Source organism: Dermacentor silvarum, chromosome 4 (assembly GCF_013339745.2).
Source record: "Dermacentor silvarum isolate Dsil-2018 chromosome 4, BIME_Dsil_1.4, whole genome shotgun sequence".
Taxonomy (NCBI): domain Eukaryota; kingdom Metazoa; phylum Arthropoda; class Arachnida; order Ixodida; family Ixodidae; genus Dermacentor; species Dermacentor silvarum.
This window is the reverse complement of record NC_051157.2, coordinates 117,734,417-117,798,655: the sequence shown is the minus strand read 5'-3', so window position 1 is coordinate 117,798,655 and position 64,239 is coordinate 117,734,417. Positions and strand designations below refer to the sequence as shown.

Here is a 64,239-nt window from a genome sequence, read left to right as displayed (position 1 = left end):
GGATAACGCCACGGCGTAGCATATCGTCGACTTGATCGTTGATGACGCGACGCTCGTCGGCGGAGACGCGGTACGGTCGTTGACGCAACGCCTGGTGCAAGCCGGTGTCAATGTAATGCTGCACTGCCGACGTTCCGCCCAATTGCGGCTGAGACACATCGAAGGAATCTCTGAAGTGGCGTAGAAGCTGAAGAAGCTCAAAGCGTACGGCAGGGGTTAGTGTAGTGGCGATGGAACCGGAAAACATGTCACTCGACGACTCGACATGCGTTGAAAGGGCGAGGAGTTCGTTCGAGTCAAGATGGAAAGATTCGTCTGGCACGATAACAAAGAACGAAGAGTCAAGCTGTTCCACGGGGCCGAGACATTGGCCGACAAGCAACGTAACCAACGCAGAAAGTGGATTGTACACAAAAATATTCCTGATGACGGCGGCGATGTCAAGCGTTGCAAAAGGCAGTGGAACGGCTTTGCGACTCATAAAGATGTCAGATGGCGTAAAGAAGAGTGTCGCATCGGTGACGGCATCGCAGACGACTGGGACAAGGGCAAAAGAGCCAGGTTCTTTTAGGGACTTTAGAGCGTCGTGGGATGGTGCGTCACACAGCGGCGAAATTTTAACTTCAGCTCATGCGCAGTCGATGACGGCATTATGACGGGACAAGAAGTCCCACCCCAGGATGACGTCACGTGAGCAGGCAGGAAGAACAATAAATTCGACAATGTACAAAACACCTTGTAAAAGCACACGGTCAGACAGGCTGCGAGAGGTGCCACGTGCTGCGCGCTTGCCGTGTGAAGCGACAGTCCAGACAGCGGCGTGGTCACCTTGCGCAGCGAACGGCAGAGTTTGGCGGCTATAACAGAAACGGCGGCGCCGGTGTCCACAAGCGCAAAAGTAGAAATACCTTCGACAGATATTGCGACAATGTTAGCAGGATAAGAGCGAGGACTTCGGCAGTTCGAAGATGGCGCAGTTCTTGCCTCGTGAACTGCTACGGTGCTTAGTTTTCCTGGTCGGAGGGTGCGGGTCGGTGACGCATTGGGGAGTCCGATCGTCGACGAGGAGATGCTGAGCGGCGCGATGGAAATTCAGGCAGGTCAGAAGAAACATACCGCTAGGAGTGACCCGGTGCTGATTGGCGCATGGGCTGACTGCCATACTGTAACGGCCGGGCAGCGTCGCCGGAAGTTTGAAGGCGACGGCGGCAACAGTGAACGACGTGTCCTAGTGTGTAGCAAGCGTAACATATGGGACGATTGTCAGGCGTCCACCATGGATTGCTGACTCTCGGTCCGGCCCAAGAAGCAGTTGGAGCAGCGGGTGGTGCAGACTGATGTAGGGTCCAGAAAGGCGGCTAGGGAGGTCTACGCACTACCTGCGCATTGGTAGGAGAAGCGGCAACATGCTGCACTGCCTGTGCATACGTAAGGAGTTCGGCAACAGGCTACGCTGCCTGCGCATGCGTCAGAGCTAGCCGCGATGGGAATACACGCGAAGTGCCTCGAGCGGCCAGTCGCCCAGCAATTCCGCGTGTGTTCGCGGGCTTGATTCACGCTCGGAAAAACACATTTATGTAGCACGTTTTCAGCAACAGAGCTGTGTCGAGAGTTTTTCATGTTGCTCTACAATCTTCTCATTGACACTTTGATAATTAGGACAGTACTTCTCAAGTTAACGATCAATTACAATTACCTAATTAAATCTCAGTAACGAAAAAATTACTGGCGGCTACTCCACTGTACTGGAAACAATACGCACCAGGTTTGCTTCAGATAACGCCGTTCCTCTTTTTTTTTAAATCGTGCTGCGTGATAGCTGACATCCTGTATATTGTTACCAAGCAATGCTCGAGACAACGTTGAGGACAACACAGAAGACGACGACGCTCTCTGATGTCGCGAGGACTTGTTGTGCATCTTACATGCCTTTTATGCCAGTTGTAAATATTATGTAAATGTAATTTAAACCTCTCTTTCCCCGTAACATTTTGGTGGAGGTGGGAGGTATCCCAGACGCACAACGGATTTACGCAGCGGGCGCTACTTGGCTGCATCGGCCATGCCAGCTCAAGGCGAGAATGCTTCGGGCTCGTCACCACCCGCGCCCACCGTCATCCTGGAAAAACCGCGTGACCCTGGCATCTTTTCCGGAACGGATAACACCGACGTCGAAGATTGGCTTCAGCTGTACGAACGGGTGAGCGCGAGCAATCACTGGGATCACACCGTCATGCTCGCTAACCTGCTCTTTTACCTCGCGGGAACAGCACGCGTCTGGTTTTAGACCCACGAAGAGGAGCTCACCAGCTGGGTCTTGTGCAAACAAAAGCTCACTGATTTGTTTGGCACGGCTGTTGGCCACCGGCGTTCCCGCGCAGAAAGACCTTGCTTGCCGAGTTCAGACTTCCACGGAATCCTATGTGACTTATATTCAGGACGTGCTTCAGCTTTGTCGCAAGGATGACGAGAAGATGCCGGAAGCTGAAAAGTTTGGACACATCCTCAAAGGCATCGCGAACAATGCGTTCAGTCTCCTGGTTTTCAAGAATTTTTCGACACCGGGACATCATTGCTGAATCCCGCCGCTTTGAAGAAGCCAAAAGCCGTCGTATTGCTCAACTCTTTTCTCACCTTCCTAATACGCCTGCAACATCTACCTGCTAGGACCTCCGTCTCGCGCCCACGCCGGTTGCATCCGACAGTATTGTGCGCATCATCCGCCGGGAGATGGAAGCTGCATCTCCAGTTCCTTCCCAGATTCGTGCCCTAGACGATTACCAAGCAACAATATCTCTTATTCAGACCGTTGTACGGCAAGAGTTGGCCAATGTCGGACTCCACTCACTTAGCCCAGTCCACAGACCCGACTACAGATCACCCGGCGTACCCGCTCTACCACGAAGTTGGTACGCTCGTCCTCCTTATCTAAATCCCGAGGAATGGCGCACCTCTGATGACAGGCCTATCTGCTTCTGCTATGAAAGCGTCGGACATATTTCTCGCCACTGTCGCAGTTCTTGGAACTCGCAGCCTTGGCCGAGCTATCGAAATACCCGGCGCCCGCCTGGCAGTCCCCGCCCGCCGACACACATTGAAGAAGACAACGCGCCAACATCTCTTCCCGCACCACCAAACCATTCCCCTTCGCCACGCCCACGTCTTTCGCCCTCGCCTCTGCCTCGTTGCTCTCCGTCGCCTTCTTCCACCCGCCGTTGCTCGGAAAACTAACGGGCGCAGCTCCGAGAGGTGAGCCTGCCATGATGACCCGACCCGAAATTCCTCTGCTTACACTGCCTGGCCATCAGAACCTCATCAACGTGGATGTGGACGGTATACCTGTAGCAGCACTTATTGACACAGGAGCACATATGTCGGTTATGAACTCGAGCCTCCGTACGCGCCTAAAGACAGTTCTAATTCCTGCCACGCTCGCCCTTGTCCACGTAGCCGACGGTGGAACTCCAGCTGCCACTGGGACGTGCGCAGTAACAATATATTGTTACGTATAAATATGCGCGGGAATGACTATATACAGGTATATTTACAAGCGCATATGCATGGAGCTCTGCCCAGAAGGAACAGCCCGTACCAGGTTACAACATCGTCTTCTTCGCCTTTCAGCCATCACCGGCTTGCTGTTGGTCACTGAAATAACTTCCGTAGCATTACCCGCGGTGGCAGGAGCACCGTCCCGGAGCTCTCAATGGAGTCGTCGGAAGCGCAATGGTAGATCTTGAGCCGTTATACGTGAACGACGTCACTGGACGGAAAAAGAGACGACGTGTGGGAACTGACAGGGGCATCTCGTAGGTAACAGGTGTCACCAGCCGCAGCACGTGGTATGAACCCGTGCACCAGGAAAGAAGCTTTTCGGGGAGACCCACATGGCGGGAAGGGGACCAGGGAAGCACAGGTGCATCAGGAGAAAAAGGCGCTTCACGGTGCGAAGCATCATAGCGACGCCTCTGCTTAATTTGTAACGCCGTAAGCCGAGCGCAGGCAAGCTGGCGGGCGTGGTCAGCCCGCACGATGGCATCACGTGCGTATATGCTCGCTAGTGAAGGCGGCAGATGGTGGGGGCATAGTGTCGAGAGGCAAAATCGGCTCTCGTCCGTACAATAGGCAGAAAGGTGAAAATCCAGCTTTGTCATGACTAGAGGAATTATGCGCAAAAGTTACGTAGGGAAGAGCAATTGTGCCAATCGCGGTGGTCCGGTGAAACACACATAGCGAGAATGTTTGTGAGAGTGCGGTTCAAGCATTCTGTGAGGCCGTTGGTCTGGAGCTGGTAAAAAGTGGTCTGTTTGTATTGAATCAAACAGGAGTGGAGTATGTTGGAAACGACTTGAGACAGAAAGTAACAGCCATGGTCAGTGAGCAATTGTCTGGGGGCGCCGTGAAGTAATATGACAGCACGTAACAAGTGCGCGACATCAGTTGCACAACTGGTCGGCAGAGCTCAGGTAATTGCGTAGCGTGTAGCATATTCAGTAGCCACTGCTATAAATTTGCTTCCCAAGGTGGATGTAGGAAAAGGGCCAAAAAGATCTAGTCGAACGCGAAAGAATGCTTCCGTGGGTATGTCAATCGGCTGAAGGTGACCAGCAAGTAGTAGCGGGGTGTTTTGCGACGTTGGCACGATTTACTAGTGGCCACGTAATGGCGGACGGAGCGCTCAAGGCCTGGCCAATAGAAACGGCGCCGGGCGCGCTCGTAGGTGTGAGATACGCAAAGGTACCCGGCCGTGGGCGCATCATGGTGTTCTGCGAGGACACTCCATCGTAAGTGTCTAAGCACGACAATAAGGAGGTCAGCTCCATTAGGTTGAAAATGGCGCCGGTATAAGACACCTTCCTGAATCACAAATTTCCGGACGAATGCGTCATTAGCTGATGATTCTAGGCGATTGATGATTTCTCGCAATGAAGGGTCATGGTCTTGTTCTTCACCGATGTTAATCAGGTCTGACACGGAAACATTACAGTTGTTGGAGCCCTCACCAGCGTTCTCGGGGTTGTTGGCTGGATACCTGGACAAGCAATCTGCATCCAGGTGCAGACGGCCGGATTTGTACACAACCGAATATGAAATTCTTTGTTGGCGCAGGACCCAGCGAGCAAGTCGTCCAGAAAGATCTTTGAGAGAGGACAGCCAGCACAGCGCGTGGTGGTCGGTAACTACAGAGAAGGGCCGGCCGTATATGTAGGGTCTGAATTTCTCAACCGCCCAAACGAGGGCCAAACACTCTCGCTCTGTAATCGAATAATTGCGCTCAGCCACTCATAGGAGGCGGCTAGTGTAGTTGGCATTGGGCTAACACTGCACCGACTCCATGGCCACTTGCATCGGTACGAACCTCGGTAGGCGCAGCCGGGTCGAAGTGGGCAAGTATCGGAGGAGTCGTGAGCAGGCTTATGAGGCGCGAGAACGCAGAAGCCTCTTCCGGTCCCTATGAAAAAGACACGTCTTGCCTAAAAAGCTCAGTAAGTGACCTCGATATGTCAGCAAAATTCTTCACGAAGCAGCGGAAGTATGAGCATAGCCCTAGAAACCAGCGGACATCCTTTGCAGATCGGGAACATTGACGTTCTTCACTGCGCAGATTTTTCCAGAGTCTGGTTGTACACCATTAGCGTCTTCGAGACGGCCAAGCACTGTGATTTGGCGGTGGCCAAAGTGACATTTGGACGAGTTCAGCTGCAGTCCGGCCCGACGAAAAACGTTGAGAACGGCTGAGAGGCGCTGTATATTAGTCTCGAAAGTTGGGGGAAAAAATGATGACGTCGTTCAAGTAGCATAAAAAACGTCACAGGCCTGCGCAGCACCCGCAGCACAGTCACAGCGTAAGCTGGAGAAGCGGCTCCATAAGAGTTTTATTTTCTGCACCAAGCACAACAGGGTCTTCGCAGCGAAGCCTGTTCGCGTCATCTTCACGAGAACAATTTCAACTGTCCGCCCGGCGTCGAAGGCGAGATGTGGCTTGCGCCGCAACACGTCGGGCTCTGCACAGCAGTCTGCTGAGCCCGACGTTGCCTGGTTTCAGCCGTGCACGTAGCTCTACGATTCACCTCTTCGCGAGGAGGCGCCATAACGAGTACCGAAGAGTAAACACAGGCATCCAGATTACATGGCGCACACGTCACATCGCCTCACCCGTGGCACGATGTGATGCTGTTGATGATGATGGTTTATTGTCACCCGCTTCGAAACGGGATGGGGGAAAATAGTCACCTAGCCTACTTGAGTTAACCAGGTGAAAGTCTTTAGAAAGTGAAAGTCTTCATTTCTTATGTATCTTTACAGAAACGGTGATAGCAGCAAAAGACATCGAGGACTGACAGAGGCTCCTGCTCCGTTGAAAGTGTTTGGCAACAGCGAAAGCTTACATGTAGCACAAAAGTAAATACAACAACGTCGTTTTAACATATTGTAACAGAGAAGCCAGCATTGTCAACTAACAGATTACGTGATAAAAAAAACACTAGAGTTGAAATTAATCGCTGCTTCGTGGCATGTGAGATATTGTTACTATTTAACATACACTCAATATAAACAAAAATATACATCACAAATTGTCAACATGAGAACCAGGGCGAAATCGATACTAAGTAACATTACACGGATGTTAGATCTTTAAACAGTATGAAGAACTTATATAGAATCACAGGTGCCGGTCACAGGTCTAGCTACATGCAACATGCAACTTCTACATGTCGGGACACCTCGTGAAATATAGCGCAACTGCAATGTAATATTCGCACGTATCGACGCTACTTGGCGCGAATGTCGCATCGCATAAGAAATGGCACAATACAATGCTATATGATGATGATGATGGTGATTAATGGCATTCCGCTTGAAACGGATCAGTGCCAGTCACCTAGCTTGCATTGTTTCATCATATATTTCATTCTTGCATTTTACTATACATCTCCTTAATCTTCTTTTTATTCCTCAAACCTTCCCTATCTACCTTGTACAACTACCTATGCCACTGCTACATGGCCTGTCACCTAGTGTGTTATATGCCACTGGGATATAATTTGTCCACGTAACGAAGCTATGCGGCGAGTTTCTCACAGCGCATGAAAAGAGACACGCTACAATGCTAATGATGATGATAATGATGATTTAATTATTGGCATCTGCTTTGAAACAAAAGCGGTGAGAAAGAGTCACCTAGCCAGGTCATGATGATTATGATTATTATTTATCGGCATCCTCTTTGAAACACGGCGGGGACAATGCTACCTAGCCAGATTGATTTCTTCAGGTACATATATATTTGATAGCATTTTTGTATACATATTATTAAAGTTATTTTACTTCCTCCAACCTTCTACCTTGTACCGCTACCATATTGCAAAAACCAGCGTCTTCCACTGCCTTCCAGTGTGAAACCAGCGCGTTTTTAGACATTTGGTGGCACTGGGGACGCTAGCGCACGCTGGGAGTCACTGCGAGTCACTGCGACACTCGTGAGATCGCTGGATAAGAGCTGGGTCACGCTGGACGAGACTCTGGTTTCACTGCTATAACGCTGGGGCACACTGGTGTGCGCTGTACACGCGCTGGTTGTCGCTGGAGTTCGCCGGCTCGTACTGGAGACTGCGCTACTTGCGTTTGTGCCGCACTGCCGGGGTATAGGGGCTGTTGAATATTAAAGGCTTGATACAGTTTTATGGGCATCTCTTGTCCAAAAAACAGACTCCTGTCCTAAATAGCGCTATAATTTGGTATCATAAATTTCACACAGTTTTCTAGTAGTTTGCACGCAGTCGATGACTGCGAGATGTCGCAGTGTTGTACAGTCGACGCGAAATCCAGCAGCCGTTCAGACGCGTTCGAACGAACCTCAGGAAGCCTCCCGCTGATTGATATTATCGCACCGACTACAAAGCTGCGGCGATTCGTGCGCTTCCACTTTCCCTGGTGTACTAAAAATAGTAGTTAAAGAAGTTCTAAAGCTCAAATACAAACATTTTCGCATTCACCAGGTACCCACACCGAGATCGTTCGCTTCCACCGAAGGTTAAGCCTACCGTAACCGCCGAGTCCGTCTACACTATATCGGCCCGTCTGGGCTGAGGAATCAACAAGTCTAACGAGGATAAATTACTCTGTAGTTCAGCTTTCCCATCGGGGTTTTTAAACAGACCATTCTGTCGTGTCTACGTGGTCAGCACAACAAGCGATGAACGCCGATATGAAGCGTTATAAACATACATATAAGTGCTGTCGCCGAAGGCTGCCAGCCGCATTAACCAACCGCTTCTCTGACGGAGATATGTGACTAAATATACGTGTCGATTGAAAAGCATTGTCGAGCTATGGAAATGTTGCATTACTTTTGCGCGAACAATAAGAAACGGCTGTGAATATCGGCAGTAACAGCGCGTACAACATCCAGGGTTGGCGGTTAATTTCAGGCTTTTTTCGCGGTTAATATACCAATCGCAAAAGCAAATCACTGTTGCAGCACTTCCAGGCATACTATGCAAAACGGACAACAACTTTTTCGTTGTGGTAGAGACGTAAGGTTCAGTTGCGGGGGCGATAGCGCATCTACCATGTCTGTGCGAGACGTCTGTGCAAAGCTCTAACTGTCTGCGCGTTGTCATGGAAAAATATGAATCGGTAATAACGAATCGGCGTGGCGTAGTGGTAACATACTGGGTTTAGGATCTGTAGGTCGGAGTTTGGAATCCTAGTTGTTTGGTTTTTTTTCCTTTTTTTGCATTACAACGCTCTCTGTTTCTTGCTGTATTCGAAAAAATATATAAGGTAGCCAGGCACCACGTATTTCTCGCTCTAGAGCTGCATTTCGCACCAGTACCCCAAGCCCAGCGCCTCCCAGTATGCCGCGCTTTGCCAGGGTCCCAGCATCCAGCGCGCGACACTGGGCCCATAATAAGGCATGACACTGGGCACTGGATACTGGGTTTTGCAATAGGGTACCTGTGCATCCGTAGAGTTAATATAACGAACTCTGAGGGAAAGCTCTCCATAGCGCCCATGTATTGAAATCGGGAACCACGAGGGCGCCGCCATGTTGCTACTCTGTGCAGGCGCGCAAGCGCAGACGAGATGCGATTCAGACGAGGCGCGTAATCATGGAGGAAGGAAAAAAACTGAGGAGGGGCCCTGACGTCACTCTTTGTGAAGCAAGTGACGCCGGAAGTTGGCGTTACTCCGCCATCTTGTCGTCACAGTTGTCGCCATCTTGTCTCTCTTGTTTACATGTCTCGCGAAACCAGGCTGCACTGCGCGCCACCGGGTTGCTCGGGTGCACGTGCTCCGCAGCGATCCTAAACCGAAAGATGTAATCGCGATGTGTCGTCGCATTACCGTTGTCGACGTCATGTTGAAAGAAGTTCATACTGAACTTCGCAAATGAATGGAGAGCTTTGAGTGCTACTGTAAACGTCAACGTGCACATCTAGGTCATGGAACACTACAGGTGGGTAAGCAGGCATTGAGAATGCCGATGTCGAGGGCAGCCAAATGAAGGACATATTCAGCCTAAAACTCCACCGGCACACCTGTGCAGTTGTGTATGACCCTCGAAAGCGCTCTCTGCAAACGACCTTTTCTTGTCGCAGTACTGCGAGAAACAAGTAATAGTTGAGCAACATGTGTTTTAATGTGTACAAAAGCAAGTTGTTACTGAACACAAACTTCTAAAGCCAAGATTATGCATTCTTGCATAACGTTCTACGTTATCATCTTTACTTATTATCACCCGCTGTTGAAAGCAGGTATACTGCACGCCTCTCATTGACCTGCAAAGCGTTCACTGTACAGATTCTGGAACACAGTGGTTTCGGTCTACAATGGCACGTTAGTATGATTCCGCCGAAGAGGGCAAAATTTCCCGCAGATGTTCCTTAGTCCATGACCATTGCCGTGGCGCCGTGCATTGCATGCGCATTCTTCTCACACGTTTTAGTTCCTTCAGTTCCACCTGGCCACAGCAACATCCGGGAGAGCACGGTCCAGGTAAAACAGCGGAACAAAACACAGAGACTAACGTAAACCTACCCACACGGCGCATTTGCCACGGCACGAAACCTACGGCACAACACGTGTGAGCGCACACACCATAACAAAGCAGTCATTGCGACACGACATCGTGGCCGCTACAGCGCAAAAATCGTGAAAAAATAAAGAAAAATACCATGACTTTCACTGCCTCCACACTTTTCTCCTAGCACGCGGAAGGGGTAGGGCCTCTCCTCAGTTTTTTCCTTCCTCAATGCGCGCAGTCAACGCGATCCCGAGCCTCCGTCAGTATGGTAGCGTCATCTAGTAAAGGCGCCTGCAAACGTAGCATTTTAGTCGCTGTAAATTTTACATCAAAATTTACGCCATCCGATGTTTCTGAAAAATATGAACTTCAATGGACTTCAAACGTTGTATGTGCCTACGTGCTACATGTAAGTGCTTGTTTTTGCATAATATTCTGAATATTTTTAGTGCTTCAAAAGTGAGTCATAGCAACATGGCGGCACCTATGGGATTCCCACTTTTTTCGCCCCGCTTTTCCTCTACAGTTAGTATACTAACTCTGTGTGTTCATCTGCTACATGGCGTGCCACCTGGTGTAATAATATGCGATTGCTATGCACAGTGTGCACGTATCGACGCGGCGCGGCGCGCATGTCTCATCGCATGTTTCCTCGCGCATTAGGGCGTGTTTATGGGCATTTTTCCGGTGCATGCTAGCAAGCCCTGGCGTGGCTCAGTGGTAGAGTAGCTGACTGCCACGCAGCATGCCTGGGTTCGACCCCGGCGGGAACTAGGTATTTTTCTCTCATTCCAGGTGATAGCTGCTACGGAGACCGGACACCACCGGCGGCGAAACAGCTGTTAGAATAAGCCTATCACAGCTTCCGCTGTAAAACATGTGGACCATTTGAAGCCTCTGAGCATGTCATCATGCGCTCCAAAGTGGCCGGAGTGTTACAATGTCCGAACGGCATGACTTTGAATTTGTAAAGGCAATAAGGTGTTACAAATACCGTCCTTTCACGGTCCATATTGTCAAAAGCAATCTTCCAGTACCCGGAGCGACAGCTCTTGATCAATGCGTGGCAAAGAGCACTGTCCTTTTTCGTAATTCTGTTAAGGTGCCAATAATCCACACATAATCGCCATGTGCCGTCTTTCTTTTTGACTAACACGACTTGCGATGCTCAGGGACTGCAAAATGGCTCGGTGATGTTCTTTGCGAGCATCTTGTCAACTTCACTTTGAATAATTTGAGGCTCAAGGGCGGACAGGCGATATGGCCGCCGCTGAATAGGAAGCGCATCGCCGGTATTTATGCGATGAGTCACGCCTGTGGCTTGGTCCAAGGGACGGCCGCTAATGTCCAAAATGTCAAGGTCGGAAAACAGAACGTGGTGGAGCTCTTCGGTCTGCTGAGGTGGTAAGTCAGAAGCGATCATGGACTTTAAGGTGCTGTCTGGGCAAGAATCGGACTGCTGATGAGCCGAGGAACCAGGAGAAGCGGCCACCGCGAAAGCTTCCACTTCGTCTTCATCGAAGGCGCAAAGCAGGGCGAGTGAGATGCCTTGTGGCCGCACTTGCGGTGTTAAACTGAAATTCAGAACAGGATGCTTTGTTTCTCTCTTTATCCCCCCACCACTTACCCCCGTGCAGGGTAGCCAACCAGAACTACCTCTGGTTAACCCTCCTGCCTTTATAGACATTTCTTTCTCTACGTCTTGACACCTGACTATCACTTTCTCTAAATACTAAAGATTCGGTCCCTGACACCTTCTCCTTTGCCTAAGAAGCCATTCGGTGCACTGTAGCAACACAAAATCACTCGAAACAGCGGAATAACCGAACCAACCGGTCGTTTTTATTTATTGTCTTTGTTTTAGGGGGATATAGTGTGGCTTTCAACGCGACAGCACGAACACGGTTTCTGCCGCGTGGTTTTGTTTTTATTTATTGATTGATGCCTCAAATACCCCACTTGGTGTTTTACCTGAGGGATGGGCATATCTAGTAAGTAATATTTTTGATGAGTGCCCTGAAAGATTAATGACTGGAGTGGTGCACCGCTTCAGCAGGAAGATGAATCCAGTCTTTCGCTGTTTGAGCTGGAGGGGTATAGACAGCCTTTGAATGGTTATGACGGGATGAAGTGCGATGCTTAGGCGTGACGTCGGTCTGGTGAAACAGCGAATGATAAAACCTGTAGAAAAATTCACCGACGGTTACGATACACCCTAATGTAAATTTCGAGCGCAGCTGTTTAAGGTGTTTTAAATTCGCGATATATTGTGGCAGAGAATTCGATTCTGAACGACAGGGTGCTCTCGGCGGCGGCGCTGAGCCTCTGCTCAGGCAGCTCGTTTAGCAGCAGCGGTAGACGAAGCATTGCCACCGGTTGCGTCGTTCAGAAAGGAAGCGTGAACACGGGAACGTCTGGCTCGCGCGGAGCGCATTCTCAAATTAAGCGGCTGCGGCAAGGTAAATATACCTGGTAGCGAAGCTTCCATATAGAAGCCCATACGTTCAAAACATGGTTGCTTACCGGCGGTTCATGGGGCTTAGCGCCATCTGTGTGAGGAGGGAACACTTCCGGCGGAAGAAAAAATAAGTTGACGTCATATCCGTCAAAAACAGAAGTGACGTCATTTTGTTCTCATAGGCGCGAAATTTGTTTTCGGAGGCCTGCCATTAGAGCTGTATATTCAAATGCCCCGCCATTCGACTTCATGGGCGTTCCGAGTTTTCAGCGCGAAAAGCGATGCCGGAAAAGATCAGCCGTACGGGTGTCGAAATCGCGTCGCTGCACAGAACATACTTTCTTTGGAGGCCGACGAACACTTTGGGCGTAGATTGCGTAGAGTGCTCGTCCTTTCGTCGGACGCCAAGCCCGTCGGCCAGCGCTGTTGCACGAAAACAACTAAAGTAAACAAGTATCTGACGGTCGCAACTCACTACTTTTGACTGCACAGGTTAAGAGACAATAAAACTACCCGCGTCACCTAATTCAGACAAACGTCGACATGCAACACAACACATATGAGGGGGGCGTATTGTAACAGGTGAACTTTACGAGCGCGCCTTTCCACGCACTCCAAGAGCTGTATTGCATTACCAGTGATAGCAGCGTCAGCGCCTGCCGCTATCGATGGGCGCTCTCACGGTGGGCGCTGAAAAAAGGCATTTACTGATAATGATCAAGTAAAATAGAGTTGTATCTTCTTTTGTCGCCATGCGTATATAAAACGGATTAGGAATATTATTTTCGTTTAACGAATATAAATGCGTCTCGCTTTAATTTAAAAACGCTTTTTTTCTTTCCCAGTGTTTATTCCCTCCATACATAGTCGCGCTTCAATCGCTGCTCCCATAACCACCCTTGCTGATGTCGGTGACAATTGGTTCTGAACCGCTTTTCACCCGAAGCTTCGCGATCTATGTGGATCGACCTTGGCTGCGGCGCCGTATGCGAAGTAGCGCATGCGCAGTGGGTCCTAAGCCCACTTTGTGTCCGCGCTGGCCGCATGCCAGGTCGCCGCCGGCACTCCGCTTTCCTTCTCACCCTTTTGCCATACCATCCTCCGCTTTCCTCCTCACGTCTTTCACCCCCGCCCTGCTGCACTCCGCGTTCGCTTTCATATTTGCAGTAGAGTAGCAGTCTGGGTCAGTTGGTACATACTGAATAGTAAAAACCAGTCAAAAGACGAAGGACAGAGAAGCTTTCATCTTTCACTGTGCCCGGTCGCTCGGTTATGTCGCCGAATACGCTCGCCGCTGGAACGGACGCTTAAGAGCTGCGCCCTTAAAGGCGTAGCCTTGCTGTTTTGCGGCGGTTCTCGAGCGTTGGAAGGTTCTGTGATGACTTAAGTTTAGGGAAGCTAGTGTGGTGGCCCCTCCGCCACATTAGAACATTTCGGCGACCTATCTTAAGCAGTCGCACGCCTGTTGCACATAAGTCCGCAGTCTAGTAAAGTGAACTCGAACATGGTGAGTCTTGAACGATACTACTCCGTCACTGAACAATGACTCTCGCAGCTGTTTTCTTCTCTTAAAAGAATATAAGACTGTGAAAAAGAAAGTTTGGAGAAGATGACGAGGATCAATGCCTTTCATGAAAACGACTGATTTCGTTGCTTTCCAATCGCTGGTCGGCCGGCACAAAAGTTTCACCCACTTGTTCTTGTAGGGCCAGCGTCTCTGCGGAATTGTTTTGGTTTACCAACAATTGTTGCAGCTACTTTTTTACACCAATAAGCATAACTGCCCCGTTTACTGACACATTCCGCATTCTCACAATAAAAATACGATAAAATTACCGTATCTTCACTAGGAGGATCATAGTTCGTGCTTATTAGTTAAAGAGCAATTTATTTACACTTCAGGTTCTCTTTCTTCAAGAACAGACAAAGCGTAAATGCTTAATACATGCTCAAATTTACATGTCAACTGATTGACAGAAACCATATAATTGGCCGAAACTGAATAAACCATCCTGTCTTATTATATCTGAAGAAATATATTAAGAAGAAAACGTTCCTAAGCATGCGAATAAACTAAAACAAACACAAATTTTCACAGAAAACGAATATTTTTAATACCCACTTGCAAGGCGAAGGCAGGCGTGGGAGAGTGCCAAGCGATAAATCAGACGGGAAGCATGTGTACTTTGTCAACGATAAGCTTCCTGTCCATGACGAAATATTTGCATATGACGAATAAAAAATGCGGGAAAATATAATCTGGAAATAATTCATAGTACAGCGCGTGGCATTTCTCTGGTCCTTTACCACAGCGCTTGTGCGTTTTCACACATACGCGTACGCTTCGTAATCGACAAAGCCGCTAAACTTCAGGTAATGATGCTGTGTTAAGACTCCCATGCCACAGTTATTGGAGACACGTGACTTTACGATGATCGTACCTGCCCCTACAAAATATTAAGGCAAGATATGGGTATTAGGTATTCGATTCCATAACCCAATTGTCCGGAGAAAAATATTAATTAATAACGGCAGCCCGAGAATGAAAGACAGTCATGTTTATTATGGGACTGTTTTTAATGGATGATAATTAAATACATATTAAGTAGTTGTACAGCAACGCCTTATCAGCACGGTTCCCGCGAGGGCTTACTCATCACCACGCGACTTATTTCCACTAGTAACTCTTTCGCTTGAATCATAGACAAAGCTAAGCAAATCAATGTAACACTTCTTCATTTTATCAAACAATTTGATAGCACTCCACATTCTGCACATTTAAATACATTCACTGAAATTAGTTTTCCCTCTTCATTAAATCATTTGATCACCTCTTATATGGCATTTCGAATACATTTGGTTGACGTAGACCGCTACTATTTAGTTATTTTTCAGTGAAGTCTGGTATGCCTCAGCGAAGCGTAATTCTACCGCCGTTATTATTAATTGATGTGCATGACATAACCTAGTGTGCAAACGAAGGCATCTTCATTTCACTGGTCTCCGGATGATTGTTTACTACAAAAACCTATTCATTACATCGCACACCAGACTGCGCAAAACAATAGTCCACATGCTTTATCGAATTGGTGCAACGTTTCAAACAATGGCGTCTGCCGTGCTTGCTGATGACTTCATCGGTTCTTCGGCATTTGTGCCTGAACTATACTGTAAATGTTTTTTGCACTGAAAGCTCTCGTCTTGCTGTATCACCTTGGATAGGAATACGTGAAAAAAATATAATCAGCAATAAAGGAATGTATTGGAGTGTATGAACTGGAAATTTCACCTAGAAAGAAAAAAAAATAATAAATCAGGCACAAAACGAAAAAGTATGTACATTGGGGCCATGTGGATTAGGAATCAAAATTCCGGCGCCAGGCATTTGGAAAAGCAGCGCCTTGATTGCCTCTCTACGCTACCAACACGTCTGCCGCTGCAACATTACCTCTTCCTTTGGCCATGAAACAGTGCAGCTGCTTTGAGTTCCCCGGAATCAAACTGGTGGCATCGCCTTAGGAAACAAATTCTGACTCCATTCTGGATCAAGTCAAGAGTTGGACGGAAACCCATCTGGTCGGGAATATGCATGACAATAATTAAAACGGACACCGACCACGAAAGTTGAAAAAATATAATAAGACATTTCGGCTCCCGCACGGGAGCCTTGTTCACAATGAAGTTGAAAGCGGAAATGGTATGGTTATGTAGGCTTTAAGATGTGACGTAAGCAATGTTTGTACACGTGGGGAAAGTTGCCGTCGTTGCGATTAAGTGTGTGTTCGGTGGTCTGAATTGTCAGGGATTCAAGCAAAAGCCGAGAAGTCCAGTCCTTTTCTTTTTTCTATTATCTTTGCGTTGTCCCAGTCTATTTCATGACGAGTCGCTTCTGCGTGTTCGGCCAGAGCATTTGTAGTTACGTGCTTCTTTCTTACATCATACATGTGTTATCTTTGCGTTGTCCCAGTCTATTTCATGACGAGTCGCTTCTGCGTGTTCGGCCAGAGCATTTGTAGTTACGTGCTTCTTTCTTACATCATACATGTGTTATATTCTGGATCATTAAAGAAATAACCGCATTGCTTAGTGCGTGCGCCTAAGTTAGAAGCACCTAGCGAAAGCTAACGTCTGACGATGGTCAATGCCTTCGAACGGCACTTATTGTCCCAGCAGGGGTATTCGAAGCAAACCATTGTGTAGGCTTGTTTTTGCACACTGCGATTCTTAAAAATGACGTCAGCTTGTTTTTGCGCACCGCGATTCTTATAAATGACGTCGTAATAAAGACATCTGGCCTTCTTTTCGGCTGTCCTCAGTTCTTCGGCTACCCGGCATCGAAGTATAATACGCATTGTCACACCGTTTCCATGCTGCTCTGTTGTCACCATGTACTTGCATCCCACATTTGCGATGGACACTTGCCCTAAGGTATGATGTGTTCTGTGAATGTGTTATAATGCGTTATATATGTTCTGCGAAACCCGTGTTGTGCATCAATACATGCAGTGTTTGGTGGCATCTGTTGATCCGTGTCCAGGGATAACATCCGGTTGGAACACTGCTGCTGACGCTGCAGCCTGGGCAAGTCTATACTAAGTGATAGTAATTTACTTACGTTACTCTAAGGAGACAATTTGGGCCTTTAGCACCCAGAGGTAAGTTTTATGACGTAGATGTTCTTTGTAACTTTGACAAATTTTAGTGAAACTTCTCGCGAGATTCCGAGGCACTTTTTTGCTGTGGTAGCCATTGCACGGGCGCTCATGGCGCATACGCGTCGTCGGTGCGGCGACCGTCGTGCTGTCCAGGTAGCGACAGTACAGGCGCGGCCGGCACGTGCCATGAGAGGAGATCCCAAGAAACCCTCTGTATGTTTGGCTGCAAAACTCGAAACCGAGTTTAGGCACCATGCTTGACGTTCTGCTCAATAGGCTCTGCCGGAGCCAGGGCAGCGTTCTGGCTCCCACTGTTTCCATGAACGTTTGCACATCATGTTGCCATCATCGTTTGCGCGGAGGAGGTATGGGCATACGACAGTATGCGTGTACAGTCCCGCGCACTATGAGCTGCGACACGGTGCCAGTGGTTCAAGGGGCGCCATGACTGCACGCTGGCGCCGAAATACGCAATATTGGGCAACTCAACGCCATTCCGATTGCCGGTATCTGTGAAACCAACTTTTCGCATGCCGGCGCCGCCGTGTAGTCTTGGGACACCTTCAATCTCGGACACCGTGTTGTAGCTCATACTTCCTACCACTGTACATGCACTGGTCTGAGTGAAACGGGTAGTGAACGTCAAGCGAAATTTAATACTTTTACAGCGAAGCTGTATATGGCTAGGTTCTGTACAAAAATGTGTGCGCCGATAGGGTGTCAGAAAAAGTCGCGTCTACAGAGAAAACAGCGGGCTGATCCCGAAGATGGTGAAATAGCGGGCCGACCTGCGGTGGAGGTAGTCCACCCACCAATCCACCAATAAAGGTGGATGAAGGAGGATTCAGGTGGAAAAAGTCTGATTAAGATCGATTAAGGTGGATTGGGGTTTATTAAGGAGAACAGGGTTCATTAAGCTGGATTAGGGTCATTAGGCCGGATTATGATCGATTAAGGTTCATTAACCTGGATGAAGGAAGATTAAGGTGGATTAGGCAGGGCTAGGATGGAATAAGGTGGATTAAGGTGGGCGAAAGAGGATTAGGTTTTATCAAAGAGGGTTACGGTTGATTAAGGTGGATTAGGGCGCATTAGGGTGGATTAAGGTGGATGAAGGAGGATTAAGGTGGATTAAGAAAGGCTAGGGTGGGATAAAGTGGATTAAGGTAAATTAGGGTCTAGTAATGTCGATTAAGGTCGATTAAGGGAGAATAACCATGATTAGTGTAGATTAAGGAGAATTAAGGTTGATTAAGGTGAAATAAAGTGGATGAAGGAGTATAATGATAGATGATGGTGTCTTTGTAGTGATGCTTTAATTGCATGCGATATATAGTCATACATATATATAATTTCGCAATTTTGGAAGAACACATAACAGCTTCGCCGGTCGTCCTTTTTCACAGAGTGGAAAGGCACAAAGTTTTTTTTTATTGGGCGTTGGCAAACATCGTCGGTTTTTCGTCCATCTCATCTTGTGACCCAGCAAGTGCGACGCCTCTAACACCGCTACCGTCGTTGCTCATTGCGCCAGCGTTGTTTCCGATAGGTGCCGTTTATGGTGCACATAAACAGTTGTCTCGCGAGCCAGCGTCGCCTGGTGTCGCCTCCGCGTATTAGAACGCCATGTGTGGAGATAGAGCACTACGCTAAACTCGGCTACAGCATTTCAATGATTCGTCATCGGGCGAAAGTGACAATTTTTGGTGCGAAGCATTCCTCTCCGAATGCAAACCCCCCATGAGAAGTTTGAAGACCGTGAGTGCATATTATTTTGCGCTTTTGGACTTTGAAGTTCTCCGGGGCGGCGCTGCCGTGTTAAGCCTGACGCCGCCGTACGTGGCAGCGAGGAGGTAGGCGAGGCGTTCCGCCGCCTTTGCCGCCGCTCGCTTGCTTGCTACGGTTTCTCGACGCTCACTATGGCGCACATCGCTGGATCCCAGCCGGTCGCTTCTACTTCTACCGGAGGGAGTGGAGATGGTGCTGTTATGACAGCCCCACCCGCCCCCGGTGCTATTGTACAAGCTACCGCCGGGCCTTCGTCGCAAGAAACCACTGCCATGGACTTCCAAGACATCTCGGAAGATCGCCATGACCACTCTGCCATTATGGATGAGGACCTTTCGCAAGGGACGCCATCGGAATGTCCTTATTCCAATTGGTCTCTACACCTCAAGCGAAGAACGAAGAAGAAGCTCGCCAGAGGCGAGCAAGTACGCGTGGCAGGCAGGGTGATCTCTCCGGTATCACCCTCCTCAACCACCGCGTTTTCATCAACATCCTACGCAGCTGCAAGCGCTGGGGCATCAAAGAAGCCTTCTTTTAAGAAGAGGCGACGACTCCCCCCCCTGCCACGTAGCGACTTCAAAATCATCATCCGGCCCAAGAAAGGCCTTCAGGTGAAGAGCTTCACCAACCACCAAATCTCGAAAGCCGTCTCGGCCGCCTGCGGAGGAAAAGTTGACGATTCGCATTTCCTCGTGCGCTTGAGACCCGGTTCCAACATAATCATTGTTAGTACCCCAGATCAGGAGGTCGCCGATATTGCGCGCAAGACCACGCGGATTGTGTTAGGCGGCAACCTTTACGAAGTTAACTCTTACGTTGCGGCACCGGACGGAGTGGCCCGGGGCGTCATTCATGGAATCGACCCGGATACCCCGCCTGAGGAGCTTATGACCCACCTAAGGGTGAGGACCCAAGGCGTGGAAATCGTGCAAGCCCGCATGCTGGGAAAGACCAAGACGGCCGTGATCACGTTCAGCTCTCACGTAGTTCCACGATACGTCTACTACTACGGAGGGGAGACCGAGTGCCACCCCTACAAGCCCACAAAACAAATCTGCTACGTGTGCCAGCGCATGGGACACCGATCGGACGTTTGTCCTACCCCGAACATCAAGATATGTCTAGCTTGCGGGACGCACGACCCCACGGACGACCACGAGTGCTCGCTCAAGTGCGCAGTCTGCGGCGAAGCCCATGCCACGGGGTCTCGCGAGTGCAAGCAAAGGCTGAAAAACAACAGTACTACCACCAAAAAGCATCCTCCGCCCGGAAGGTGGACGGAAGACTACGACAATGGTGGAGGAAGGACAAGGCGAAGCCACCTGCGGTGGTTCAGCTCGGAGTCGTCGGCGAGCCGTTCGAGGTCCCGGGCCCAGTCCAGGTCGAGGTCCCGGTCCAGGTCGCGATCCCAGTCCCAGTCCAGGTCCAGGTCCCGATACCGCTCGGAGTGGCCAAAGCCAGGAGAGAAGCAAGGGCAGCGGCTGCCTTCTACCTCGTCATGCACGTCTAAGCAGAAAAACCATTCGGGCAAGAAGAAAGAAGCCAACAACAAGGTGAGCCGGAATCAGTCTAGTACCTCCTCCGCTCAAAATACCAGTGACAATAGTAACTGCTCCCCAGAATGTACGCGCATTAGGGAAGAAAATAAAAAACTCAAAGCTCAGGTTAATGACCTAAATCAACGCATGCAACGCTTAGAAGCGATGCTAAGCAAAACAAACAACAACACACAGGCAGGGCCGCAAAGCGGAACGAAAGGCTACCAGCCCACCATTTCCATTCCTCCCCCCTCAAGAACCACCACGCCCTCCTCACTCCCTGGTGCTGTCTCGGCAGCAGCAGGCCTGTCAAGTGTAGTCACCCTCGAAAGCATTTATGCTACGATGCAGCAGATGCTTTACCAGATGGGCGAATTGAACAATAAAGTCAAGGAGAACACACTAAGCAGTGAAGACCTTGAAAGAAGAATACGCAAGGTTGAGTTTGGCTCGCGCAAGCGGGTTGACGACGAGAACAACAACACACGCCTCAAGGCTTACAGGCGCACAAACAATACGGGTGACGTCAGCGACGCCGACAACTGCGACGGCGGCGGCATGAACGTCAGCAATGGCTAACACCACACGCAGCGCCCACGAACACCTCGAGATCTGGCAGTGGAATTGTCGCTCTTTCAACAAGAAAGCAAGTTCGCTCCAGCTCTTCATCCAAAACCACCCATACCCCCCCGACGTCATCTGCCTTCAAGAGGTCGGGAACCAGCCCATCAAGCTACGGGGTTACTACGTAATTAGACACGTGGGATCACCAAAGGTTGCGGTTTTAGTTCACAAAACGGTGACGGCCGTGGGACAACATTATCAACATCATGACATTAACCACGTGCTAGTGGAAGTCCTCCCGCAAAAGAGGGGTAGACGTAGCACTTTCATCTTGAATTTGTACAGTCCGCCGAGGGCTCAAAAGGACGACTTCCGCAACATCATTTACGACAGCGCGAGAGCCGCTGGCTGCAACCAGCTGGTAGTGGTGGGCGATATGAACGCTAGACACACGGCTTGGGGCTACCAACAAGACACGCAGAAGGGGAGGTCGCTCATCGATGCGGTTGACCAGACGGGCCTCGAATTGATAACCAACCTCCTCCAACCAACCCGTGTAGGCAACAGTGTTAGTCGGGACACGTTTCCGGACCTGTCATTTATCAAAAACGTAAGAGAATACTCATGGACGCACCTGGGCGAAACACTGGGCAGCGATCACTACATCCTCAGCATCTCGGTGTCCACCCCGAAACTCAAGAGAACAATTGGAGAAATTAGGCTCACGGACTGGGAGGCGTACAGGCAGTACCCCCCACCCGAAAGCGGTATAACGGACATAGCGGAATGGATGAAGCACCTCCGAGACGCCCACATCCAAACCACCAAAACCATCCAGCGCACGGTCGAGACACCCGAAGTCGACCGCCGGCTTTTACACCTGTGGGAAGCCCGTGAGGGCCTCCTCAAACGGTGGAAGCGACAGCGGTTAAACCGGAAACTCCGTCTACGAATCGCTCAAATAACAGAAGAAGCCAGAGATTACGCGACCGAGCTGACGCAGCAAAATTGGGTCCAGTTTTGCACCTCGCTCAAAGGTACCCTGAGTACGGCGAAGACGTGGGCCATCCTGCGTTGCCTGATCGAGCCCGACAAGGCCAAAGCGACAACCAGTCGGACACTTCAAGAAATCGCTCACAAATTCCCCGGGAATGACCAGGATCTGATTGACACCCTAAAAACCAGATACCTGGGTAGCGACCCCATACGACCCTGCCTCCTAAAATACGAAGGGGAACCAAGACCTGAACTGGACGCTCCGATCACGGAGGAAGAGGTGTATGCCGCGGCACGAGCCTCACAGCGCAACACTGCTCCCGGGGCTGACAAAATCACCAATGCCATGATTAGAAACCTGAGCCCGAAGCACATCCTGGACTTGACCGAATACCTAAACGAGGAACTCTGGAGCAAGGGCCACGTACCGAACGAGTGGAAACACGCGGAAGTCGTGACTATTCCCAAGCCAGGCAAGAAGCCCGCGATCGACGCCCTACGTCCCATCTCGCTGACTTCGTGCCTCGGCAAGCTGTACGAGAGGGTCATCGGAGCTCGCCTCCAACACTACATAGAGGATGGTGACCTCTTCCCGCACACCATGCTTGGCTTCAGGCCGGGACTTTCTGCGCAAGATGCTTTCCTAATCCTGAAGGACGAAGTTCTCAAGGGCATCCCGAAGGGAGGAGAACACCTCCTGCTCGCACTCGACCTGAAAGGGGCCTTCGATAACATCTCTCACGAGGCCATTCTCAAGGGACTGAACGACATCAGCTGCGGAGAGCGCATCTTTAATTACGTCAAATCGTTCCTGACGGGCCGGACGGCAACCATCGGAATAGGCCAGACTCGATCGGATACGATCGACGTGCCGAACAAAGGAACGCCGCAAGGGGCGATAGTCTCCCCGATTCTCTTCAACATCGCGATGCTAGCGCTGACCAAAGAGCTGCGGAAGATCCCGGACCTCGGTTACGCCCTATACGCGGACGACATCACGCTCTGGGCCACCAAGGGCTCCCTCGCGCAAAAGGAGGCGACCCTTCAGGAGGCCGCGACGGCCGTGGAGAGATTTGCGGCAGCGAGCGGGATGCGTTGCGCACCCGAGAAGTCCGAGGTGATACGGGTTCACGGAGGAGGAATCTATAAGTCACCCGGCCCTATCGAACTCTATCTAGAGGACCACAAGATCACGGAAAGCAAAAAGACTAGGATTCTGGGTTTTTGGATCCAGAGCAACTTGAAAGCATCCCACACCATCCAAACCCTAAGGTCCACCACCAACCAGATCTCGCGGATTATCAAACGAATAACAAGAAGCCGCAAGGGCATGCGAGAAGAGGACACGCTCCGCCTCGTCCAGGCTCTGGTGATCAGCAGAGTAACGTTTAGCATGCCGTATCACTACGACTCGCTAAACAAACGCGATCAAGAACAAGTCGATGCCATCATCAGAGGCGCGTACAAAACGGCCCTGGGTCTCCCTGTTACCACCTCAAACGAGAGGTTAGCGGCTCTCGGCATCCACAACACCTTCGCTGAGCTGTCGGACGCGGTTATGGCTTCGCAAAAAGCCAGACTACAGAACACGGCGGCGGGCAGAGCCATCCTCCACCGAACCGGCACGGCCACGGAGCTTCGTGCCCTCGATGGGCAACGATCACTCCCGCCCGAGGTCAGAAGCAAGATCACGGCGAACCCCATACCAAAGCACATGAGTCATGAACTCCACGAAGGACGACGCAAGGCGCGGGTCAACAGACAGCGCCGACAATTCAAGAGTGACCCGTACGTACAGTACGTGGACGTGGCGGCGTACCCCGCAGGGGGCCTCTTCGCGGTAGCTGCCGTGAACGGGAGAGACAACTCCTTAACCCTCGCGGCCTCCGTCAGGGCAGAGCACCCAGCTGCGGCTGAGACCATAGCCGCAGCGCTAGTAATAAAACAACATGACAGGGTGGGCAGGGAAGTTCATGTCGTTACCGACTCGCAACAGGCCTGCCGAAACTTTACCAACGGACGAACACCGGTGCTGGCGGCTCAAATTCTAGGCCCGAGGCTACAAGAAACCCATCAAATCACTTGGACGCCGGGTCACGCGGGACTGGAGGGGAACGAAAGGGCGAACGCCTTAGCTCGAGCGCTAATTAACCGAGCGGGGCAAAACCAATCGTCTTATCAATCCCCTTCCTTTACCTTTGTGCCCCTGCCATCAAATTACTGCGACCGACTCGAAATCCAGCGACTCAACCGCAGGATTTATCCTCCCCCTCACAAAAATCTCAGCACTGAAGAGGCAATAGCCCTCAGACTTATCCAAACAAACACATTCCCAAACCTACACAGATACAGCAAAATATACCCACAAACATATCGCGGCATCTGCCCCTGGTGCGGCGACACACGCCCTACACTCTTTCACATCTCGTGGGGGTGCGGGGGCAAACCTCAACATTTAAAGACGCCTAACACGTCATTTGAGCGGTGGGAGGTACAGCTGACCGGCGATACCCTGGCGGGACAACAAGCTCTCGTCCAGCAAGTACGTCGAGCAGCCATGGCCAGTGGAGTCCTGGAATGAGGACACCACCCACTCGTCCTCAAGATCAACGATCTGAATGGTCTAAATAAATGTTTTTCTCTCTCTCTCTCTCCGAATGCAGCCACTTTCTTGCAACCAAACGGTCGGTGTATCTTCCTGTTTAAGTGGGCCGCTCCCGGTCATCTTGCAGTGTAAAGTTATGTGCCACAGAGGCGACTGGGTATGGGCACTGGGTGTGGGCACTGGCGATTTGCACTGCAGCCACTGGGTATCTGCCCTTAGTTTTAATTTCCTCTCAATCTTATATCTTCCCATTAGAAACATTTTGTCTCACTCATTATAAATATAAACTCTGCGGCGTATATTCATTACACAAGCGTTCGTAAGCAAACTTACATTATTCAAACAACAACTGTCCGCAAATCATAAATGCTTCGCATTACGTAGACGTCGACAGCGGCTGAGTCTGGCAAACTTATTGTGCTGTTCTTCGCCCATACATACAGAAAAAAAAATTCTGCACATTCCACACGCTCAGGATAACTGGTGTATGCGAATTTTTCATGACGTAGCAAGGCAAAATGGCTGGGTACGGTAAGAGACGCGCTGTAGATTTTAGTGAAGAACGCGTCTCTCAGCCACCATGGTTAACCTTTCACAAAAAGCGGAACCTTTATGCCGTATTTAAATGCGTCGAATCACAAGACACAGCATGCTTGACCTCGTAAAAACGCGCCACGTAGCCACAGTGCGATGAGAGGGGCGATAAGTTATTTGCGGCGATGAGCACGTCCTGTAACTTCCTATCTTCATCGTCAGCTGGAAGATGCGTGCAGTTACTTTGCGTAAATAAATTGTTACTATGCCACGCGCCTAACGTGTCGATGCGCTTTTTTGTTCACGTGAAATTCGCAACGGTGTTTTATTCCTCATTATTAGGCTTCAGTCCGTCATCTGATTGTGAGAACGAGCTTCACAACGAACTCGCGGAAATTTCCATCTTATATAAAGACGCGTGTCAAGGGGCCCCACAACGTTACATAAAGAGCCAGACGAAACATACAAACCGCAATGTGGGGAAAATGGCCGAAGGAAGCTTTCGCATTAAAATCCAAAATTCGAGAGCATGCGCAGCGAAGGTTCACTTAATCAAAGATAGCATAAGTATACCTCCGAACACAGATATTTCTCATTACTTTTGTTTGCGTGAGCTATGGGCAGATTCACTGCTACATATATCACTACAGTTTCATTAAAAGCCCCTCACACCTGAAAGTAGGACACAGATGAGTAATGAAAACTTGTCATACTGGGAATTGTGAAAAATCTCGTGGAGATCGTGCTCGCGTACTGCTCATGCAAGCAGCATTCGCAACCCCCGGCTGCGAGTGCCTCTGCATAAAACGAGACTGCTTTCCCCGACCAGGTTTCTGCAGAGCAAAACAATCATGAGGGCAATCACGAGCGCATTAGCTGTCGCACTCGTCGCCATCGCACCCATTGTTGTAGACGCGGGGTTCGGTGCAATAGGTGAGTATACTTTGCTGACCTACCTCTTGTCTCGTGCTTGCGTTGGGCCTGATAATCTCGGGACATTGAAATATCTTCATGGACATTTGTAATCATAGAAACCACCCGAAAGACACCGTATTATACTACCTGCTCTATAAGACCAAAGTATACCACGTGTAATTGAGTCGAAAGATTACCGTTATTAGAAATTGGTTCTCTTGAGACAATATAATTTTTTCCGTCAATGCTTTACAGTAGCAGAAGATATAAAAACCAGCGCGACTATCCTCTATACAAATATAATGAAGAAATATTTCCTGATTAACATTTGAGTACCGAAAGTACTACAATGTGCTTCGAGTACTTAAAGCATGATCATCTGTATTAAACGGTTTCTTTCATCAATTTCAAGAAATGCGGTCACTATAGTTATCGCAAATAGAGGATTGTCCTCGGGGATAGCTCTTATTTGTAGAAAACACAGTAATATTATAGGAACAATGCGAGAACAAATGAGCTGAACGTTATAACAGCAGCACTAATGTATCTTGCTTCTCTGCTCGCTTTTTGCCGGTCATTCGCTTATTCTTAAAAGCAGTCAGCTGTAACTAGCTGCAACGAATGTTGCGATCACAAAATGCCGCTCAATATAATGGTAAGTGAAACAGCAATGCAATTTACGCCAATTTCAAAGTCCTTAAATTCAGAGTCCGTGTTATACAAAACTTCTGCAGGACACAGCATCTGGCCCAAAACCTTGTGGTTTGAATTATGCAATTATAAAATGGTCTGGTGCTTATTATTACAAATTTATTTTGTAAACATTCTATAGTAATAGTACATTATATTATTTCGTTTCGTTCATTTTCTCTACAGTTACATTAAAGAGGAGTGGGTGCAACAAAAGAGAATCGCTTAAAGTAACATTCTAATGACAAATTTATTGGCAATGGACAGACACGCGAAATCTTATGCCGACGTGACAGCTTCGGCAAATAAGGATTATATTTTATTAAAGTGACAGTTGCAGTTGCTGTACATGAGTAGTTAGATAAAATAAAACGTGCTGCGCGGCTCTCAATGGGTTCTATGCTGAGATTACGTTAACTCACATGAGGATCGCAAATGGAAGATGCATCCTCAAGCTTTCGCCTAACTAATGTTTTATAAACCAAAAGTTTTAAGTTCGTGGGGAGATGCACTACAATTACGTTTATTATAAAGAAGAGTATGACTAACATTACTGTTCGTGTGGCCAACATGACTTTGCCAGGAAAGGCTCTGAGAAATTTAAATACCAAGGTATTTTGAAGTGGAAACTTGAGTTAGGCGAGCAGTATTAAGAGAATATGTACACTATGTGCCGTGAAAAGTACTGCAAGTAACACGCAGGGCCTTAACATTAATAATATGGGGTTTCAATACCAAGTCTCACATATGCATATGTATTACTTATGTCCGATTGGAGTATTGAGTGATCAGTAGCGGTTAACATTTCACGCTAAATAACGCAATCACCTGCCAACAGCTTAATGGAAGAACAAATCATGTTCGGCAGGTCATTAATATATACAAGAAAGAGAAAGGGTCGTAGAACTGAACCCGGATCTTACATGACAAGCAGGAGAGTTATGATCGTTGACTGTTACGAATTGCGTGCCCCAGTCAAGAATCAATCTATTCGTTTTAGTGCGGTAAGGGTCTCAATTGAAGAATCAATCTATTCGTTTTAGTGCGGTAGGGTCTCAATTAGGCCCGCGATTTTTTTAAGCAGTAATTTTTGACATACCGCATCGAAGGGTTTTGCGAAATCTACGAAAATGCAATCTATGAAGAAGGAACAGTCAAGAACATTATCGTTTGCAACGATAGTTTCTAAAAGAAAGAATCTATGTCTCGCAGGAATAACTTCTTCTAAACAAATGTTGTTGTGTAGTGAAGAAAGAGTTTGCAAAAAAATTACGAGGTGACAATAAATAGTATTCTCCATGAGTTTGCGAGGTATACAGGTTAGTGAAATTGTTCGATAGTTATAAAGGTTATGTTTACTACCACTCTTGTGCAAGGAGACTACTTTCACAATCTTCCAATCGTGCGGGAGCACAGCACGGTCTAGGGACTGAAAAAAAATCATAGAAAGCATGATAGATGAGAAGGTTTCAGTATTTTTGACAAACCTTGGATTCATACTATCTGCACCAGGTTTATGTGATGGATTAGGTTCTCTTTTTCGCAGCAGAAACAATAAGAGGATCCACAGCGAAACAATGATTTGTAGTAATTTCATGAAATGAAGTCGGTTCGTTATAACAAATGACATCGATAACACATCGTTAAGAACGGAGCATAAATCATGCCTAGAGACAACGACATCGCTGGCATTGGTTAATTCGGCGGTTTGTTTAGCATCACTGTTTACTACTTCCCAAACATTTTCGCCGATTTCATATAACAAAAACAGAAGCGTTGTTTGAAAAAAAATTATTTAGAAAGTGGCAGAGCATGCGCGTTCTCGCTTGCAGTAGCGTGATATGCTTCCCAACCTGTCGAGACAGGTGATAACCTAGCTTTTCTATAGAGACGCTGATTCTGATTGCGCAAGCGTTTCAGCTATTTAAGCATCGGTGCACGATTGTTGCATTAAATTTTCTAGAGTGGTGTGTAACGTTAAGTAAGCTATATTTTTATTTTTAAAGAAGCCAGTTCGTTTACAGACCTAACAGGACAGCATCATTCGAACTCATACAAAAAAAATTCAAGCTATGTATGCATTTATCAAACTGAAATTTGTTCTCGTGTAATCTCTGATAGACTTCACACATTTGTGTTCACACTGGTGACGTATTCAAGAAATCAAACTGTATGGCAGCATGTTCGCTTAAACCTGGAAAAAGGGAGAATCTGCATCATTGATGGGTTGGAAGTTGGTAATAAATCTAGGATGATTGCACTCGACGACGCCGTACGGTTGTTGTAGCTTAACTAATTGAGTAAGGCTAAAATCAGTAGAGGTTTTAACAAAAGCTTCACATTTGGAGGAACCGCTGTTCGCCGCAGGGTTAGCGTAATTCCGCGATATCGTATGAAAATTGACCCAGAAAATGAATTTTGGGCATTTACGTCCAAAACCACGATAATATTGTGAGGCATGCCGTAGCGGGGGACTTGGAATTAATTTTGACCCCCTAGGGTTCTTCAACATGCCCCCAATGCACCGGGCACGGGCGTTTTTGCACTTAGCACCTATAGAAATGCGGTCGCCGCGGTCGGGTTTGGACCCCACGCCCTCATGCTTAGCAGAGCAGGGCCAAAGCCATTACGCCACCACGTCTGGTAGTGGCGAAAGATTCCTGCAAGAAAAGTAGGCACTTATTTGTAACATGTGCAAAACGTGGTGTAGTTCAATGGAAAAACCTGGTGGCGGGCTCTGAGGGCTACAGCGGGCCCAAGATATGACGTCCTTGTGATTAAGATGGACGCCTCCACAGACCGGTGCTAAAGGTGATGAAACTAAATGTTGGAAGAAGTGAAGTTATCACTGAACCCAATCATTACACCACCGCCTGAACGCGCACCGCGATCACATCAGGAAACAATTTTTTTTTGTTTGCAGCTTAAAAGTTCTGGGATATCTATTTTCTCGAAGAGTCAAGTTTTGGGTTAAATGTCAATGTCTGCTGAGGAAGTGTCTACTAGTAACGAAAGTGCGCCGCGTTTATTGATTGTGCTGCAAATAGTGCATGAGAAAACAGAAGCATTCCGAGAAACACTTTTAGCTATTTCTGGGAATGGTGAGCCTGCGCTCCTGCCGTTTCAGAAAAAGCATGATAAGCTAACGTCGCGTTGCTTGCCTCACTTTCGCAAGTTCTGTCTCTAACACGGCAATAGATGTAAGTCGTTTTGTTTACTATCACCTTGTTGTGGTGAAACGTTCATGGCTTCCAGTTTTCTTCGCGAAGTCTATCAGCTTTTCTTTCTTTTTCTTCTTTTTTTTTTCTTTTTTTTTGAGGGGGGGGGGGGTGTGTGCGGGTGGATTTTGGAACATCGTCGCCAACAAAGACGCCTATGCACCGAAGTTCTGATTTCTGGGACAAAATGCTTTCTTTAGCTTTGCATCAGGAAAACGGCGCGATTATGGGCTTAGGCTGGTTAGAGATAAACGACTTAAGTCTATGCGCACGTTCGATTCTTGACTCATCTGACAAATGCAGATTGAACGCCTCAGAAAGCAGCTTGCGAATATTCTCTTCCGCATTTACCCACGATTCTGTAGCAGAGTCTTTAATGTCGTAGAACATAACGTTCTCCTTTTTAGCGCGGTTTTCTTCATCACCCAACCAAGCTTGTAGCAGCGAACTCGGGTTCCTAACTGCTGCAACCACTAACTGCTCTAAATTTGAGTCATCATGAATGTTTTCAGAGAAAATCACTTTGCTTTAAGAGCATCTAATCCTGATGTTAGATCAGGGACCTTGGAATCGAGTTTTCCTTGATTTTTCTTCACGTCATCAAGCGAGTTGATGAAGTTATCATGACGCGGGCCTAAATGCTTAGGCAGGTTTTAGATAGCGTTCAGTAAGTCGTTCTGCGGTTTGCCAGATTTTACTTCGGTAGTACCCGCATTGATGTCAACGTTCCCAGTAAATTACGAACTTATTCGTAATGACTCGTAGTAGATGTTCGAGTACGTCACACCTGAATACTAAGCTGCGTACTTAGGGAAGGAAGACAGAATTAGCATATTTCTGCCACGAGTTATGTAGACACTTTTCCTATACTGAGTAACCCCTAGCAACATTATTAGGTGTTGCCGATCGAGTGAATTGTTTTAACCTATGAAATGTGGTAAACATAGAAGAAGCTGAGTGCATAATGTATCTTATGTCTATTTATTCTAGCCAAAATTGCTGCAAAAGTGCCGTCGCAAGCTGTGAGGATAGGTGAGTACAACTGGGTCTGTGTGAGAGATTACCATTTCTATTTCAGTCAGGAAGAAAATTTATTTCCCTAAATGCATGTCAATTATGAATGTCCCATATTATATAGTTGCGCTGTCTCTCTTCAATATTATCGATGTTGAGACTATTGCTTCCAATACGCTACCCTATATGTAGGTATTAGGCTCGCACAAATTGCTATTAGGAATTATAGCAGGTGTGGTGACGAGCGACCCCGTAGACCGGTAAAGCAGCGAACCCAATCGCGAACTTGCGAGTTTAGCCGAGGCCAAACGAAACGACTGAGATATTATTCGTATAAGCATCTTTTTGCGAACTGTATTCTAAATCGAAGCAAAATTTTGGAGGGCAGTAGCCAGTGTATATGAACATTTAGGGTGCTCATTTGAAGAGTTCGACATTCTAGGCAATCATGTAATGGCTTCTATAGAAACACCTATAAAGATAGAAAGCGTTAAGCTCAAATATATGTATATCTTTACTCTTTCAAGTGATCTACAGGAAGTTGCAGCAGTTCTTCTTTACAGATACGTGGATTCCAGAACAAAGGCAAGCTTGACGCAAAATATATATTTTGCAAAATCAAATTAAATAACATCAGGATCAGTAGGTAACTTACTCCTTCGCGATATAAAAAGCAACAGCACATCGCTATACCATGACATTTACGCATCAACCGCCAAACCTTCCGTCGGCAAACCACTGCAACAACTTTCTGTGCGCCATGTTCCCCCCGCAGCCATATGTGCGACCTCCCACTGTAGCAGTGAACGCTTATGGGCTTCTCAGCCGTCTGCTGAAATGAAATTAGCAGCGCGACCGTCACCAATGTGCGTACAGGTGTCGACGTGGCGATGACTACGGCACCATCTCGGGAATCCGCATCGCTGTGGGCGCTCTCGGGGCGGGAAGGGCGATCCGGGACTCGTATGGATGGGTGGTTGGCCGCTTACGCCATTGCTGTGGTGTTACGTACCTGCTGCAATGAAATGCGTCTGCGACGTCTCACCATCATTCACTCAGCATCCACAAGAGGGAAACTTCATGGCAAGTGCCATTGTCCGCTTGACACCCCTGCGCAAAAGAAAGTGGTTATGGCGTAAGGCGAAGCTTTACGATGTTGCGCAACGGCTGTCGTGAGCTGCCCGAGCGGCAAAAGTACTTGTGCACGCTAACGTAGCTTGCCGATGAATTCTTCGACATTCCGCCCTCAAACGCAAATTTGCATGTTCATAGCTAGTAATATGCACAGGGCGAAAAGAGACATAGTCCCGACAAAGCCCTTGTTCCTGTGACTGACATGCTTCTGCGAGAACCCTTGGCCCTTCAGAAACAACGAGCACGGACACTTCAAGACGCAGCGCAATCTTTCCGCGCGGCGCTGATTAATAACTCTCTTCCTTAGAGCTACTTGCTGACTAAATTGGCTTTCCTGCCCTCTTTTGCGTACAAGTCAAACCATACGGTTCCGCACCACGACGCGTGCAGACACTGCTGTACACTGGTTCGAATAGCTAGCTTTGATTTGGCACACCTTAACAGTAGGGGCATCTTAATCTGAGGAGCTCTGTGGTTCAATTCTTGTGACAGTGGCGTGGACGGTGCCTTCCCAGCCAGGTGTAGAATTCGAAAGGCATGCCGAACTGTTGTTACTTGTGTGATCTTGACAGTCATTTGGGGTCGAGTTGTTGCTAATCCGAGCTTCTTCGAAGGCACAGCGGACACCAAAGGAAAATTTACCTGGTGGTTCACAGTGGCCCGTGCACTGTGCATTCTCTTTAGGAAGCGACGCTGTCAGGTCAAGGGCGCTCTTTTGGCTTTTTACATGTCGACCTTGCGAGTTGTCACGAATACCATGACTCAGAGGGTCACCATCTAGGATTGACGTTACTTCGGCGGAACATGGTACAACGAAAAAACGCATGGTTGGATGTCACGTAGAATAACACTGACAAATTTCCTGTGCTTGATTGCTCTTCCGGGTTATGTTGGCAGGAAATGGCATAGAAAAGTTTTATCATGAGCGATATCACAATGGTTTACAGGCGTCGGCGTTCAATTTATGCAGCTTATTTCGCAGTCGGCACCTGCGTGTACAATTTTCAATCTCCACTTTTGCAATGAGCAGTCCAAATATTGCTAAAACCATTATCTCTTCCTTCTAGCATGAAGGATAACCGTGAAAAACACTCGTGCGCTTGTTCACAAAAAGAAGCAAAAAGTTGGCTGAAGTTTGTGCAGCAGGTGAAACGCCGAAAGGCAGAGGGCACATTTCCATAAGTAAGCATTGCTCGGAGTAATGCGTGCAGCTGTATTCAGATGGTGAGATTATCCAGCTTCGCGCTTGCATGTATTAGTTGTCTTGTGTGAGGCCCAACTGCGGCGCGAACGTATTCTGCATCTATAGGGTATTTACGCCATAGCATGACCGCCCACACTCTTAAAATGTTTACACTTCTATGGGTTTATAAGGAGTGTTTGGTTGTCCATGTCTGACACCCTCACGTTTGAAAGGCAAGAATGAATCGTTAGTGAGGACCGATGAAGTTTACTTGTCTGGCGGCTTTTTGTGGCAAGTAAAAAATGTCATTATACAGCTGAGTCAGGTAACAGGAAAAGTGCATTAAGAAGCTTTCAAAGCTGTCGATGTCAAATTCTCCTGTCAGATATTTCTATGAGCTCAAGGTGGTCAGAATTGTAACACAGGTTTCAACCGTGTGTTTTCTCATCACACGTGTAGCTAGAGCTCCCTGTCATGTGCAATAACAATTTCATATCCCTGAAGGGAGGGGTGTTACCCTTGTGACAAGGTAACCCCCTGGAGGGTGTAAAATGTTTTAGAGTGCACCACGGTGCGCTTACTAAAATGCAGCAAGCTAAATAAAAACTACGTGCTCGGTTCCGTGTTGTAGGAACATTTATTGGCTTATGAGAGCACTGAGCTCTTTTATGCGCGAAGTACCGAGGCCTCAGCCGCATCAAAACTTGTTATTAGCTGTTCAGTACCAAATGGTACATATAAGGAGCTTACGCCGCAGCGCGGTGATGCAAACAACCAGAAAAAGTACTTTCGTCTCGTCTTAGGGGTCACCTCATGCGGCGAGATGTTATCTTTAGATAACTGCATGAATGGACGAGTGGCCCGAGGAGCAATATGTATGGCATCTCTCTTTGCAACCTTCGAAGGCATATTTTCTATATTTACGTACTGAATAGCTCTTTGACATATTTATGTCGAGGAAGGAAGGAAGGAAGGAAGGAAGGAAGGAAGGAAGGAAGGAAGGAAGGAAGGAAGGAATAGCCTTTTACTGAATTGTCAAAACGGAGATTTCGCATTATTGGCGAGGTTTAATATTATGCCGTAGTGCGCATATGAGCTGCGAGGGTTCGCACAATTGCCTCCCACTATTCGCTGATCTTCATCGACATGACTTCTGAACAATGAATGTAACACGGAAGCTGAGTGCAGTTGGTACAAGGCTGGGGTAAATGATACGCACAGTATGGGTGTGTATGACTGTATCTTGTCATCGCAAGTAAGAGACCATGAACGAAGAAAAAAAATTAGCCGCATATCTGTTTCCTTCGCTGCAAATGACGTCGAAAGACGATAGTCTTTTGCCGCCCCTGATACGTAAAACCCTCTCATCTCCCCCCTCCCACCCCTCACGCTCTTTCCCTCCCCTCTAATTTCTCTCATGGTGGATGCAATGGAGGTTTTGCTGAATTCAATTCAAGTTTCCCGCGTTCGCCCTGCTATCGCGCCATCTGTTGGGACCTTTTATTGCTGTTGGCTTATAACCGGCTACAAAGCCACGGCTTGAACCTGCTTGTTTTCAACGTGTACGTCTCTTCGACACCATTTCTAACGCGTTGATTTTTCATTTACTAACGTAAAAACCAGTCCAATGTGTATTCTTAATTAAATGAACGCTACGCACCACGGTTATGTACATATATTTTGCCTCAAATAGGCCTGAGGTTTCCTTTGCGCTGTATAATGTTGACGTGTATGACCCCTGCCACCAGTGCTAGTCACTCGGTCGGTTTTGGCCAGGTGGTTGAATCGAGTGACAGACACAAAGTTTTTCGCGTTTAGGTAGCCCAAGAAAGACTGTCGTCTTTAATATAATTTTCTTGTGCTTGCCCCTCCGCACGTCGGAACACGAGAACTTCATTCATCCAGCCCCTGCCACAAAATGCTGAATATCAGTCTCAACCCCTCTCTCCCTCCTTCTCCCTACCATTAAATGAGGGAAAACCTAACTACATGTTGTACGTATGTACAGGCGCTCCCAGAATAATTCGGAACAACGAGCACGCAGCCGCTCGCCGGCGGAGCGCACCGGCGGATAAATGCACGCAAGGTGTGCGCATGCGCGGCCTCCCTAGCGAGCTAGTTTCGCTCCCTAGTGCATCTCGATTGGCGTTGTCTTGCACCAAATGGGTAGCGCTAGGTGCCCTTTAGCATTATGACAAGATGGGCTGGACGGACCAGGCCCTGTATCGTACTGCGCACCTCAATTCGATTCCTTGCGGCGTGTTCTCGTCATTATCTGCATTCATTCTGGGATACTACTTGAGGTTGAAGCGGCAAGCGCACAAGGTCATCCCTGCCTTCTTTTCAACCATGTCTGTCTGTTCTACGAAGTATTAGTTCCTTCTTAGTTATCTTTCCATCCATGGTACTACTAGCTCGGTAATAAGAGTTCAATTTGGACTATTACACGACCGCTCCCTTACAGGTGTGTCGGTGATCGCGGTAATAAAACAGTTCACGAAATTAAATAACGCGCCATGTTCGTCAAGTCCAATTTCATGCAGACGAAGTGACTGCATGAGTACTATAATCGTAATTGTTCGGGATTAATGCCCCAAAACCACGAAATTGAGCAATGTCGTAGTGAAGGGCTACGGAAATTTCGACCACCTGGGCTCATTGACGTGCACCTAAATCTAAGCACACGGCCCTCGGGCATGTTCGCCTCCATCAAAAAGATGCTATCTTAAGCTCTACACGACACCACAATCTTTGATTTGCGCATCACATTAGGACGTCTGCGCATATTTGTGCACCAATCAATTACGGAATCTGGCTGCTTGGTAGCGAGTATTCTTACATTTTGATCCCATGTCTTTATTTGTTGGCGCAGACAGCTATTTTCTTTTGCTCGGCGGTAGACTACAATTTGCTCGGTGGTAGACTACAACGCTAAGAAAGAGAGGCTGTGCGAGTGGAATGTAAAATAAACAGAATTAAATATCAGGACGAACATTGGGTTTATTTTCCCATAAAAAACAAAAGAATCGAAAGAATCGATTGTTATTCTCAGCTTTAATATCGCGTGAATGCGCCGTCCACGCGAACTGCAGCTTGTAGCCGGCGTGGCATAGACTCGTAGAGCGCTTCTACGAAGTCCTTCTCACTAAGGCGCTTCCACTCTCGGGTTATGGCGAGCCAGAGCTCGTCAGCACTGGTACTTCCCAGATTCATGTGGGACAAACTTTCCTTCATTGCGCCCCACACATTCTCTATCGGATTCAAGTCTGCACCTTTCGGAGGCCAGTCAAGGACACAAACGGCACGCTCTTGAAGCAGATTTTGCACAGCTCTGGCGGTGTGCACCGGGCTCCGGTCATGCTGGAAGAAGTAGCAGCCATCTTTAAATGGCCCGTCCAGAGCGTATGGCACCAGGTGGTAGTCCAGAATTTCACAGTATAGGCGTCAGCTGTGAACGATGGGGACAGCCGGACTAGCGGACCGAGGCCCTCTTTGCTGATTGCTCCCCACACGTTGACAGCACAGCGGCCGCTACTGTAGGTCTCAGAAACATACCCGGGTTCGTACCTACACGATGAGAAAAAATAAATATTGGTCTGTCTAGATGAAACCCTTTTGCGCGCCGGAAGATTTGGTGTGGCAAAGATCAAAAAGAAAATAAAATACCTGCAGTTGTATGGTCTCCATACGCGGCGCTCTTGATCCCACCGCGACGTAAATATCGATTCATCCGAGAATATCACTTGCGTCCATTCTTCTCTAGTCCAGTGCTCATATTCCTTGGAAAATTGGAGGCGTTGGGCTTTTTGTCGATCTGTCAGGTGTGGCTTTTGCGCCGCGACAAATCCACGAAGACCAGCTTCTCGCATGCGCCTTCTGATTGTCTCCTCACTGGCTTGCAGGTTCAGTGCTGCCTTAATCTGGCCGGCGCTCTGAAAAGGATTGGTGACTGCTGCAGCAACAATGAGAAGGTCGCATTCTTCCGACGTGCATCTGTGTCTTCCGGATCGTGGTGCATCTGATAGTCGGCCGTCTTCATCCCTGTATGCCTGGATAATGCGGTTGACCGCGCTTAAAGACTTCCCTGTGAGGTGGCATATCTCGCGCTGAGATTTCTCTTGTAACCAGAGCTCAGTTATTCTTCTCCGCACATCGATCGGTACTCTTTTCGGCATGCTGCCTCGATAGGAAAAAGGTGAACTTCGTGTCACTGGCATGGTTCAAATATATTCGTATCTCTTTATCAATCTGGCCATCTATATGCTCACAGTTTCGTCAGATGAAACCACCGTCCTTTGCGAGCGTTAGTCACAGTCGCCTACCGGAAATAATCTGATCATATGATAAATAGGAAGCAAAGTAGCAAAAGAAAAAAGTCATCCAAGCACACGAACACGCACGCACGACGGCTTCTGCTCCAACGCGCGTGCATCCGCACACGCGGCTTGTCACAGACACCACCCACCCAGCGCCCCTTATCAAAACGCTAAGGGACACATAGGGCACCGTTTTGTAGCAACACAACGCGAATCTAGGTGCAATACGGAGCAACGTTTGCTTGCTAGGGAGACCGCGCACGCGCAGACCATGGTACTACTTTTCTGCGCGCATACTCCGCCGGCGCGCTGCTGCGTGTCCGGCGTTCCGAATTGTTCTGAGAGCGCCTGTACAAGTTCCCTCTGGACCATTTATCACATGCTGCACGCCTTTATGCTGCCTTTTTTTGTGTGTATATGTATGTACGTGTTTTTCTCGGTAATGTATTCTGCCCGAAGGAACAAATAACACCTTTAACAGCATCGACGCTTGTAATCTCGATCTTTTGAGAGGCCGGTCTCCTACCCTGCCGAAATGCGCGCGCGCGTTTATTTGTGTGTGTGTGCGTGCGCGTGCGTGCGTGTGTGGTTTTGTATACGTATGTGTATGTGTGTGGAAACTTTTAGGGGCGAAGCTCCTTATAGCGGCACCCGTTCCGTCCCCGTCATCGTAGTAGTAGTGTGTAACCAGTAGTGTGTAACCAGTCTGAGTAAAATGAGAAAAAAAATTCCGAAGTTGTGTCCGTAGCGGAATCGAACCAGGGACCCCTCGCTTCCGAGCGCGCGGCGTTAGCCCACTACGCCACGAAGCGGATATGGACACGCGCACCACGATGGCAATAAATACCCAACATTAACGAAAGGCTGCGTTTCTAGCGCGTTTCTAACGCGTTTATGCTAGCGCGTTACGGCCCGTGTAAGAAGCTGGTGTAAGACGCTGTGGCCTCTCCGCCTTACCTTCAACGCGTTTTGAACGAGCTGCCCAAAGCGGTGGCAAGTCAAGTTCAAGTCGAGGAGCGTTTATGAATACGGGGGGTATACTCTCTCAGCAGTCATGTGATGGCGTCGGCAAACGCGGCGCACGTTCCGGCATGTGTAAATGGCTGCGTAAGACGCTGTGGCCGCTCCCCCTTACTAGAGAGTACTGCACGTTTCTAAGGCGTTTGTGCTAGCGTCCCCTTAAGCGGGAGATCCGATTATTTCCTCCGGAGCTTCGCCCACTCATCATCATTCACCCCGTGGATATGCTGTGATTTTTTTTTCAGGAACCGGAGTCATAGAACGCGTGCCCGACATGGTTAGTATAGGGATGGATTTGGGTAAGTGGAACAGTCACATACCTAGGGAAGATTGTGTTAGAGTATTTGTCATGATAGTAGGAATTCCGTGGCAACAAAGTATTTGTGGCGCGCATTTTGCCGCCTCAGCACTGATTATACCCTCCTACAGCTCCTTGATCATGTTAGTTGTACGCGCCAGCAGCGCTTTGCGTGCTATATTTTGTGCTAGTTTCTACATAATTGTGCGACAGCATTGCAGTTATTGGAATATATTGGAAAATCCTCCCGCAGAAGAGACCACGATGCCGGGATATGGTACTGAATCTTTAAAAACAAGGAAGCTGAAAGCTGAAGCGTATCAATCTTCGCAGTACTGATAGCAATTTCCTTCACCAAACTACTTTTATCATAACTTATGTATTTCAATTGCGCAAGGGAAACTGGTAAAAAATGTGTGCCACCAACACCCGCTAAAAGACTGGTGGGAAGTACCCCCTCTGATCTCGAGATCTGATGATTCGGGAAAAAAAGAAAAAAAAACTCTTTCAACATAAAATGCAAATCAAATAGTTTTGCAATTCCATTCATAATAAATTAGAGAATTAGATTGCAGATATAATAACAGGTGTTTCGTTTTATGCGGAACACTCATATCACGGCCCCTGTCGCTTCTGCTGACTGGCTATGTGGCTAGGTGGACATTAGCTACAAACAAATCTCTTGATAATTTCGCATCTAACTAAATTATGATGATAATATTGTCATGGTGCCACGAGAAGGACAAAGAAGACGATCACCCACAAGACAAAAAACACGATGTAGTGGGGCTAACCTAACGTCCCGCTATACTGGTTGTACCGGCCATGTCTTCTGCAGAGTAAACATGGTCCCATTTAACCTTATATCTTTGCCCGTTTCATTTTTGGTGTAGGCGCTTGGTATTGCACAAGACCGAACTCCGCAGCGGGCTTGTCCTCGGCCGTTGTACCATGCTGACAGACGACCAGGCCGCTGGGTCAAGCACGGCGTCAGCACCCCGCGCACCCGGGCCGCCAGCATCCGCGAAGCCGCAACCGTCAGTCGTCTTGACGCAACCGCGCAACCCCGGCGCCTTGTCTGGTAACGGCATCGACAAAGTCGACATCGAAGAATAGCTTGGGATATATGAATGCGGCGCTGCACACAACCAATGGGACCCGAAAGGGATGCTAGCAAATCTTCTCTTCTACCTCCAGGGACCAGCACGCACCTCGTATGACATACATGAGGAAGAGCTGACCAGCTGTGACGTATGCAAGCAAAAACTTCGCGACCTATTCGGCAAGTTCGCTGGTCGCAAGTGCGCCGCTGCGAAAGACCTATCCTGTCGGGCTCAGACAGCTACCAAATTGTACGTTGCGTACATCCTTGATGTTCAAGTTCTTAGCCGCCGCGTCGATTCGAGTATGCCTGAGGCTAACAAAGTGAGCCACATTCTGAAAGGCATCGCCGATGATGCGTTTAACTTCCTCGCTTTTAAAAACTGCTCGCTGGTAGACGAAATTATCCGTGAGTGCAGACGTTTTGAAGACGCAAAGAGCCGGCGCATCGCCGGTCAGTTCGTGCGGCTTCCCAAGACCGCCGCTACGTCGTCGTGCGAAGACGTTCATTCGGCCCTTCTGTCATCCACTGGCGATGGCGATAGCGTTGTCCGAATTGTGTGGCACGAAATCGAGGCTGCGTCGCCATCTTCTTTCGCGCGTCCCTCTGAGGATACTCAATCGACGATCTCCCTCATCCACTCCCTGCGCGAAGAACTCACAAACGCAGGAATTCAACGCGTGTGCTCCATAACACGCCCTCTGGTTAGCCCTGCCCCTCTTCGTCGAACTCCATCGTCGTTTCGACGCTATCGAGATCCGGCCCAATGGCGAACACCTTACGACAAGCCCATACGCTTCCATATTAGCGGCGTGGGGCACATTTCTTACTATTGCCTTTATCCTCAACCCTCGCTTTCACGCGCCCCGTTTTACTACCGCCACAATGACAACCAACGCCAGCCGTATGATGCTCCCAATCACCCGACATACCGTGATCGCAGCACTTCTGCGTCCATGAGACGCTCGAGCCATTCGCCGTTGCCGCACGATCGTCGGTCCCGCTCGCCGCTGCCCCGTCGTTTTTCATCGCCGCACGCTTCTGTACCTTCATACCCAGAAAACTGACAGATGCAACTCCCGGAGGTGACGCTGCTTTGGAGTCTCGACCTGCGAATCCCCTCCTAACCTTTGCGACAGATCAGAACCTAATCGCCGTGGAAGTTGATGCCCCACCTGTTACTGCCCTGATCGACACCGGCGCACACATCTCGGTCATGAGTGCTGATCTCCGGAAGCGGCTCAAGAAAGGGCTCATTCCTGCCGAGTCCCGCATCGCACGAGTCGCTGATGGGGGAACTCCCGCTGTGCTGGGAATGTCTGCCACTCGTGTCAGCGTCACCGGTCGTCACACATCTGTATTGTTCCATGTACTTGACCATTGCCCTCACGACTTGATCTTTGGCTTTGATGTTTCATCTGCCCACTCAGCTATAATTGACTGCTCGGCTGGTGTAGTCAAACTTGATTTCCCTGATGTTAGCGACCTTACCGACACCGTGCCGATCCAGCTCTGTTCCGCCGACTTTGTTCGTCTATCTCCGCAGGCACGGACCTGTATCAATGCTGTGCCAAACCCCTGGGTACCGGATGGCGACTATGTCGTCCCTCCCTGTGTTAGTGCCTTACTTTCGCACGGCGTGTTGTTTCCTCATGCCGTAGTGAGCATACCGGCTAACAAAACTTACCTTCGGCTCCTGCGCTGTCGCCGTCGCACGAGTACGACCTTTCTTCCCTCTCGCCTCATCCGTCTTCCTCCAACTCTTCCGCCGCCTGCAATGTTCATTGCGCAACGTCGCCTCCAGCGCACGACGACATTATCAAGATGCTAGCCTTGGACCTAACCCCCCCCCCCCCCCACACACAAACCGACGATCTTCGTCATCTGCTCACATCGTATTCCCACAATTTTGACCTTGCCGGTCGGCCTTGTGGACAAACCTCCCGTGTGCAGCATCGCATACATACCGGCGATGCACCGCCTATTCACAGACGGCGCTAACGCGTCTCACACGCCGAGCACCGAGTAATCCAACAGGAGGTTGCTAAGATGCTTACCAAGGACATTATTGAACCATCATCAAGCCCATGGGCTTCTCTTGTTGTCTTGGTAAAAAAGGACAACCCTTTGCGATTCTGTATACATTACCGCCATCTGAACAAGGTTACAAAGAAGGATATTTATCCACTGCCATGCCTAGACGATGCATTGGATTGCCTACACGGTGCGATGACTTTTTCATCGATAGACCTGCGCTCCGGTTACTGGCAGATTGCCGTCGACGACATGGGCCGTGAGAACACCGCATTTGTTGGGCCAGATGGCCTTTATCAGTTTCGAGGCATGCCGTTCGGCTTGTGCAGCGCTCCAGCCACCTTCGAGCGCATGATGGACACGCTCTTGCACAGAATTAAGTGGTCTATATGCCTTTGTTACCTCGACGACGCCATTCTGTTCTCGACACCAGAACAGCAGGCGACACAACTTGGACACAAGCAGGCGGCACAACTTGAACGCCTTCCTTCTATTCTTTCCGTCTTCCGTGCTGCTGGGCTACAATTAAATTCTTCGAAGTGCCACTTTGGTCGCCGCCAAATTACCATCCTCGGCCATCTCGTCGACTCATCTAGCGTCCGCCCCGATCCCACAAAAGTTCGTGCCGTTCTCGATTTTCCTGTGCCGACCTGTGTCAAAGACGTCCGCAGCTTTGTAGGCTTACGCTCTCATTTGCCGTTGATTTGTCAAATATTGCGTACATTGCTCGTCCTCTGACTGACCTTCTGAAAAAAGCCGCACCCTTTTCATGGGATCCTGACCAAGCTGATGCCTTCCAACGCCTTATCACCCTGGTCAGTACTCCGCCAGTTCTTGTTCGCTTCGACCCATCTGCCCCAAAAGAGGTCCGTACAGATGCTAGTGGCTATGGAATTGGCGCGGTTTTAGCTCAATGTCAACGTGGGCATGACCATGTTATTGCGTGCGCAAGTCGCCTGCTTTCACACGCTGAACGCAATTACTCCATTACAGAGCGCGAATGCCTCGCACTTGTATGGGCAGTGAGCAAATTTCGGCCGTACTTGTACGGTTGACCTTTCACTGCTAACCACGGACCATCACGCTCTCGGTTGGCTGCCGACACTTAAGGATCCCACGGGTCGTGTAGGTCGCTGGGCACTACGTCTTCAAGAATTCACCCATACAGTGGTGTACAAGTCCGGTAGGCTACACCAGGATGCCAATTGTTTGTCTCGGCACCCCGTCGACGCTCCAGATTCCAGTGTTGGAACTGCTGGAATATTCACGCTCTCCGCCTACCGCGACATCGGCGAGGAGCAGGCATGTGATACATCTTTGCGCGACATCTTCAGCCGCCTCCGTTCTTACCCGTCAGACCCCTCGCTTAGTTTGTTCCTCGTTTTCGACGGCATCTTATGCCGCCGAAATAAGCGCACAGAAGGACACGAATAGCTGATAGTCGTTCCTTCTCATCTCCGGGCAACTGTACTCGCGCAGCTGCAAAATGTCCACACTGCTGGCCACCTGGGTGTTTCCAGGACCTACGACTATTCCACGTACATCGACGATTTTTCTGGCCTGGGGCACTATAACGTAAAATGATTCCAAACAGTTTTGACTCCAAACTTCTGACGTCAAATTTACGTAACCATCGACGCATGCATCGGGCGCTGACCCGCAGCATTGTCTGAACATCCAAATCACACTCTCCTCGTTTATAGGAGGTCTCCTTTGTTCGATTTCAAAACCAATAACGTTGTCTACACTCAGCGGTTTTTCCTAATTGGCTGACAAGAGGCGAGGAGCATGCTCTAGTGGAGAGGGTTTCGATGGGGTCGAGCCAGCACAGTGACAATAGACAGCCGCATGAAGAGGGTCGTGCCGGCTTCTCCGATTGGTCGGCTTCGCCTTACTTAGCTTGCGGTGGCTGGTCGAAAATCGCGGCGGCGTGCAACGGAAGGATAAAAATGACGTTAAAACGGAGCCTCAGCAAGGAAAACTTGGCAGAGCGATGTCGTATGCATGCCGAAAGGGCTCGATAACGTTTTACTGCCATGCAAAAAGGTTTATCATGCGGAAATAAATACATGCTTACCGGCAGGTGCGAGTAGCGAGGGCCTGAGCGATCGGAGGGCCATCTTCTATTCCTTTAGGAACGGGGCAGTCTTTGGCTATTCAGAAAATTTTTCAGTTTCGTTCGGCATATTAATGCATTTTTTTCGCGTACACGTCACTTTGACGTGGTGAGTTTCCGCGGTTTTGTGAGGTCGCGTGACAGACAGGCGAAGTAGGCGCAGCCAGAAAACATTGGACCAATAGCAGAGGGCTAATGGTGAAAAGGCGTCGAATCAGGAATGATTATTGTTCTTTTGTGCCGTTTAATGATGCATAATCAGTGTGTACACGTTATATCAGATGGGGAGCTATCGCGGTTTTTGTAACGTCGCGTGACAGACAGGCGAAGTTGGGAGTGGCCCGAAAATGTTTTGACCAATCGTGAAGGCTGATTGCAGAAATTGGAATAAAAACAGTTTGGGGGGGGGGGGGGGATCATTTTACGTTATAGCGCCCCTGGGCTTTACCGTACCATCCGACGTTATGTCGCTGCTTGCGAACCATGCCAATGTCGTAAGAAGCCTGCTTTGCTTCCGGCTGGAACCCTCCAGCCAATTGATATATCCACAGAACCGTTTTATCGTGTTGGCCTCGACCTGTTGGGCCCTTTTCTACCTCTAGAGCTGGAAAAAAGTTGTCGCAGTTTCACCTGAAAGGCGAAGCATCAATTGCGATAGCAAATTTGTAGAGACCTATACGGAGTAATGATAGTAGCTTTATCAGGTGTATACCCTTGGACATGCAGCAGCACCGGCAACACGCAGAACTGTTGTCGACGCCGTCGGCGTTTTGCCCGCGTTCGCACAAAATGCGTACAGCGTTGGTGACTGTTGCCGGAGCCTCTGATATAAATAGGCACTTGATGCCGCAGCTAAACGTCGCCTCCCTTCCCTCCCCCTCCCCCCCCCTCCCCGCCACGGCCTTTCGCGCGTCGGAAGAAGGTGTGTTTGTTCTACGTATATGGTGATTGTAAAGGAGGAAAAAGACTTCTGCAGCCCTTAAGGGAGCACGGCGCAGAACGCGCGTTTTTTCTTCGCCGTGCGTTCACTCCCCTTGAAAGCGCGCGTCCCTCGCGCCCTTTCACTCGCACATACAGCGTTCGGCGCGCGGCGACGATTTCATCTCCACTGACGTCATACGGAACCTCACGGCAACGGCGACGCCGACGGCGACGCCGACGGCAGAATTCTGCTTTGGAGTGTCCATATAATTGCTATCGCAATAATAAGTATATCGCCGTTGCAACAGAGTATTCAACCTGCTACGGAGTCACACGAGCTATTCGGACCAGTTGTGCTACCGACGTCGCCGACTTCCTGCTCCAAGACGTCATCTTACACCCCGGAGCTCCTCGCCATCTTCTCGCAGACAGAGGCCATGACTTTTTATCACGGGTTATCGAAGATCTACTTCGCTCTTGTGCCACGAAACACAAGTTCACGACTACATACCGTCCTCAAACGAACGGCCTCGCTGAACGCCTGAACCGAACACTTAGAGATATGCTCTCGATGTATGTCTCCTTAGATAATCGTGCCTGGTACGCCGCGCTCCCATTTGTGACGTTCGCGTACAACTCGTCACGACACCGCTCTCTACTCCCTCTTCAATCTCCTCTTTGGTCGTGACCCGACATTGCCTTTCGACACGCTCCTGCCATCTGGTCTCGAGTCACCATTTGAGTACGCTCGTGACGCCATAGCTACTGCTGCCAAGGCACGCCAGATTGCCCACCGTCGCCTTTCTGAGCCACAGGCAAAAGACAGAAGTCTCTTGATGACTGCCGTCATCGTGATTCCCAGTTCTCTGCCGGAAACCTCGTCCTCTTTTGGACTCCTTCACGGCGTGCGGGCCTATCGGAAAAGCTGCTCTCCCGGTACTCCTTACCGCGTCGTCCGACAGCTCAGTGCTGTCACTTATGAAATAGCTCCAACCGATGCTTCCCCGTCGTCCACGTCATCTGATATCATCCACGTGGGTTATCTCAAGCCATACCAGGTGGCCGCCATCTAGAAGGCGCCGCGGGTCGGCCCTTTCGCCACGGTGGTTATGTCAGGGTGCCACGAGAGGGACAAAGAAGACGATCACCCACAACACGGAAGAGACGATGTACTGGGGCTAATCTAACGTCCTGTCATACCAGTTGTACGGGCCATATCTTCTGCAAAGTAAACACGGTACCATTTAAGCTCCCTATCTTTGCCCGTTTCAACCAACAAATTTAGGACACTTGTAATTGCCAAATGGAAGCCGGGCTGTACCGAAGTCATGGCTGCATCACTTTCAAGACCTTATATAATGGGCTGCAAAACACGTTGCCATTCCATTTAACACTTTTAAAAAAATGTATCCCTAACTTTTCGGGGTGATCTTAACTGGAACGCCGAAACGACTTGGCAGATATTTAATGAAGCCCAAGTACTCAGTTGCGTGGAGGAATGTGCCTATCCTGTTTGCAAACATAACATGGCGCCTTGTGTTTCGTTCGTATTTAGTGTACTCACAAACCTAATGCACTTGTTTGTTTCCGTATATATATTCAGGCGTAAATGACGCTTACAATCTCATTATGCGGCAAAAATTTTGATAAATGCGTCTTCTGATAACTAGTGGCCGAAAGCAAGACACTCATTCTCCAGAGCAGACTATGGTGCACCCAGAGCCATAGAGTTCTTATCAGGCTCGAGATAATAAAGAGGAGCAGATTTATGGATTTGTGAAAGCGCTGTCAATTATGAAAAGCAATTTAACCCGGGATGTTTATTATTCGATGCATACGGAGCTCTGAGCAAGGGGGGAACCTAACCTTAAAATAAAAAGGATAAGCGGTTTCCAAATAAGGAGCCACGTTCCTATTCGTTTGTTCTAAGGCTTTGTGCACCGCGCTTTAAACGTATGAAGTTTGTTTCAATGCTCTGTGTGACTAAGATGTCCTTTTTCTGTCATTTTAGCGGCACAGAAAGGGCAGACAAGTGGAAGCAATACAAACAGATGTAAGTATAACTCTTACCCTGTTTTACAGCAAGCATCGTGTTATTGTGTTTATCTCAATCAATGCTGCTGGGCACAGCTGCTAAAACGACAAAACCTCAGCGGGCTCAGCAGTTAGAGGAAAGCCAGCGTTATGCCTACAATAAGCACACCAGCAGCACGCCATCATTCACGCTGAGCTGCTGTTTTTTATGCCCTAGTTTGAACGGAACGGACAGAAAAAAAGTTAACCTAACCTTATCTAATTTTTTTCCTCCGCACCGACTCATGCCGACGGTTTCTCGTCGCTCTTCATGTCGTGCACCACCGATATTCGTCTCTTGCAACACCCCTGGCGGCGGCTCCTATTCATGCCAGCATTGCGAGACGCCTGGTTTCTTCTGTTATGCAACAGATGCCTCGCGCGCTACGACGCGACAAGAACTAGCAGCCTCGTATAGTTATTTAAGAGACACCGCCCGAAGAGCTCGATCGCAACGCTATATGCCTTGGTATACCTCATCCTGGGGTAATGCCTCATCCTTCGTACAATATTGTAAAGTTTTTCATTACTGGCGTGGTTCAACTGCTATGTTCGTCTACCAGGGCGGTCTTGTAATGAATAACCTTCTCTTTTGATACCTACATAAATTTCCCGCGAAAGACATCCATAGAGAACGTTGCTTGTGCTGTGTTTGGAGTATCGAACATTTCCTGTCATGAACGGGTAGGTACTGATTGATAAACTGAAGGTGAGTAATAAACACAAAGGCAGTTCTTGCATTTTGAAAGAGCAGCCTTGATTTTTCTATGTAATCAAGCAATGTAATAAACTGCAATGCCCTCTACTGGAGAGTACAACTGGGCAGGGGTCTTCAGAATGGGTTTAATGGAATAGTGTTCTTATGATCAAAGCTCTGCCACCGTCGATGTAGGAAAGTACGTCATCGGCGAAATAGCGAGTGCACACGGCGCGCTAGCGCTGGAGGTGTTCGCTTTCACCATCTCTACTCCGTCGAGTTGAGCTCGTGATGTGGCGTCGCATCCAATAGGACCTTAGGTACTGTTTCATTGCTACAGACTACAGACACCGGCTTCTTCGCTCTATGAGCCATTTTACACTCACGCATCAAGAAAAAAAAATTAAACAGAAACATAGTATCATTCTACTGCAAGTTTGACGCGCATATCTCGAAATAAGTGTCATCCTCAGTATTCGTTCTAAATAAATAGACCTTATAATATTACCGCGGCTACAATTCTTAAACTGAAATATATCTGTTATAAAACAATCAGCTAAAACACAATTAGTAAACTTTTCTTATTTACTGCCACACACTGTATGCATTTCGATTTCTTGTGCAAACAACATCCGCCTCTCCAAGAACTGTAGCTCAACGTATGAAATTGTGCTTCCTACAGCCATTCTTTTTATTATATAGTCTAACGAAAACGCATCTGGCATGCTTCAATCGCCGTTGCGTAGATTATCATCAAACTACAATGTTTGAGCGATGAACGAAACACAGCGTGCAATTTTCTCGCTCTTAGGGGATTTTCACCCGCACTCGACGTATTATGTTTGACAATTGTTCCGGGTTTTTGGCTCAATCCGAAAAAAAGGGAAAAAACTAGACCACACCTTCTTTGTGGAAATAGATTTGATGTGATAAAAACGCTCACTAAGGTGCTTCACTGACTGTAATTGACTACTAAGAAATTCTTCACTCGGGTTCCTCAACACGCATGGATACTGATTATTTCACCCAACAAGTGTTTTACTCAATTTTAGCGTTAGGGTAGGTGGTGCCATTCAATAATTTGAGCGCTAATAACCTACACAGTAGCACTAGAGATTAATGTCACAATGACCCACACGTGACGAGGATCAAGCAGGTGCCAAAAATAATCACAGAATGAGAGGTTATCTTAATATAACGCTAGTATTGTCACTCTATACCGAAGCATGAGCGTCTGCAAGTTTTTCCATACACTGAGTATTGCTCTCCACGGGAAATAACTCGAACGGTGCAACGAAGATTCTTGAAATTCATTTACGAAAGAATTCATCTTCCTTAAAAAATTGGCAGCCCAGCAAAAGTGTCTACTCCAATTTTTTTAATGAGGGGGTGCGAATATACGAAGTTTTTGAGTACAAATCCAATAGCATTGCTATCTGAATAGCATGAATGAATAATAAATGAATAATTAATTAATAGTGTTCATATTCGTAATTGGAGTTGAGAATCCACTTTTCTAACTCGCCGAACATTCATTTCTGGTCGTGTATAAAGCATAGCGGTCATTGGAGTCTCGACAGAAAGACAGACAGAAACCAATTCAACCGAGGAAGAAGAACAAGAAAACATTTGTGGCGAAGAGTTCATAAAGCTGTTCGGTTGTTCCGCAAAAGCAACCAGTTTCTTGGCGAACTAATGGCGCAGAAAAGGCGCACTCACTTATTCTCGATAAATAAGAAGAATTTCTCGCGGTTAGGCAACCTATATACCAAACTGCTGTCTCGATCAAGTTAAAACAACTTACTGTTTGGCCAGTGTCACAATGTCTGCATCTTTTAAATGCATTTTGCCGAGCCATTAGTGATCACGGGTGTCTCCTTCCACGAAGACAACACGATGCATGCATCTAGTGACTTACTGTTCTTGCTTCACATTACCGTCATATTTTCCCACCGCAGTAAATAACTGAAAGCGGCTGTTTCCCATTAAAACGCTGACCATAATTTGGAAAGTCCAATTTGCGAATGGCATATGTCCAGTTACAAACGGCATATGCCCAGTCGCGAACGCCATTAAAATATAAACAAACCATTTTTTTTTACCAAACGTATTTCGCGCAAACTTTGCATTTAACTTTATTTAAAAACGAGAACATAATTCGTTCCTGTGTCACAGCTGCTTTTTCTTGAATATTCCTGTTCGATGCCATTCAAAAGCTTTATTATGAGAACTGATATCCCTCAATTTTTTTTCCTAGTGAATGGAGAATCGGGTGGCAGCAACGAGAAAGACTGTGGAGAGTGCAGCTGCAACCTCAATTGGCAAAAGAAAGAGCTAGGACAGCAAGAGTGCAAAATAGAGGCCGAGTTTGAGTGCACGTGCAACGCCAATCGGTGCAGGAGAACGCACGTTGCGCACTGCATTGCTGATTTAGCTTCCTAGGAGTAAAGTATGCGTCCAGCACAAATTTCTCTTACTGTCTGCTCAATAAATATATACCTACCCTCCAGCTTTGCACTAACATTGTGTATTCATTGCTTAAGTACTGAGCGAAACTATTCACTAGTACTGGTAAAAAATTTACGCATTTCTAACGTCTAAAATGTACTTTACGCTAAGCGACAGCGTTTAAACTTATTAGATAACATTTACCTCGCTTCCAGTTTTGCTCGAAACGAAATAATCTGTTACTACGAATTGATTAGTTGTTACATAGTGTCTATAGCGAACATACAGCTCTTTATAGAAAATTGTAGCCTACAGGCGAGACACAAATTTATTTCTCGCTGACATTCGGTTCTGAGTAGCCATGTATCGGCTAAACCTCTTAGTCAAACTGTTAATTGCCGAGGGCAAGCATCAACTGTAGCATTACAGCAGAAACAGAGGTTGAGAGAGACGTGTGGCGCATACTCGATTTCTTCTGAAATCACGGCCAGCTTGTCTTACAGTCGATTTACAGGTAAGTGCTCATTATTTCTCGCTATTTCGTGAAAACATTACAGTAATGCGGAAAGTCACTCTTTGCCGAAATAAATGTAGATAAAGCCTCAACCTGCGGGTCTAGCGATTCATTCTGGATTTGTTTCCCACAGGCAACGTCAGCCATTAGGCTGCTGTCATGGGCACCGCGTCTACTGCTATGTACGATTCGATTTCACTATTACGTCAGTTTTATCGCACGAAACGCGAATGTCATGGTGCGATACAGGTGAACGGAATATAGAGACACCAAAATACTGATCCTAGTGCGCCTGACTGAAATGATGGCAAAAGCGATTACTGGGCCCTGAACACAGTGAAGTCCACATAGAGGCTGGTAGAATGTTCTCCCCGGAGTAGTAAATGGCCCTTGAACCGTTTTGCCCATCTCTAATATATATATATATATATATATTAGAGATGGGCAAAACGGTTCACTTCAGTGAGCGGCTCGGAAGGGGTCAGCTCACTGAAATGTATCGGTTCGTTTGAACGGCTCACCGGTTCACTTAAACTTGTCACCTGTGTTATGCATATTCTATAGTTCTTTGGCTTTGCAAAAAAACGGTATATGCATAATTGAATAACTGTGTTATTGGCATTTTCGCAATGTTTAGAGATTATTATTACATATATTAAAAGCATGAATAATAAGTTGTAATGAAACTTTTCTTTCTCCTATTGAGGATAAAATGATTATAATAGTGTAACAGGCCGAATGCGACGTACTTTTCTCAGAAAAAAAAAGTAACTTCATCGTCATTACACGAGCTTTTCTTTTTTTGTGGTACTTTAAAGTGAACTTTGGTCAAAATAAGAACACAAAGTTATTGTACATTATCTTTTAACTTTATTCATTTATTTTCATACGCACGCTCACTATAATATGAGTGTGATGCGCAGGTTCTTTTTTCTAATATTTCTGGCGGTTCTCTGAGGCGGAGCCTCCCAGAACCCAATCGAGGACAAAGCCGTTTGTCGAGAAACACACACACAAACTTTTAATGAAACTAGAAACGAAAATTAACCCATAAAAACAAACACACAAAGATAACATGAAAACACGTAGCTGGAACGCTAATGTTATGAGGCAAGTTCGGGCAGGCTGCGGGTGTGCCTATGCACTACAGTCTCGACGCGGAGAAGCGGAAACGACGAGAGAAGCGTTGTTGGTCTCACCAAAGGTCGCTGTATCGGACCGGCTACCAGAGCGTGGCAGCTCTCGCTCAGAGGAAGAAGACAGGCAGCTCGGCAGCACGGACCGACGGTGGTGACGTTCTGGTCGGGCAGCTGATCGTGGCACTCGGGCTCGTAGCCCGTCAGCTCACGGACGCAGACGCTCACCGGCCTCGGGCAGCAGCAGTTGACTATCGGGCAGGGTGGCGATGCCCGGGAAGGCAGGCGGCTTGGCAGCAGGGGTTGAGGGCGGCGGCGTTCTGGCCGGGCAGCTGGTCGTGGAGCTCGGGCCCGTAGCCCGACAGCTCTCGTTCTGCCCACGGGCGCAGACGCTTGCCGGCCTCGGGCAGCAGTTCTCGAACGGATGGAGTGGCGGCGCCCAGGAATGGGTTGGCAGGAGGCCCCGGCCGGGTGAAGTCCTGGTGGCTCGGGTCCGGAACCCGACGGCCGTCTTTAACTCCCGATCCGGTGGCCGACCTTGTCCTGGTGCCGCTTCTGGAACTCCTCCCCCTACTGCCAGCGCGGCTCCTTTTTCTGCTGCTCTGGTCGATTCGTCGATTTCTGATTGGCTGCTCGAGGCCCCGTGTTCTTTTGCGATTGGATTGGCTTTATTTCTTTTTATTTCTTTTCTTGCGCCGCGTGTTCACGCGCCGGACGGTCTTCGGCGTCGTCGTTTTCGGCGCGCCACGGTAGAGCGGCGCGCGCTCTCCTTGTCGTCTGCTCCTTGTGTCCAACCACCGCACCGCGTCGCGCACCACACATATCACTGTCTCCTACCGCCGCGCCGTGTCGCGCACTACACATCACAATGAGTGAGCTGTAACGCCATGCAAAATAAATGGCGAAATCATCTCTTGAAGTACAATACAAAAATTATACCAAAGATCCACAAGACTACCGCACGTACCTTTCAATTTTTTTTTTCTCTTGAGCGCACGCGCGATATTGTCGATCATGCCATCATGTGCCAGGACCAAAGAAAAGAAGAAATGAAGTTCTATTACAACACAACAGATCATTCGGCTCGTTTTATTGACGGGCTAATGATACACGCTCAGAAAATGCAATAAAGTGGATGCCATGGGCGACATTTTCATGACTACGCTAACTAGCACAAATGAAGACCAGGACGTAAACTGTACGTTCACCTGTTGTCTTTAAGGACACGGAAGACCATCTTCGAAGTGTTGTTGCACCAGCGCACAATGTGCGATCGGTGAGAGTCGTGAGACATCGTTCGAACAGCAGCAGGCAACGACCGGTACCATCCTTTGTCAATTAAGGCTTCTTTACTTCTCCCTTCGGTGGCATCGGGACGCCCAAAAAAAGGGGGGACTGTTGCGCACACCACACTGCGAGCGAGTTCGAGGAGCGCGAGTCTGCCACGTCGGCCACCACTCATCGGTTAGAAAACGAAATCTCGAAACCCAGCAGAAGACAAGGCTCTGACGGCACGGTCCGGCACGGCCCACTGAACGAGATAAAACCGGCTTCCTCTCTCCGAAAGAACCGCCGCTCACTTACTGAACCACCGCTCCCTCGCTCTTCAAAAGAGCGGCTCAAAAGATTCGGCTCGCTCCTGAGCGCTCTCTAGGAACGGTTCCTCACGGCTCACAGAACGAGAGAGAGCCGGCTTTCTCTCTCCGAAAGAACCGCCGCTCTCTTACTGAACCACCGCTCCCTAGCTCTTAAAAAGGGGGCTCAAAAGATCCGGCTCGCTCCTGAGCGCTCTCTAGGAACGGTTCCTCATGGCTCACAGAACGAGAGAGAGCCGGCTTTCTCCCTCCGAAAGAACCGCCGCTCACTTACTGAACCACCGCTCCCTTGCTCTTCAAAAGAGCGGCTCAAAAGATCCAGCTCGCTCCTGAGCGGAACATCAAAAGAGCGGCTCAAGAGATCCGGGTCGCTCCTAAGCGGAACTCGCTCAGGAGCGAGCCGGATCTTTTTAGTTGCTCTTTTGAAGAGCCAGGGAGTGGTCGCTCAGGAGCACGGTGTAAGAATAAGCAAGCCGGATCTTTTGAGCCGCTCTTTTAAAGAGCGAGGAAGCGGTGGTTCGGGAAGTGAGCCGCGGTTCTTTCGAAGAGAGGCAGCCGGCTCTCTCTCCAGCCGTGGCGAACCGTGCCGTCTCTTCTGCTGGGTGCGATTGCCGCGCCATTTATTAGCAGTGCGAGAAAGCAACTGCCCTCCCGCCCTTCCTTGCAAGAGTCGCTTCCATCCCCTCGCCTTCGGCTGTCTTTTTAGCCGCTCTTATTAAAGAACGAGTGAGTCGTGGTTCAAGTGAGCGGCGGTTCTTTCGGAGAGAGAACCGGCTCCCTTTCTGCAAAAGAACCACCGCTCACTTTTACTAAACCACGGCTCACTCGCTCTTTAAAAAGAGCGGCTCAAAAGATCCGGCTCGCTCCTGAGCGACCTATCTCTAATATATATATAGGTATATATATATATATATATATATATATATATATATATATATATAGCATAGACAGCAAGGACAACATAGGGAAAATTGCTTGTGCTCACTATTTGCATTAAAGAAATGATACATTAATGGAAATGAAAATGGTTGAAAAAAACAACTGTCCGCAAGTGGGCAACGATCCCACGTCTTCGAATTACGCGAGCGATGCTCTTACCATTGAGCTACCGCGGCGCTGCTTTTTCATGCACTTTCTGGGGTATTTGTGTTTTACTACTAGAACTAACCCTTGGAGTGTTAGCGAGTACCACCACTCCCAAACCTTCGCGGCGGATGTCAACATCCTTTTTGCCGCAGGCGTCACGAGTACGTGATCTTTTTGGGCGAAGAAAACTGGTCAATAAACGCACATATGCTACCTGCAGGCATCAATGTTGCGGGTTCGAGACCCTCGTTATGTAATGAACGAGAAGAAAGGGTAACGACGGGCCCGTTTTTAATAATCATATCATAAGAAGCCAACAAACATAGAAACCAAGGAAAATGTAGGAAAAACGACTTGTGCACACTAATTGAATTAAAGAAATGATAAATTAATGGAAATTGAAGTTGATACAGAGACAACCTACCGCAGGTAGGGAACGATCCCACGTATTCGTATTACGCGTGCGATGCTCTTACCATTGAGCCACCGTAGCGCGAGCTACCGCAGTGCAAGGTTTGTGAGTGGTAGCGCTGGCTAACACTCCCAGGGTTAGTTCTAGTAGTAAAACATAAATTTCCCAGAAAGTATATATATATATATATATATATATATAATGTAATGAAGAAGAGTAACCTGTGCCTCAGCAGCATCGCCACCGGCATGAGCTCGTGGTTGCTGTCCTTGGCCGAACGCTTGTGAGTGCTACCCGTTCGCCTGCATCCGTTGCCAATAAACCTATTAGCAAGTGGTGGAGTCTGCTGGGTTTCGACCACCCTGGAACTTCGGAGTCGCACTCTACCCCCCATCATGCCCGAGGACGCAAGCGGGACTCCTCCAACTCCTCCAACGGCGCCGCCCACCCTGGTTTGTGCCGGCGCCTTGCGTCTGCGAGATCCCCCTATCTTCTCCGGCACTGATGAAAAAGACGTTGAAGATTGGCTCTCTTCATACGAGCGAGTGAGTGACCATAACCACTGGGTCGATGCTACCAAGTTGAGAACCGTAGCCTTCTATCTCTCGGGCGTTGCGAAACTGTGGTTCTCTAAACCATGAAGGCGACCTGACTTCGTGGTTGATCTTCAAAACCATGTTTACCCAAGTTTTCCGTCGGCTAGAAGTAAGAAAGCTCCGTGCAGAACAGCGTTTGCGCACACGATCCCAAGAGATCGGGGACAATTTCACGAGCTACATTGAGGACATTATTGACCTTTGCAAACGGGTGAACGCGTCGATGTCAGAGGAGGAGAAGATCAAACATATAATGAAGGGTATTGGGGACGACTCATTCCAAATGTTATTATCGAAGAGTCCTCGCACTGTCGTTGAAGTGATAGAATTGTGTCAGAGTTACGACGAGTTGCGTAGGCAACGGCTTCACACCAGACGTCCCCCTGCGCCCGCCGACTCTGTGTCCAGCCTTGGTGTCAGCGACGGCCGTGCTACCCTGTTTCTGAAGATTCAGGAATTCGTTCGCGCAGAGGTCGCTCGCCAGCTATCTTTGATGTCTTGCGTCCCGGAACCACCACCCGCTTTGGCACCTGCGATCGGCGACTTCATCCAGGAGCAAGTTTCGCAAGCCATTCCTCCAGCACGTGATCCGACGCCAGTCACTGCGCCTCTCACGTATGCCGAAGCAGTTGCCCGACCTCGCCCACAAACGCTCTCGCCGCCCGCTATGCATCGACCACCGACCTTTTCGCCGCCTCCAATGCCGTTACCAGATCGCCAGCATTTTCCGACTTCTCAGCCACGAGTCGGAGCTTACCCCCCAACAATGGCGCACCTTCGATAACCGTCCAATATGTTTTGCTTGTGGTGGTGCTGGTCATGTGGCGCGCCATTGCCGTCGTCGCATGCTTCCTTTCCCGAACATCTGGCGAGCGCCACCGTTCCCCGCGCAATTTTCATCTTCGCCTTCCAGCCTTCCTACATCTTCCTTTTGTCCTGATCGCTCACCCGCGTCTACACGCCGCTCACCATCTCCACGTCGTCGCTCGCTTTCTCCGATGCGTCGCCGTGCCGGACCCACCGAGCAGGAAAACTGATGGCCGCAGTTCCCGAGGCACGAACTGCGTCTTCGTCGAAATGTTCAAGTCCTCGTCCCTCTCCAGCCAACGTAATTGAAGTGTATGTCGAAGGAGTCGCCGTCCTGGCACTTGTCGATACAGGAGCCGCAGTGTCTGTAATTTCCGCCAAACTCTGTCGCATACTAAAAAAAAGTTCTGACGCCTTTATCCGACCTCTCCCTTCGAACCGCGACCGCTCAAAACATTACGCCTCTCTCTGCCTGTACTGCGCGGGTCTTCATTCAAGGAGTTCTGTATACCGTCGAATTCGTCGTACTGCCCTCGTATTCCCATGACATTATATTAGGCTGGGACTTCCTTGCAACTAACAACGCCGTTATTGACTGTTGCCACGCCAAACTTGAACTTTCTGCGCTTCACGATTTTGAGTCAATCGACGACCACCCTTCTAGTGATAAACTGTTTGTGTCCGAAGGCAATGCCGTTCCTCCGTGCTCTTCCCTGCTTGTCCCTGTATCGTGCGCCGCTATTTCTGAGGGCACTGTTCTCTTTACACCCTCTAAAGTTTTCCTTCGCCGCAAATGTTCTCCGCTGCCCTTTGCTCTCCTTACTCTTCGCAGTGGCGCCACGAAGATGCTCGTCGACGATCCCACGGCGTGCCCTTTACCTTTATTTCATGGCGAATGCCTAGGCCTTGTTCAGCTGGTCGACACCTTTGGCATCTTTGATGATCCTGCGGCTTCTGCTCCTACGGACCTTAGTGAACTTTCTCGTGACCCCGCGGTTGATCAGGCTCACCTCGACGCTTTCAACCGCTCCATCGACGATGAAACGTCATCTTCACAAAGAAGCCAGCTGCTCACTCTGCTGCAGAATTTCCGCGCCTCTTTTGACAGCCCTGCTTCCGGTTTGGGTCGCATATCAACCGTTTTTCACCAGATAGATACCGGTAGTCATGCACCTCTACGGCAATGCCCTTATCGGGTTTCCGCCTCAGAGCGCCGTGTAATTGATGACCAGGTTGATGACATGCTCAAGCGCGGCGTTGTACAGCCTTCGAGCAGTCCCTGGGCGTCACCGGTCGTTCTTTTTAAGAAAAGGGATGGCTCTATTCGGTTCTGCGTCGATTAGCGACGTCTGAACAAGATAACGCGCAAGGACGTTTACCCGTTACCGCGCATCGACGACGCCCTCGACTGTTTGCAGGGAGCGGAGTTCTTTTCTTCGCTGGATTTACGTTCCGGATACTGGCAAGTCTCTATGGCACCATCTGATCGACATAAAACAGCATTTGTGACACCTGACGGTTTATATGAATTTACCGTGATGCCTTTCGGCCTGTGTAACGCTCCAGCCACTTTTGAGAGGATGATTGATAATATTTTACGCGGCCTCAAATGGAACACATGTCTCTGCTACCTGGACGACGTCGTTGTCTTTTCCGCTGATTTCCAAACACATCTCAGCCGTCTCGAGCACGTTCTGAAATGTCTCGCTGACGCGGGACTTCAACTCAACTTTAAAAAAATGTCGTTTTGGTGCCCAAAAGCTCACCATTCTTGGCCATGTTGTCTCGCGAGACGGCATTCTTCCGGACCAGCCAAGCTCCGCGCCATTGCTGACTTTCCAAAACCGACGAAGTTAAAGGAGCTTCGAAGTTTCGCTGGCTTATGCTCGTATTTCCGACGTTTCATTCGAAATTTCGCATCTATAAGTGCACCCCTGACAGACCTTCTAAGCGGCGACAACGAACTTTCAGCTTGGTCACCCGCCTGCGATGACGCCTTCACGAAATTACGCCGCCTGCTAACCTCGCCACCTATCCTCCGTCGCTTCAATCCTGCCGCCCCCACCGAGGTCCACACCGATGCCAGCGGCGTCGGACTCGGCAGGGGAGAAGAGCACGAATTTCCTCCTCCAGCCCGGCCGTGGCTGCGCTTGGCTGCCCCCACGGAGGAGCGCATACGCGGCCAGCGTACCGTATTTTGAAGGCAATCGGCGGCGGATGCAAACGCTGAGGGCGAGCTAAGATGGCTGGGGGCTTCATGCACACTTTCCTAATTACCAGTGATGGATGTCGCGTATTGTGAAGTTTCAGAGACGCAGCGAACCGAGGGGCGGCACGAAGCGTTCGCTTATTTCTGACTGCACTTTTTATCATGTCAACATTGTTACAGCGAGTGTGCGCTCTCGTTGAGTGAGATGTGTTCCTGCTTGTTTGTGCGATAGTGACATCATGCTTGTTAATTTATTGAGTAAGCGAGAGATAACTGCAATCTGTATGGCCGATCATAACACGAATGATCACTTCGTGTACTTGTCTTATATTTCGCTATCAAGGAACCCCACGGGTTTGTTCGAGCAGTCGTTGAACTAAAGCATAAAATCGTCCCTGGTGGAACGGCAGAATCGCTGTAACGTCGCGCATGTGACTGTGACTTTTGTGTTGCGACATTATGCGGGAACCTCGGCAGAATACAGCTGCAGGTGATGCATTCTGGGATTTTCTTTTTGCAGCTTGTCAGGTGAATGTTAAAATTCAGGCATTAAAACACAAAGGTACTATACACCCTGAACCTTACCTGAAAACAGCCGTTGTGTGTCTCTCATCAAAGAATAGAATAGGTTCCAAAGTTGGGCGTCGAAAAAGCAGAAACGCTGCAAGAAAATATCAATAAAGTCTCGGACGTATTGTTGCCTGAAGTCGCGTCCAAAAGCAAGCAACACTAACGTTCCAGACAGCGGCGAGCAGCCTGAGTCACCAATTGTCCAATAAGAATTGACGTGGCTCTCAGCTCGCCGCTATACATGACGCAGGAAATCGGGCATGCGCGACGTCACAGTGATTCTGCCGTTCCGCCAGGGATGATTTTATGCTTTAGCTTAACGAATGCTCGAACAAACCCGCGGGGTTCCAAGTAGCTTGTACCGAATGGTGCAGCCTCCGTCATCATTCCATTGTGAGCGTTCATGCGCAGGTGGGAACAGCTGCTAAAATTTTTCTGTGCGCTGTAGGCAGGCGGCAGCGTCAAGATGGTCTTCGCAAAACGTTTTCATGCGCGAGCTATTTTGGAACGAAGTATAAATCATAGCGCAAGAGGACAAAGACATAGTACACAGAACCGGCGCGCGTATCTTCCAACTTAGGTTTATTTAAAAACGTCACAATTTAAATTTAAGCGCATGACGCGCATGGGGCATCACATTGTTTATAGAAGACCAAGGTTACACCAAGGCAAAACTCACAAGAGTCCCAGAAAGCGGCATTGGTGCATAACGCCATGGCGGAAACACCATACTGGAGTAACGGTGGCGATAATGTGCCATCAAGAGTGCCTTTTTTGTACAACATTTCGCTACAAAATTTTGACAGTGTGTAAAATACTGTACGGGAAAAGGACTTTAACAAGGAACCGTAATTAAAAAGAATGAAAGATAGTCAAACAAACCCCTAACTAATTAAGAACTTCACCGGATAAAATATGAGGCTTAAAAGGGAAAGGTTGTGTCAGAAGCCAACATCCATTTTAACGCATGTTCTTGCCGCTCTAGACACCTAAGATGGCGGCCAGGTTGATGTTAAGGGACAGTATATAGAGCGTGTACCAGCTAAACCGGGCCAAGCTAATTGAAAAAAAAACGTGAAAACAAGACAGGAGGATGAGACAAATAACACGAGATATCATAGCGCGAGAGACTTGTTTTAGCTCATTAAAAAAAAAGAAGCCGTGAGCACGTCGCACATCGCTGGAAAGCTGAACTTCTACGCCGTAGACAGAGATGACGTGAGAGATCGATGATGCTAAACATTATTTTGCATTCACGATAGCTCAAAAGCAGATTTTGTAGTTATATTACTGTGAATAACTAAAAATAATAACTTAGTACTATCTGTCATAAAATAAAAGCACTTATTTCGCCTTCTGCAGCGATTCGCTGGAACTTGAGAGCTTCCGGGCCCAACCAAAAAGTGCTCTGTGCAAGCATGATGTCGCTGTTGTTGATGTCAAGGGCCAACCGTCACGGCGGCACGGACATTTTGTTACGACGGGTTGTGCAAAAAAGGATTGCCGTAGTCGTATATGAAAATGTATACACAAATAAAACTGCAAATAAAAATGGCTATATTTGGCTACGAATTTTTTTTGCACTTTTTTGTGTTTGGCTACATTTGGGCTACAACTTCTCTAGCTTTTGGCTACGCCGCCTCATCGGACCTGACAACACAGCCAATGAGAGTTTTCTTCTGTAACGGGACGCGACCATACAAGCGTGAGCCCTTAACAGCTTCGCTGTAAGAATCCCGGTGCAAGTGCAGAAATCAGCGACAACAAACTCCAAGACAGTCTCGTCGGCAGACCGAACTCTCTGACTGGCGATCCTGAATTCTTGTTCCCTAGCCATCTAGGCTATGGAACATTATATTTGTCTTCTGCATATTAATCTTCAACCCCACTCTTACACTTCTTTATCGGCCGCACTGTAAGCACGACTGTGCACTCACGTCTTTTCCCTCAGTAGTGGGTGAGTGCTACATGGCTTCAAGCAACGACATGCTGCCCCGGTTAATCCATTAATAATTAATCGCGATCCACGAAACGCACAACCGACGCACACTCAACATAGGCGCAGGTACACAAGTCAACCGGCGAAACACCCGGCACCCTTCCAGAACGTTTTCAGCGGCGTGTGGCAGAGGGCAGCACGGGAAAATAAAAAAGGCGGAGATCGAGAGTGAGCGTCTTCAGCTGTCTTAACTAGATGGCGCCACCAAGTCACCCAAGGTTCGTGGTCGCGCGTTTCGTCCCAGTCGCATCTGGCTCGTTCAGAGAACCCCTGCTTGGAAAAACTCAACACAGTCTCCAAGTTCGGTAGGCATCTGAGCAGCTCGCAAGCACCAAATCGGTGTATCGTGGCGCGCCAGTGCGTTTTCCGAGTTCTAAGCAGAGGCGCGATCGCGCTGGGGAGATTGTCGTCGAAAGTTGCGATGTTCCAGATTGATGTATGGTTTTACCTGCATATAAAAATACAATACAATTTATCTGCCCGACCAAATGCGCTCATATTTTGTCAGCTTGTTGTGAGATGTGCATACGTTGGCAAACTTCTCCGCCGATTCACTCAGACTCCGACCAACCCGGGAGTGCGAGTTTGACTGAGCTCGAGTAACTCCTAGCTGTGCGAGTCTGAGTCTGTGTAAGTCGAGGCGAGTCCAAGAAGGCGTGAGTTGAGCTTAGCTCGAAAGGTGCGAGTCTGAGTGAATCGACAGAGTCCAACTTGGTGTGAGTCAGAGTCTGAATGAATCGAGGTAAGTCCGCCTGGGTATGAGTCTGCTTGAATCGAGCTTGAGTCCCAAAGGTAGGAGTCAGAGCGAGTCGAGTTGAGTCCAACTTCGTGTGAATCTGAGTCTGTCGAGGAGAGTCCGACTCGGTGTGAGTCTGAGAGTTCCAGCGAAAGTGAAGCTTGAGTGAATGTGTGTGTGTGTGTTTAAGTATACCTTATTCACACGTGATGACTAAACTACATGCGGGGAGGAGTTGATGGCGACGTCGGGGTGTCACTGGCTACAAATAGACGTGCTTTTTGATAGTGTACGATGAACCGACGAAGCACGGAAGCAGCTATTCGATGTCGTAGAGATGTCTTGAGCGGATAATTCAAAAGTCTAGTAGCTGTCTTGATCAAGACATGTTGTAGCCATGGACGTTTAGAAGTAAGTCAGTAAGCCCTGCCAACGTTACGTTAAAAGTTGGCTAACGGACATCTTGACACGAACAACTGACGACTTTTATTATAGCATTCCCTCAAATTTTTGTAGCAGCGGCTACAGTAACACAAGGTTTGTCGGCCGTTACAATTTAATTTAAATGAAGCATGGAAATCAGAAAAAAAAACATTTATATTGTGGGATAGAGTAATTCACAGGTTGTTTTTCCAGGTTGTTTTTCCAGGTTGTTTTTCCAGGTTGTTTTCACAGGTTGTTTTTCCATGAGAATAGTGTAGCACAGCCAAAGTGGTCGACTAGTGCATTTTGCTTTGACCAATCAATTGAATTCCGTCAGTCAGAATTATTTTGTAATAAAACAAGATATGTATGGTATGCCGATGTCATTCCAACGTGCCCCCTTTGACTAAAACAAGGACGTCACCTCTGCATGAAACACATCACTGTCGACAAAACTTTGCCCTGCTGGGACTCCTGCGAACTGAAATATTTTCTAGCAGGGAAACATTTTTGTCAGTGATGCTGCGGTTCACTCAGGGATGACATCCTGGTTTCAGTTTAAGCCAGCAAATACCATTACACAAGTATGCGAAACAGAATGCTGTGCTACAATCAATTCTTAAAAATAAAGAATAGTTTACATCTGGAAAAGCACTCGGCGCCCCACTCTATGATGAAATAAGAAATATTTTCTTATGATGTTGGTGCCTCATTTAAAAGAAAATTGTAACTGACTTTGTGGGTGCCCCTTATTAGTATGGCCAAATGCTTGCAGAGCATCAACGGCCAGTTCTTCTGCATACCATCAATTAGTGAATTGCTTGCATATTGCATGTTACTGGAAGTGAAAGATAAATTATAATACGCTGTTATTTATTTACACACACTACGATGAGCTCTTCATGCAGCACAGCGCATTGAATAAAACCTGATTGCAAGCGAAAATGCCGCAAGACATCTACTTCACACCATGTGACACAGCGAAACTTTATTATTTAATAAATGAAAAAAATGCAGAACGAGTAATTAACAAGAGTGACAAATAGCAGCCAAGGTGGCCATGCATAGATGCTCAAGATGATTGCTGCCGAAGAAACAGCAGGCCAGTCTTTGTAGGAGAGCACTGGCTGCCCACAGATGATGTCGCAGGTCACGTGTGAAGGTTCTTGTAGACACACGCAAGCAAAACCTGCGCAGACGAGGAAGAAAAAAAGCGAAAGAGGAAATGAGAATGTGCAAATTGGAACTTCAATTAGCAGTATATGCCAAGCAAGAACTTTGACTAAGATTAAAAATAATTTTAAGCCCTCCATTCTCTTAAAGTACTGGGTTCTTAAGGTATGTATGTGATGATGCTTGAGATTACTAGTATACTTCCTGGCACATAGTTATTAAAATGCAGAGCTGAGTCATGCAGAGAAGTGCCTTCAAATTAATGTATGGTGTTTCGTCGCTAAAAAGGCACTTATCAACCTGTCAAACAAGTCTGAGAGCCTCTCTGAAAAATATGATCATTGTAAAAAAATTAACCATTCTGCAGGTAAATGATCTGCTATCTTGATCAATCGCTCACATTTTATATTAAACCAAAAGCAAGTGTGGCATTTTGCACTTTCTAGCTGTCGTCTTTATTTCATACTTAAACATGACATAGTCCCGGTTAAGCAGGTAGCATACAAAGACTGGTGATAAAGTATCACAATGCAATGCTATGGGGTTGGGTCAATCACTTTCGTTGATATATTTTCATCAGGCCCCAATTGACTTAGGGCAATACCTCACACCAATAACGCGTCACATTGGATGATA

General features: G+C 48.3%; 1 protein-coding gene across 2 annotated transcripts; it reads left to right on the top strand.

The window, feature by feature from the left end:
• Positions 1–16,843: 16,843 nt before the first annotated feature.
• Positions 16,844–50,399, top strand: LOC119450570 (uncharacterized). 2 transcript variants are annotated; one of them, XM_037714073.2, is made up of 6 exons: positions 16,847–17,143; positions 25,998–26,101; positions 30,982–31,023; positions 38,904–38,957; positions 47,141–47,182; positions 50,157–50,399. In XM_037714073.2, the coding sequence occupies exons 2-6, from the start codon at positions 26,020–26,022 to the stop codon at positions 50,339–50,341; spliced, it is 405 nt and encodes a 134-aa protein (XP_037570001.1). In that variant the 5' UTR covers positions 16,847–17,143; positions 25,998–26,019; the 3' UTR covers positions 50,342–50,399. The 2 variants fall into 2 exon arrangements, with proteins under 2 accessions (XP_049521941.1, XP_037570001.1); XM_049665984.1 differs by lacking the exon at positions 38,904–38,957 and having other exon boundaries at positions 16,844–17,143.
• Positions 50,400–64,239: the final 13,840 nt, after the last annotated feature.

Excerpts from the sequence above, each read along its gene's own strand:
- LOC119450570 (XM_037714073.2), top strand. The coding sequence starts at position 26,020 with ATGAGGGCAATCACGAGCGCATTAGCTGTCGCACTCGTCGCCATCGCA. Across the intron at positions 26,102-30,981 it reads CGCGGGGTTCGGTGCAATAG|CCAAAATTGCTGCAAAAGTG; the intron begins GTGAGTATACTT and ends TATTTATTCTAG. Across the intron at positions 31,024-38,903 it reads GTCGCAAGCTGTGAGGATAG|GAACCGGAGTCATAGAACGC; the intron begins GTGAGTACAACT and ends TTTTTTTTTCAG.